The sequence below is a fragment of the Phyllobates terribilis genome, unplaced genomic scaffold, assembly GCF_046119375.1.
Source record: "Phyllobates terribilis strain yellow unplaced genomic scaffold, ASM4611937v1 Scaffold_117__1_contigs__length_5270597, whole genome shotgun sequence".
NCBI lineage: Eukaryota > Metazoa > Chordata > Amphibia > Anura > Dendrobatidae > Phyllobates > Phyllobates terribilis.
Genome location: NW_027362877.1, coordinates 2,176,755 through 2,248,843, shown reverse-complemented (window position 1 = coordinate 2,248,843; position 72,089 = coordinate 2,176,755). Strand labels below are relative to the sequence as shown.

General features: G+C 47.8%; 2 protein-coding genes across 2 annotated transcripts; both read right to left on the bottom strand.

Moving 5' to 3' along the window:
* Positions 1-11,968: 11,968 nt before the first annotated feature.
* Positions 11,969-64,532, bottom strand: LOC141201531 (uncharacterized). Its single transcript, XM_073663533.1, has 5 exons — positions 64,472-64,532; positions 62,751-62,848; positions 62,510-62,627; positions 38,836-40,344; positions 11,969-13,322 (listed from the first exon to the last, which is right to left on the bottom strand). The coding sequence occupies exons 2-5, from the start codon at positions 62,838-62,840 to the stop codon at positions 12,031-12,033; spliced, it is 3,009 nt and encodes a 1,002-aa protein (XP_073519634.1). The 5' UTR covers positions 62,841-62,848; positions 64,472-64,532; the 3' UTR covers positions 11,969-12,030.
* LOC141201493 (uncharacterized) lies at positions 19,795-34,131 on the bottom strand. The gene is made up of 8 exons (XM_073663501.1): positions 34,122-34,131; positions 28,689-28,829; positions 28,192-28,370; positions 25,305-25,428; positions 23,484-23,581; positions 23,327-23,405; positions 20,010-20,107; positions 19,795-19,887 (listed from the first exon to the last, which is right to left on the bottom strand). The coding sequence occupies exons 1-8, from the start codon at positions 34,129-34,131 to the stop codon at positions 19,795-19,797; spliced, it is 822 nt and encodes a 273-aa protein (XP_073519602.1).
* Positions 64,533-72,089: the final 7,557 nt, after the last annotated feature.

Sequence of the window (72,089 nt, the reverse complement as noted above, 5' to 3'; positions counted from 1 at the left end):
GTGTCTAGTGTCTCTGAGGGGGCAGCAGCTGCCTACAGGCCTGTGTCTAGTGTCTCTGAGGGGGCAGCAGCTGCCTACAGGCCTGTGTCTAGTGTCTCTGAGGGGGCAGCAGCAGCCTACAGGCCTGTGTCTAATGTCTCTGAGGGGGCAGCAGCAGCCTACAGGCCTGTGTCTAGTGTCTCTGAGGGGGCAGCAGCCGCCTACAGGCCTGTGTCTAGTGTCTCTGATGGGACAGCAGCCGCCTACAGGCCTGTGTCTAGTGTCTCTGAGGGGACAGCAGCTGCCTACAGGCCTGTGTCTAGTGTCTCTGAGGGGGCAGCAGCTGCCTACAGGCCTGTGTCTAGTGTCTCTGAGGGGGCAGCAGCTGCCTACAGGCCTGTGTCTAGTGTCTCTGAGGGGGCAGCAGCAGCAGCCTACAGGCCTGTGTCTAGTGTCTCTGAGGGGGCAGCAGCCGCCTACAGGCCTGTGTCTAGTGTCTCTGAGGGGGCAGCAGCCGCCTACAGGCCTGTGTCTAGTGTCTCTGAGGGGGCAGCAGCCGTCTACAGGCCTGTGTCTAGTGTCTCTGAGGGGGCAGCAGCCGCCTACAGGCCTGTGTCTAGTGTCTCTGAGGGGGCAGCAGCTGCCTACAGGCCTGTGTCTAGTGTCTCTGAGGGGGCAGCAGCCGCCTACAGGCCTGTGTCTAGTGTCTCTGAGGGGGCAGCAGCCGCCTACAGGCCTGTGTCTAGTGTCTCTGAGGGGGCAGCAGCCGCCTACAGGCCTGTGTCTAGTGTCTCTGAGGGGGCAGCAGCCGCCTACAGGCCTGTGTCTAGTGTCTCTGAGGGGGCAACAGCTGCCTACAGGCCTGTGTCTAGCGTCTCTGAGTGGGCAACAGCTGCCTACAGGCCTGTGTCTAGTGTCTCTGAGGGGGCAGCAGCTGCCTACAGGCCTGTGTCTAGTGTCTCTGAGGGGGCAGCAGCAGCCTACAGGCCTGTGTCTAGTGTCTCTGAGGGGGCAGCAGCCGCCTACAGGCCTGTGTCTAGTGTCTCTGAGGTGGCAGCAGCCGCCTACAGGCCTGTGTCTAGTGTCTCTGAGGGGGCAGCAGCCGCCTACAGGCCTGTGTCTAGTGTCTCTGAGGGGGCAGCAGCCGCCTACAGGCCTGTGTCTAGTGTCTCTGAGGGGGCAGCAGCCGCCTACAGGCCTGTGTCTAGTGTCTCTGAGGGGGCAGCAGCCGCCTACAGGCCTGTGTCTAGTTTCTCTGAGGGGGCAGCAGCCGCCTACAGGCCTGTGTCTAGTGTCTCTGAGGGGGCAGCAGCCGCCTACAGGCCTGTGTCTAGTGTCTATGGGGGGCAGCAGCCGCCTACAGGCCTGTGTCTAGTGTCTCTGAGGGGGAAGCAGCTGCCTACAGGCCTGTGTCTAGTGTCTCTGAGGGGGCAGCAGCCGCCTACAGGCCTGTGTCTAGTGTCTCTGAGAGGGCAGCAGCCGCCTACAGGCCTGTGTCTATTGTCTCTGAGGGGGCAGCAGCCACCTACAGGCCTGTGTCTAGTGTCTCTGAGGGGGCAGCAGCCGCCTACAGGCCTGTGTCTAGTGTCTATGCGGGGCAGCAGCCGCCTACAGGCCTGTGTCTAGTGTCTCTGAAGGGGCAGCAGCTGCCTACAGGCCTGTGTCTAGTGTCTCTGAGGGGGCAGCAGCCGCCTACAGGCCTGTGTCTAGTGTCTCTGAGGGGGCAGCAGCCGCCTACAGGCCTGTGTCTAGTGTCTCTGAGGGGGCAGCAGCCGCCTACAGGCCTGTGTCTAGTGTCTCTGAGGGGGCAGCAGCCGCCTACAGGCCTGTGTCTAGTGTCTCTGAGGGGGCAGCAGCCGCCTACAGGCCTGTGTCTAGTGTCCCTGAGGGGGCAGCAGCCGCCTACAGGCCTGTGTCTAGTGTCTCTGAGGGGGCAGCAGCAGCCTACAGGCCTGTGTCTAGTGTCTCTGAGGGGGCAGCAGCCGCCTACAGGCCTGTGTCTAGTGTCTCTGATGGGACAGCAGCCGCCTACAGGCCTGTGTCTAGTGTCTCTGAGGGGACAGCAGCTGCCTACAGGCCTGTGTCTAGTGTCTCTGAGGGGGCAGCAGCTGCCTACAGGCCTGTGTCTAGTGTCTCTGAGGCGGCAGCAGCCGCCTACAGGTCTGTGTCTAGTGTCTCTGAGGGGGCAGCAGCCGCCTACAGGCCTGTGTCTAGTGTCTCTGAGGGGGCAGCAGCCGCCTACAGGCCTGTGTCTAGTGTCTCTGAGGGGGCAGCAGCTGCCTACAGTCCTGTGTCTAGTGTCTCTGAGGGGGCAGCAGCCGCCTACAGGCCTGTGTCTAGTGTCTCTGAGGGGGCAGCAGCCGCCTACAGGCCTGTGTCTAGTGTCTCTGAGGGGGCAGCAGCCGCCTACAGGCCTGTGTCTAGTGTCTCTGAGGGGGCAGCAGCCGCCTACAGGCCTGTGTCTAGTGTCTCTGAGGGGGCAGCAGCCGCCTACAGGCCTGTGTCTAGTGTCTCTGAGGGGGCAGCAGCCGCCTACAGGCCTGTGTCTAGTGTCTCTGAGTGGGCAACAGCTGCCTACAGGCCTGTGTCTAGTGTCTCTGAGTGGGCAACAGCTGCCTACAGGCCTGTGTCTAGTGTCTCTGAGGGGGCAGCAGCTGCCTACAGGCCTGTGTCTAGTGTCTCTGAGGGGGCAGCAGCCGCCTACAGGCCTGTGTCTAGTGTCTCTGAAGGGGCAGCAGCCGCCTACAGGCCTGTGTCTAGTGTCTCTGAGGGGGCAGCAGCCGCCTACAGGCCTGTGTCTAGTGTCTCTGAGGGGGCAGCAGCCGCCTACAGGCCTGTGTCTAGTGTCTCTGAGGGGGCAGCAGCCGCCTACAGGCCTGTGTCTAGTGTCTCTGAGGGGGCAGCAGCCGCCTACAGGCCTGTGTCTAGTGTCTCTGAGGGGGCAGCAGCCGCCTACAGGCCTGTGTCTAGTGTCTCTAAGGGGGCAGCAGCCGCCTACAGGCCTGTGTCTAGTGTCTCTGAGTGGGCAACAGCTGCCTACAGGCCTGTGTCTAGTGTCTCTGAGTGGGCAACAGCTGCTTACAGGCCTGTGTCTAGTGTCTCTGAGGGGGCAGCAGCTGCCTACAGGCCTGTGTCTAGTGTCTCTGAGGGAGCAGCAACCGCATTCTGCCACCCCTTTCAGACAGCTCCAACAAGCGCCTGGGGCAAGATGCTCATCTCACCTCATGACAGAAGCAGCCCTGGTTGACATATAGAGAATGAGTAGAAGGAATGATGGCGCAGAGAACCGGTACAGTACAGACAAAAAGTTTGGACACACCTTCTCATTTAAAGATTTTCCTGTATTTTCATGACTTTGAAAATTGTACATTCACACTGAAGGCATCAAAACTATGAATTAACACATGTGGAATTATATACTTAACAAAAAAGTGTGAAACAACTGAAAATATGTCTTATATTCTAGGTTCTTCAACGTAGCCACCTTTTGCTTTGATGACTGCTTTGCACACTCTTGGCATTCTCTTGATCAGCTTCAAGAGGTCGTCACCGGAAATGCAATTCAGCAGCGGTACCCGACAATTTAGAATAGAAGGAATAGAGAATCATACATAGATTAGATAGATAGAAACATGTCAGTCACATATATAAGAAGTACAGTGACAGTGTTGATTACTCTACTTGTCATTTAGTGTTAAAATAAAGGATTTATTTTAAAAAAAATTGGCGAGGGGTTCGCCGTAATTTTAGGCTCTAGCGGAGGTTAAGCAGACTGCTGGGGCAGATGTTTGAAGCCTGGGAAGGAGGTAATACCCACAGAGCTTCCCAGGCTACTAATATCAGCCCCCAGCTGAATACCTAGCCTTTACTAGCTATTAAAATGGGGGACCCCCCCAAAAAAATGACGTGGGGTCCCCCCTAATTTAATAGCTAGCAAAGGCTAGGCAGACAGCTGGGTGCTGATATTAATAGCCCAGGAAGGGAGCCATGAATATTGGCCCCCTCCCAGGCTAGAAACACCAGCCGTCAGCCACCTCAGAAATGCATGAGGTGAGCCGAGTTCATTGGACATGAACTCGGCTCATCTGGATGCCGTCACTGCGCTTCTCAGTGTCTGCGGGATGACAGGCTGGATGGCAGCGTTCTGCTGCGGTCCAGCCTGTCATCTCGATGTAGCAGAGCTGAAGCTGTCGTGGGAACCATGGAAAGGTAAGGATGAGGTTGCTTTATTATTTTTCTTTTATTGCAGGAGATCGTTGGCTTCAGCTGGAATGGGCGTGATGGTAAGTATGGTTTAATTTAGAACAATAAAGAATTGTGTCTTTATTTCAATTAAAGGACTTTTTTCTCGGTGTTGTGTTTTTTTTAAATACTTTACTAGAAAATCATGGTGGTCATGTCTAATATTGGCGTGACCCCATGAATTTCAGGCTTAGGGCCAGCTGATAATATCAAGCTTGCCCTAACCCCTTTATTACCCAGTGAGCCACCGCACCAGGGCCCTGGATGAGTTGGGTACAGCGCCAGAAGATGGCGCTTCTATGAACGCGCCATTTTCTGGGGTGGCTGCGGACTGCAATTTGCAGAGGGGGTGGCCCAGAAATCTTGGGCCTCCCAGCGCTGCGGATTCCAGCCCCCAGCTGCCTAGTTGTACCTGGCTGGACACAAAAATAGGGCGAAGCCCCACGTCAATTTTTTTTTAATTATTTCATGAAATAATTTAGAAAAAAAGGGCTTCCCTATATTGTTGTGTCCTGCCAGGTACAAATAGGCAGCTGGCAGTTGGGGGCAGCCCGTTCCTGCCTGCTGTACCTGGCTGGCATACAAAAATATGGCAAAGCCCACGTCAAAATTTTTGGGAGAAAATAATTAAAAAATAAATAATAATTTAGGGACTGCATCTTTATTAATCCCTCAAGTGTCATTTACTGTTAAAATAAAGGATTTATTAAAAATAAAATTGGCGTGGGATCCCCCATAATTTTAGTCTCTAGCGGAGGTTAAGCAGACGGCTGGGGCAGATGTTTGAAGCCTGGGAAGGGGGTAATACCCACGGAGCTTCCCAGGCTACTAATATCAGCCCCCAGCTGAATACCTAGCCTTTACTAGCTATTAAAATGGGAGACCCCCCAAAAAAATGATGTGGGGTCCCCCCTATTTTAATAGCTAGCAAAGGCTAGGCAGACAGCTGGGGGCTGATATTAATAGCCCAGGAAGGGTGCCATGAATATTGGCCCCCTCCCAGGCTAGAAACACCAGCCGTCAGCCGCCCCAGAAATGGCGCATCCATAGGATGCGCCAATTCTGGCACTTAGCCTCGCTCTTCCACGCTGCCCTGGTGCGGTGGCAGGGGGTAATAGTGGTGGGGTTCATGTCAGCGCCAGCTGCCATGAAGCCCAGGTTAGTAATGATGGGCATCTATAAGACACCCCCATTACTAACCTACAAAGTGTTAAAAATAAAAAACTCACACTACACCCAGAAAAAAATAATTTATTTGAAATAAAACACACAATTTTATTTAATTCTTAGTTTACTAAAAAAAAAATAGTTACCTGTCCACGTTCCTGCGCTGATCTCCCATGCACAGCTGTCACATCTGGAGATGGTGACAGCTGTGCATGGCTGCTGTAAGCTCACACTGCCGGGAACACGTCCGCTCCCGGCAGCGGGAGCCACTGACTGAGGTCACCGGAGTGCATTCAGGCAGCGTAGCTCCGGAGACCTCCTTTACGGCACTGCTGTACCGTGGGAATTTCTCACGATACAGCAGGGCCGTAAAGGAGCTAACCGGAGCAGCGCTGCCTGAACTCCGGCGAACCCGCTTATGCAATGAAGGGGCTGCTCTACGGCCCCATCATTGTAGCGGCGGCAGCGGTTCAGAGCGGTTATATTCTATGTGGCTGCTCTAAACTGGAGATCATCGTGGGACACTCGTGGACTACTACGGAGGGGTAAGGATAAGGTTGTGGTTTATTATTTTATATTTTATTACAGGAGATCGATGGCTTCGGGGAATTAGGTGTCTAGGTGAGCATAGGTGTAGTTTTTTATTTTTTACTTTATTTTAGGTGGCGATCGGCAGGGACAGGTAATGTATGAACTAATTTATTGTAGGCAACCACTGGCCACCAATGACATGTATTTAAAATTTATTGGGGACACAGTAGGGTAATTTAAATAGCAGGATCAGGCTGATGGGAACTACTGCTCCCATCGAGCTGATCCTGCTGGCAGGAGTGGACGGGGGACAGACATAGGCCGATGGGAGTAGTAGTGTCACATCGGCCTATGTCTGCCTGCACGCGCACACCCGCAGACATCGCACAGACACCGCGCACACCCGCACACACTCGCAGACATCGCACAGACACCGCGCACACCCTCACAGACATCGCACAGACACCGCGCACACCCGCACACACTCGCAGACACCGCGTTCACCCGCAGACATCGCACAGACACCGCGCACACCCGCACACACTCGCACAGACACCGCGCACACCCGCACACACTCGCAGACATCGCACAGACAGCGTGCACACCCGCACACATCGCACAGACACCCACACACACCAATCATGACGGGCTGATGGTCTGGGAGGTGAGGCTGCCCTGTGCGGCCGTGGGAAAGTTCATGTGAGTTCATGCAATGCAGTCAAGCATGAACTCACATGAACCCTCTGAGGGCACCGCGGCTACTTCAATGAACAGCTGATCGGCATCACCTGATACCTCAGCTGTTCAGTTGAAATAACCGGCGGGAAAGCGCAGCACAGAACGGGAAAGCCGGCGGTGAAGTCTTTTCACTGCCGGCTTCCCCGCCCGGGTCCTTCGCTCCCCGCTCCTTGGTGCTGCACTCCCCGCCCGGTCCTAACTTACGATCGGGATGGGAGGTGGCGAGGGGAGTGGAGGATCGGGGTGGGAGGCTGCGGGGAAGCAGTATGGGGCTGTGTGATTGTTTAAAAGCCGGCGGATTTTTACCGCCCGCCAGCATTTTACCGCCCGCCAGCTTTTTACCGCCCACCAGCTTTTTACCGCCCACCAGCTTTTAACCCCTTAAGCCCCGCGGGTGGTTTGCACGTTAATGACCAGGCCAATTTTTACAATTCTGACCACTGTCACTTTATGAGGTAATTACTCTGGAACGCTTCAACGGATCCCCCTGATTCTGAGACTGTTTTTTCGTGACATATTGTACTTCATGATTGTGGAAAAATTTCTTCGATATCACTTGCGTTTATTTGTGAAAAAAACGGAAATTTGGCGAAAATTTTGAAAATTTTGCAATTTTCAAAATTTGAATTTTTAAGCCCTGAAATCAGAGCGATATGTCACACAAAAGAGTTAATAAATAACATTTCCCACATGTCTACTTTACATCAGCACAATTTTGGAACCAAATTTTTTTTTTGTTAGGGAGCTATAAGGGTTAAAAGTTGACCAGCGATTTCTCATTTTTCCAACAAAATTTACAAAACCATTTTTTAGGGACCGCATCACATTTGAAGTCACTTTGAGAGGTCTTTATGACAGAAAATACCCAAAAGTGACACCATTCTAAAAACTGCACCCCTCAAGGAGCTCAAAACCACATTCAAGAACTTTATTAACCCTTCAGGTGCTTCACAGGAATTTTTTGAATGTGGAAGAAAAAAATGAACATTTAACTTTTTTCACAAAAATGTTACTTTAGACCCAATTTTTTTTATTTTCACAGGGGTAACAAGAAAAAATGGACCCCAAAATTTGTTGTGCAATTTCCCCTGGGCACGCAGATACCCAATATTTGGGGAAAAAACACTGTTTGGGCGCACGGCAGGGCTCGGAAGGGAAGGAGCGCCATTTGACTTTTTGATTGTAAAATTTGCTTGAATAATTAGCGGACGCCATGTTGTGTTTGGAGAGTCCCTGTGTGCCCAAACTTTGGAGCTCCCCCACAAGTGACCCCATTTTGGAAACTAGACCCCCCAAGGCACCTTTCTAGATGCATAGTGAGCACTTGGAACCCCCAGGTGCTTCACAAATTGAGTCGTAAAAATGAAAAATTGAAAAAAAAAACACTTTTTCATTTTTATGAATCAATTTGTGAAGCACCTGGGGTTCCAAGTGCTCACTATGCATCTAGATAGGTGCCTTGGGGGGTCTAGTTTCCAAAATGGGGTCACTTGTGGGGGAGCTCCAATGTTTGGGCACACAGGGACTCTCCAAATGCAACATGATATCCGCTAACAAATTGAATGGAAAATCGGCTCAAATTGTTAGCGGACACCACATTGCGTTTGGAGAGCCCCTCTGTGCCCAAACTTTGGAGCTCCCCCACAAGTGACCCCATTTTGGAAACTAGACCCCCCAAGGCACCTTTCTAGATGCATAGTGAGCACTTGGAACCCCAAGGTGCTTCACAAATTGATTTGTAAAAATGAAAAAGTGAAAAAAAAAACACTTTTTCATTTTTATGAATCAATTTGTGAAGCACCTGGGGTTCCAAGTGCTCACTATGAATCTAGATAGGTGCCTTGGGGGGGTCTAGTTTCCAAAATGGGGTCACTTGTGGGGGAGCTCCAATGTTTGGGCACACAGGGACTCTCCAAATGCAACATGATATCCGCTAACAAATTGAATGGAAAATCAGCTCAAATTGTTAGCGGACACCACGTTGCGTTTGGAGAGCCCCTCTGTGCCCAAACTTTGGAGCTCCCCCACAAGTGACCCCATTTTGGAAACTAGACCCCCCAAGGCACCTTTCTAGATGCATAGTGAGCACTTGGAACCCCCAGGTGCTTCACAAATTGATTAGTAAAAATGAAAAAGTGAAAAAAAAAACACTTTTTCATTTTTATGAATCAATTTGTGAAGCACCTGGGGTTCCAAGTGCTCACTATGCAACTAGATAGGTGCCTTCGGGGGTCTAGTTTCCAAAATGGGGTCACTTGTGGGGGAGCTCCAAAGTTTGAGCACACAGGGGCTTGCCAAACGCAACATGGTGTCGCCGATCACCTCCCCTTGCCCCGCAATGCCGCGGTTAATGTGCTGGGAGCGGTGCAGGACCGCTCCCTGCACATAGTATCGGGTGTCAGCTGTGACAATCAGCTGACACCCGGCGGCGATCGCGCCCGCACAGTCTGTGTGCGCGCGCGATCGCCATGACGTACTAATACGGGTCTGGCTTTTAAGTCCCAGGGCACAGACGCGTATTAGTACGTCAGATGTTGTTAAGGGGTTAAACAATCAGGAGAATTCTCTCACGCTGGGATGGCATTCTGATGACAGGCTGGATCTCAGCTGAGCGCTGCCATCCAGCTTGTCATCCTTCAGAGACACTGCAGAGCGCAGGCATTATGGGAACTTCCGATTCCGGTATTCGATATTGTAAAAGTATCGGAATTAAGTATCGGAATTCCGATACCGCGAATATCGGCCGATACCCGATATTTCATTATCGGAATGCTCAACACTACTAATTATATATCTCACGGATATCTATCATCTATCTCAATATTTGCACATCTAACACCTAAATATCTGTCATTTCTATTCTGCGCTCTCTTCCGGCACGTGTCACACAGACGTGTGTGCGGATGTCACACTTTATGTCATCTGTGTGCAGGACGTACTGACGTCCGAGCTGCCGGCAAAAAACGGACATGTCCGGTCCGTGTGACCATGTGCGCAGCCTATAGATTATAATGGGTGTACGTGTGTGTCTCCGGTACGTGTGAAGGGGGCCTAAAGGGTATGAGCACTTCTAGTAAGAGTTACCAGTAGGGGGCGTGACCACTTAAAGTGCCTAGGGCAGCATGAATGCCAGATACGGCCCTGAGCACAGCCCTAATAAAGTCATTAGAGCTGCAGATAAAGGGGGCTCGATCACAGCTCTGGATAGTGGGTTGTATGAGCCGGAGGTTATGTACATGGATGACGATACTAATATATGCCGCACTCTAGATGGAGATCCTACTAATTCATACAATACCCCCTTACATTGTCTTTTGGAGGAGGGTTTGGTATCGGCTGTACTTAATGCCAAACAAATAGAACGATTAAAGGAAAATCACCCACAATGTCCAATATTTCATACATTACCGAAAACTCACAAAGAAGGAAACATCCATCAGTCTAGAGATACATTCAATACTGGCTGCAGAGAAGATTCCTATAATATAGTGAATATTACCAGAAAACATTTACCTATGTTATACACTGACAAGGATCCAGCAACAAGAAAGACAACTGACACGTGGAGGACAAACACCAAAGATTTCATTGAATGTGGGAGAAATAAATGTGGTTTGTGCAAGTCTGTGCACAAAGCAAAAATGTCTGCATCTACTAACCATAATAAACCCTATAATATCCGACATCTCATTAGTTGTAGCTCCACACGTCATTGACACCATACAATGTGAAGCTTGTCTGCTGCAATATGTGGGGGGCACGGTCAGACCCTTACGTCACCGCATTGGGGGACACGTTAGGGACGTTCTTGGCCCCACAACACGTAATACATCACAACATCTCATACAACACAATAGGGATTAATCCCTTTACAGTTGTGGGTATTGAATATGTCACCAGACCAGCTAAGGGGGAGATTGGTATAAAAAGTACACCCCCGAGAAGCCTTGTGGATTCTGGAATTGGACTCCAGATTCCCCAGTGATATGAAGCTTCGTTCAGACCTTGCATCCATTTACTGAATTGTGTTTTTCCTCTTTTATAGTAATTATACATAATATACACATTATAGATGCAGACACTTCATTCTTCTATTGCACGGATGCTTTTTGTTGTGGACATATGATCATCCATAGGGGTAATGTAGACATACTTGCACATGTCCATTTGGGGCTGGGGGTCTCCGCTGTGCATTAGACCCTATGATGTGTATAAGAAGCCGGTTACTGTTGATTTATTATGTCATGAAGAAGAACTGAACACAAATACCAGGTAGAAACGCAGAGATGTTTTGCTCCTATCTGTTTTTTAATGTTTCTATGATTTTAATTTGGATTTTTCAATAAAAGTTTTTGGTTTTATTCACACTGGAAAACAAGTGCTGGATTATCAGTAACTTTCTTTGTCCCGTCCATTCCTTCCCAACTGTGATTTTTCATCCAAGCATTGAGAGATGAGCTGAAAGCAGACAATGTTTTCTATAGAGGAATGGCAGACATGGGTGTTGTCCACATAGAAAGCCTCTCCTAAATCCCATACACAAAAAAGCCACCCTACAATCTGCCAGGACACATGCGGAAACATATGAAGCCTCCTGGGACTTTATACTCTGGAGTGATCAGACCAAGATAAAGGTTTTTTTTGGAACTGATGGCTTCAAAACTGTATAACATTGAAGAGGTGAGGAATACAATGAGAATGCATGGTGTCTACAGTGAGACCTGGTGGTGGCCGTGTCCTTATGTGCGGCTGCATGAGGGGCTACATTTCATTGATGGTATCTTGAATTCACAGATGTTCTGCTCTATAGTGACAGAAAAGATGCTGCCATCACTCTGTTCCCTTGGTAGGCCACTGTTACATTTCTGAAGAACAGGGTGACAGTGATTCAGTGGCCAAGTGTCTCCTGATCTGAACCCAACCAAACACCTATGGGGAATTCTGAAGAGACAAGTTGTCATCGCTCCATCCAGCATCCAGGCTCTAAGAGCTCGTTATCGAAAAAGAGATAAAAGATAGATATAGTATTGTCACTAACTTGTTCATTCCAGGCCTAGAAAACTTGGTGCCGTCCTTTAAAATTATGGAGGCCATACAAAATAATAGATGTAGTAGCTTTTAATGTGGGGTGTACTCATTTTTGCATCAACTATATTGAGTAAAACTGAAGGTTTTCTAATGAGAGTTATATTATTACCCTTACTTTCATGTTTTGATTACAAAAAAATGTTCTATGAAACTTAGTGTTGGCAAAATTGTAGGAATTGATCTTGTGTTCAGTGAGCTATTAAATAAAATCTTACTCATCAAAGGGGGTGTACTCATTTATGCTGAACAATATTTATTAAACTTTATAAAACACAGTGAACATAATTACACTTTCTTTCCCATATGACTTCTCTCATGTTTTACAAGGTGTGATTTTTGTATAAAAGATTTCCCACATTCTGAACATGAATACGGCTTCTCTCCTGTGTGACTTCTCTCATGCTGCACAAGATAAGTTTTTTTTGTAAAGCATTTCTCACAGAATGAACATGAATACGGCTTCTCTCCTGTATGAATTCTCTTATGAGCAGAAAGATTTGATTTATGTATAAAAGATTTCCCACATTCTGAACATGAATACGGCTTCTCTCCTGTGTGAATTCTGTGATGTATAACAAGCTCTGATTGATATATAAAAGATTTCCCACATTCTGAACATGAAAATGTGTTTTCTCCTGTATGAATTCTCTTATGTGCAGCAAGTTGATATTTATGTATAAAAGATTTCCTACATTCTGAACATGAATACGGCTTCTCTCCTGTGTGAGTTTTCTGATGTCTAACAAGATATGATTTCTCTGTAAAACATTTTCCACATTGTAAACATGAAAACGGTTTCTCCCCGGTGTGAATTCTTTGATGTAAAACCAGATCTGATTTACTTTTAAAACATTTCCCACATTCTGAACAAGAAAATGGCTTTACTCCTGTGTGAATTCTGTGATGTTTAACAAGATGTGATTTATAACTAAAACACTTCCCACATTCTGAGCATGAATATGGCGACTTTCCAGTATGAATGCTCTGATGTCTATTAAAATGCCCTTTAGCTGTGAAGGTCTTCCCACATAGTGAACACAAAAATGTTTTTTCTCCTGTGTGATTTCTCTGATGTGTAATAAGATTCCCTTTATTTGTAAAGCATTTCCCACATTCTGAACACGAATATGGCTTCTCTCCTGTGTGAATTCGCTGATGTGGAATAAGACTCCTTTTATCTGTAAAGGACTTCCCACATTCTGAACATGAATACGGCTTCTCTCCTGTGTGAATTCTCTGATGTATAATAAGACTCCCTTTAAATGTAAAGCATTTCCCACATTCCGAACATGAATATGGCTTTTCTCCTGTGTGAATTCTCTGATGTATAACAAGCTGTGATTTATCTGGAAAGCACCTTCTACATTGTAAACATGAAAAAGGTTTTTCTCCTGTGTGAATTCTTTGATGTTTAACAAGGACTGATTTACTTCTACAACATTTCCCACATTCCGAACATGAAAATGGCTTCTCTCCTGTATGAATTCTCTGATGTGTAATAAGATCTCCTTTATGTTTAAAGGCCTTCCCACATTCCGAACATGAAAATGGCTTCTCTCCTGTGTGAATTCTCTCATGTATAATAAATTGTGATTTATATGTAAAGCATTTCTCACATTCTGAACAGGAGTATGGCTTCTCTCCTTTATGTTTTCTGTGTGTTAAAAAATCTGAGCTTTTTGTAAATTGCTTGTCACACTGAAATCTTGAATCCACTTTGCCCCCTGGACTTTTGGTAACAATGTGAGATTGCTCAGGAGATGATTCCTCATGATCAGGTGGATTATAGGAAAGTGAAGTGCTGTGAAGTCCAGGAGGTGCAGGAAGGGTGATGAGGTTTTCTCCATTAGAGTGCTTCCTGATATCTTCTTTTTTATAATTTAGTGATGAACCGTTATTCTCACAAGGATTTCCTATTAGGATGAAAGATAAATTAGATGTGAGTTTTTTCTTCAACACAAAAGAGATTTCTGAATGTATTTTCTGGATCTCACAGTGAAGACCCTCGTCAGTGAAAGTACCGGGAATAAGGAGGACAACTACATGCCATAACATTAACACAATGACGGGTAAAGTGAATGACACTTATAAACTGGTGACATTGGCACAAGTCAGGGGTGGCAGAGATTAGACAGCAAATAGTTCTTTAAGTGGTAATTACTGATGACCGGTTCCCTTAATGTACCTCCAGTGCCATTTCACTCTCTCAAGCTTCGTATCTTGCCCTCAGTATAGAAAAGTGTCCACGTAATTAAAGAAGTTGTCCACTACTATTAAAAATGCCCCCAATGTAATTAACCCGTTGAGAGAAGATTTCTTTTAATTACCTAGCTTTGTCTTTATTGGCTGTGAGCGGCGCTATCGCTGGACACTCACAGGCATCACGCGACCCCCGGCTGCAGCCGGCTCTTGCTTCACCTGATGTCTGATGTCACGTCAAGTGAGGCGTGACTCGGTGGGCTGTGGGTGGGGTTTCCCCACGCGTCACACCCAGCATCCACCGCTCAGTTTCCCAATGAATACAAGGTAATTGTGATTCACAAAATGTTATACAATTGAACGGTGAAGGAAAAAAAAAAAATTACATTTTTACCACTATAATGTTATTTTAGCCCCAGATTTTACATTTTCACAAGGGAAACTGGGTAAAGATGACCACATAATTTTATACAATTTCTGCTGAACGGGGCAATACCCCATATGTGTCTGTACTGTACTGCTTAGCCACATGGCGAGACTCGGGAGGGACGGAGCGCTATTTGACTCTTGGAGAACAAACTTTAGTAGAACAGTTTGCAGACTCCATATACAGAGCCCCTAAGTGGCAGAAGAGCAGAATCCCCCCTCAAGTGACACCAGTTTGGAAATTACACCCCTATGGAAATGTATCTACAGGAATAGTGATGAATTTGACTCCATGGGTGCTTTCCAGAAACGAGCAGTAATGGATGTTGCGAAGTGAAAATGCAAATATTTCCTTATAGTGGTCAGTACATTGTAGCGTCCGGTACATTGCAGTGCCCTTACGTTGTAGCGCCCAGTACATGATTCCCAGCTAGTGCTTTCTGGAGAAATAAATTGGCTCTCCTCGCTACAGTAATGCCAAACATGTGGATGCTAACTGCACACGGTGGGGCTCAGGAGGAGGGGGCATTTGGATTTGGGAGCGCAGATGTCACTGGATTTCTTTAAGTGGGAGCCAAGTCACTTTTCCAGAGCCTTTGTGCTACCAGTGATATGGACACCCCCTATATTACTGTTTACAGATGATGAACCTGAGTGGGGACTTGTTTTTTGTGGGTTGAGTAGAAGCTCTTAATGGTGGCATTTTGGGGTACAGAACATTTTGGAGCATATTTATCCTGTGCTGTACACTGAACACTTACAGTGGGTACGGGAAGTATTCAGACCCCTTTACATTTTTCACTCTTTGTTTCATTGCAGCCATTTGGTAAATTCGAAACAGTTCATTTATTTTTCTCACTAAAGTACACTCTGCACCCCATCTTGACTGAAAAAAAGCAGAAATGCAGACAATTTTGCAGATTTATTAAAAAAGAAAAACTGAAATATCACATGGTCATAAGTATTCAGACCCTTTGCTCAGACACTCATATTTAAGTCACATGCTGTCCATTTCCTTGTGATCCTCCTTGAGATGGTTCTACTCATTTATTTGAGTCCAGCTGTGTCTAAAGAAACTCATAGGACTTGATTTGGAAAGACACACACCTGTCTATATAAGACCTCACCACTCACAGTGCATGTCAGACCAAATGAGAATCATGAGCTCAAAGGAACTGCCCAAGGAGCTCAGAGACAGAATTGTGGCAAGGCACAGATCTGGCCAAGGTTACAAAAGAATTTCTGCATTATTGAATTGAAGGTTCCTAAGAGCACAGTGGCCTCCATAATCCTTAAATGGAAAAAGTTTGGGACCACCAGAAGTCTTCCTAGACCTGGCCGTCCAGCCAAACTGAACAATCGTGGGAGAAGAGCCTTGGTGAGAGAGGTAAAAAAGAACCCCAAGATCACTGTGGCTGAGCTCCAGAGATGCAGTAGGGAGATGGGAGAAAGTTCCACAAAGTCAACTATCACTGCAGCCCTCCACCAGTCGGGCCTTTATGGCAGAGTGGCCAGATGGAAGCCTCTCCTCAGTGCAAGACATATGAAAGCCCGCATAGAGTTTGCTCACAACACATGAAGAACTCCCAGACTATGAGAAATAAGATTATATGGTCTGATGACACGAAGATAGAACTTTTTGGTGATCATTCTAAGCGGTATGTGTGGAGAAAACCAGGCACTGCTTATCACCTGCCCAATACAATCCCTACAGTGAAACATGGTGGTGGCAGCATCATGCTATGGGGGTATTTTTCAGCTGCAGGCACAGGATGACTGGTTGTAAATGAAGGAAACATGAATGCAGCCAAGCACAGAGATATCCTGGATGAAAACCTCTTACAAAGTGCTCTGGACCTCAGACTTGGCAAAAGGTTCACCTTCCAACAAGACAATGACCCTAAGCACACAGCTAAAATGACAAAGGAGTGGCTTCAGAACAACTCTGTGACTATTCTTGACTGGCCCAGCCAGAGCCCTGACCTAAACCCAATTGAGCATCTCTGGAGAGACCTGAAAATGTCTGTACACCAACGTTCACCATCCAACCTGACGGAACTGGAGAGGATCTGCAAGGAAGAATGGAAGAGGATCCCCAAATCCAGGGGTGAAAAACTTGTTGCATCATTCCCAAGAAGACTCATGGCTGTACTAGCTCAAAAGGTGCTTCTATTCAATACTGAGCAAAGGGTCTGAATACTTATGACCATGTGATATTTCAGTTTTTCTTTTTTAATAAATTTGCAAAAATTTCTACATTTCTTGTTTTTTTCAGTCAAGATGGGGTGCAGAGTGTACTATAATGAGAAAAAAATGACTTTTTACAATTTACAAAATGGCTGCAATGAAACAAAGAGTGAAAAATCTAAAGGGGTCTGAATACTTTCCGTACCCACTGTACATCGGGGTTTCCATCTAAATCTACAAAATACATGATTCAGATGACACCCCCGAGGGATCCATTCAGAATAATGAGGCAGCAGAGTTACACCGGACTTCGTCTAGCCTCTGGTCGACTGCGCTTTTATGCACGCTGAAAAAGATGGACATCACTGGATCATAGGCCAGACGGCGTCCACAGCGCCTCATTATACGGAATCTTCCCCCGGGGTTCTGTCCGAATCGCAAGCTCAGTCATTTATATGGCAGCAAGAGACTTGTGTAAGAATAATATGAAAGTAAAAGATGGAAGTAATATTAAAAAACACAATTAGGAAAATTAAAAATGTGCTTATTAAATCATTAAGAAGAGGTGTGAATGCGGCCCAGTTATTCATCGGTGCGCAACCGGACTCTGTACAAGAGCAGCCGCGCCATCACCGGACGCTTCTGCTGTGATGTGGACGGCGGATAAAGCTTCACTGCACCGGAGACTTCATACAATATCACACACCGGTCATCATCACACGCCGCTAATCATAGTCACATGCCAATCATCGTCATCATCATCACACGCCGCTAATCATAGTCACATGCCAATCATCATCGTCATACGCCAGTCATCATCATCACACGCCACTAATCATAGTCACATGCCAATCATCATCGTCATACGCCAGTCATCATCATCACACACCGCTAATCATAGTCACATGCCAATCATCATCATCATACGCCAGTCATCATCATCACACACCGCTAATCATAGTCACATGCCAATCATCATCGTCATACGCCAGTCATCATCATCACACGCCACTAATCATAGTCACATGCCAATCATCATCGTCATACGCCAGTCATCATCATCACACACCGCTAATCATAGTCACATGCCAATCATCATCATCATACGCCAGTCATCATCATCACACACCGCTAATCATAGTCACATGCCAATCATCATCGTCATACGCCAGTCATCATCATCACACACCGCTAATAATAGTCACATGCCAATCATCATCATCATACGCCAGTCATCATCATCACACGCCGCTAATCATAATCACATGCCAATCATCATCATCATATGCCAGTCATCATCATCACACGCCGCTAATCATAGTCACATGCCAATCATCATCGTCATACGCCAGTCATCATCATCACACGCCGCTAATCATAGTCACATGCCAATCATCATCATCATACGCCAATCATCATCATCATCACACGCCGCTAATCATAGTCACATGCCAATCATCATCATCATACTCCAGTCATCATCATCACACGCCGCTAATCATAGTCACATGCCAGTCATCATCGTCATACGCCAGTCATCATCATCACACGCCACTAATCATAGTCACATGCCAATCGCCATCGTCATACGCCAGTCATCATCATCACACGCCACTAATCATAGTCACATGCCAATCATCATCGTCATACGCCAGTCATCATCATCACACGCCTCTAATCATAGTCAGATGCCTATCATCATCATCATACGCCAGTCATCATCATCACACGCCGCTAATCATAGTCACATGCCAATCATCATCATCATACGCCAGTCATCATCATCACACGCCGCTAATCATAGTCACATGCCAATCATCATCATCATACGCCAGTCATCATCATCACACGACGCTAATCATAGTCACATGCCAATCATCATCGTCATACGCCAGTCATCATCATCACAAGCCGGTCATCATCATCACACGCCGCTAATCATAGTCACATGCCAATCATCATCATCATACGCCAGTCATCATCATCACACGCCGCTAATCATAGTCACATGCCAATCATCATCGTCATACGCCAGTCATCATCATCACACGCCGCTAATCATAGTCACATGCCAATCATCATCATCACACGCCGCTAATCATAGTCACATGCCTATCATCATCATCATACGCCAGTCATCATCATCACACGCCGCTAATCATAGTCACATGCCAATCATCATCGTCATACGCCAGTCATCATCATCACAAGCCGGTCATCATCATCACACGCCGCTAATCATAGTCACATGCCAATCGTCATCGTCATACGCCAGTCATAATCGTCAGGCGCCGCTAATCATAGTCACATGCCAATCATCATCGTCATACGCCAGTCATCATCATCACACACCGGTCATCATCATCACACGCAGCTAATCATAGTCACATGCCAATCGCCATCGTCATACGCCAGTCATCATCATCACACACCGGTCATCATCATCACACGCCGCTAATCATAGTCACATGCCAATCATCATCGTCATACGCCAGTCATCATCATCACACGCCGCTAATCATAGTCACATGCCAATCATCATCGTCATACGCTAGTCATCATCATCACACGCCGCTAATCATAGTCACATGCCTATCATCATCATCATACGCCAGTCATCATCATCACACGCCGCTAATCATAGTCACATGCCAATCATCATCGTCATACGCCAGTCATCATCATCACACGCCGCTAATCATAGTCACATGCCAATCATCATCATCATACGCCAGTCATCATCATCACACGCCGCTAATCATAGTCACAAGCCAATCATCATCGTCATACGCCAGTCATCATCATCACACGCCGCTAATCATAGTCACATGCCAATCATCATCGTCATACGCCAGTCATCATCATCACAAGCCGGTCATCATCATCACACGCCGCTAATCATAGTCACATGCCAATCGTCATCGTCATACGCCAGTCATAATCGTCAGGCGCCGCTAATCATAGTCACATGCCAATCATCATCGTCATACGCCAGTCATCATCATCACACACCGCTAATCATAGTCACATGCCAATCATCATCATCATACGCCAGTCATCATCATCACACGCAGCTAATCATAGTCACATGCCAATCGCCATCGTCATACGCCAGTCATCATCATCACACGCCGCTAATCATAGTCACATGCCAATCATCATCGTCATACGCCAGTCATCATCATCATCACACGCCGGTCATTATTACACACCTGTGGAAACATCTACAGGAATCTCCTACTTCCCGTCGCTCACACACGGCTGATCCCTCCTCGTCATCACTTCTTCTTCTGTCTCGTCCTTCACTTTATTCTTAGTCGGATCTTCCTCCTGATATATCAGATGTAACAATCAGCACAATACAAGAAACCACCAAAATCTGTGACATCTATGACCTCGATCAGAAATGTTCCCCCATATACAGATCCGGTACAGGGCTCAGCACCGTCTACCTGATGACTCTCCGGGATGTTGTGATTCTCTTCTGGACAGTCCTGGGGATACAGAGGACGGGGACATCTCTCTGGTGGATTTCTTTCCATGAGTCCATCTGTAGGAAACACATAGTGACAGAATACAGTGACATGTAAAAGTTTGGGCACCAATGGTCAAAATTACTGTTATTGTGAACAGTTGAGTTGAAGATGAAATAATCTCTAAACGGCCTAAAGTTAAAGATTACATTTCCTTTGTATTTCAGGCAAAATAATAAATAATAAACTATATATACAGTGGTGGCCAAAAGTATTGGCACCCCTGCAATTCTGTCAGATAATACTCAGTTTCTTCCTGAAAATGATTGCAATCACAAATTCTTTGGTATTATTCTCTTCATTTAATTAGTCTTCAATGAAAAAACACAAAAAGAATTGTCCTAAAGCCAAATTGGATATAATTTCACACCAAACCTAAAAAAGGGGGTGGACAAAAGTATTGGCACCCTTTTAAAAATCCTGTGATGCTTCTGTAATTGGTGTAATTAACAGCACCTGTAACTTACCTGTGGCACCTAACAGGTGTTGGCAATAACTAAATCACACTTGCAGCCAGTTAACATGGATTAAAGTTGACTCAACCTCTGTCCTGTGTCCTTGTGTGTACCACATTGAGCATGGAGAAAAGAAAGAAGACCAAAGAACTGTCTGAGGACTTGAGAAACCAAATTGTGAGGAAGCATGAGCAATCTCAAGGCTACAAGTCCATCTCCAAAGACCTGAATGTTCCTGTGTCTTCTGTGCGCAGTTTCATCAAGAAGTGTAAAGCCCATGGCACTGTGGCTAACCTCCCTAGATGTGGACGGAAAAGAAAAATTGACGAGAGATTTCAACGCAAGATTGTGTGGATGGTGGATAAAGAACCTCGACTAACATCCAAACAAGTTCAAGCTGCCCTGCAGTCCGAGGGTACAACAGTGTCAACCCGTACTATCCGTTGGCGTCTGAATGAAAAGGAACTGTATGGTAGGATACCCAGGAAGACCCCACTTCTTACCCCGAGACATAAAAAAGCCAGGCTGGAGTTTGCCAAAACTTACCTGAGAAAGCCTAAAACGTTTTGGAAGAATGTTCTCTGGTCAGATGAGACAAAAGTAGAGCTTTTTGGGAAAAATCATCAACATAGAGTGTACAGGAAAAAAAAGAGGCATTCAAAGAAAAGAAAACGGTCCCTACAGTCAAACATGGCGGAGGTTCCCTGATGTTTTGGGGTTGCTTTGCTGCCTCTGGCACTGGACTGCTTGACCGTGTGCATGGCATTATGAAGTCTGAAGACTACCAACAAATTTTGCAGCATAATGTAGGGTCCAGTGTGAGAAAGCTGGGTCTCCCTCAGAGGTCATGGGTCTTCCAGCAGGACAATGACCCAAAACACACTTCCAAAAGCACTATACAATAGTTTGAGAGAAAGCACTGGAGACTTCTAAGGTGGCCAGCAATGAGTCCAGACCTGAATCCCATAGAACACCTGTGCAGAGATCTCAAAATGGCAGTTTGGAGAAGGCACCCTTCAAATATCAGGGATCTGGAGCAGTTTGCCAATGAAGAATGGTCTACAATTCCAGCAGAGCATTGTAAGAAACTCATTGATGGTTACCGGAAGCAGTTGTTTGCAGTTATTTTGGCTAAAGGTTGTGCAACCAAGTATTAGGCTGAGGGTGCCAATACTTTTGTCGGGCCCATTTTTGGAGTTTTGTGTGAAATGATCAATGATTTCATTTTTGCTTCATTCTCTTTTGTGTTTTTTTCACTGAAGACAAATTAAATGAAGATAATAAGACCAAAGAATTTGTGATTGCAATCATTTTCAGGAAGAAACTGAGTATTATCTGACAGAATTGCAGGGGTGCCAATACTTTTGGCCACCACTGTATTTTCATCTTTTACATTTAAAAAAAATTTCAATGAGGAAAAATGGATAAATGCAAAAGTTTTGGCACCTGGCAAGGTTAGTACCCAGTATCGCCCCCTTTTGAAAGTATCACAGCTTGTAAATGCTTTTTGTAGCCAGACAATAGTCTTTCAATTCTTGTTTGAGGGATTTTCATCCTTTCTTCCTTGGAGGAATTCTTCCAGTTCTGTGAGATTCTTGGGTCGTCTTGCATCCTCAGCTATTTTGAGGTCTAGCCACAGATTTTCAATGATGTTCAGATCAGGGGACTATGAGGGCCATTGTAAAACCTTCAGCTTGTGCCTTTTGACGTGTGTTTAGTACCATTATCATTTGCCATCCTCTTTTTACCTTCAGCTTTTTTGCAGATGGTGTTATGTTTGTATCAAGAATTTGCTGAAATTTCATGGAATCCATTCTTCCCTCTACCCGTTCCCTGTGCCATTGGCTGCAACACAACCCAAAAGCATGACTGATCCACCACCATGCTTAATGGCTGGCGAGATGTTCTTTTACTAAAATTCTGTGCCCTTTTTTCTCCACACAACTTTGATCATTGCTCTATTTTAACCTCATCGGTCTACAAGACTTGTTTACAAAATGCATCAGACCTTCTTAGATGTACTTTTGCATACTTCTGACGCTGAATTTTATGGTGAGGTCGCAGGAGAGGTTTTCTTCTGATGACTGTTCCATGAAGGCCATATTTGTGCAGGTGTCTCTGAAGAGTACAACAATGTTCCACAACTACAGAGTCTGCTAAATCTTTCTGAAGGTCTTTTGCAGTCAGACGGGGGTTCTGATTTGCCTCTCTAGCAATCCTACTGAAAATTTGCTTGGTCTTCCAGACCTTATCTTGACCTCCATTCTTTCTGTTAACTGCCATTTCTTTATTACATTTTGAACCAAGGAAAAGGCAACTTGAAAACGCTTTGCTCATAGCCTTCTCCTGCTTTGTGGGCCTCCACCATTGTTAGAGTGCTAGACAGCTGCTTAGAAAAAGCCATGGCTGCGGTTATTTTGGCACAATGTTAGAGTAAGCTGTGTTTTTATAAAGCTGGAAATTTGCATCACCTGGCCTTTCCTAACGATGATAGTGAACGAGCCATAACCCTAACAGGCTAAGTAAGGTCTGAATCATTGGTCAAAGTTATCTGAGCACACAAATGTCCAAGGGTAACACAAAGGAAATGTGTCATCTTTAACTTTAGGTCTTTTAGAGATCATTTCATCTTCAACTTGCTTAACTGGTCACAATAACAGTAATTTTGACCAGGGGTGCCCAAACTTTTACATGCCACTGTAGATTGTATCATGTGATCATGAGATGATGGGAGTAGTAGTAGATGGCCACAGAACCGACATGACAGTCTGCCCTCCTCACCCTGCTGATCGGCCCATATTGCGGTCGCCTCTTGTGCTCCATGTATAACCTCAATCTTAATATCAATCAGATCTTCACCCTAAAAATAAAAATGGAAGATGAGCTCAGGTCCCATCACTTCATGGTCAGATGTTGTGGGGACTTCAGTGTCATCTACCTGATGATCCTCCGGGATGTGGTGATTCTCCTCTGGATAGTCCTGCGGATTCAGAGGACGGGGACATCTCTCTGGTGGATTTCTCCTCCTGGATCCATCTGTGGAGACACACAGACTGAATACATGACCTGCCGTGTATCTGTCTATATATGAGATCCGTCTCTCAGAACCGGTAATTCTATGTGTATGTATCTGGGAATAAATTACATTGTTGTGGTCCTCACCACCGATACAGAGGTCCCAGCACATTGTGGGCCTCAAGTATGAAGTGATAATCAGCGAGGCCTAAGCCTAATGCTCTGCACTCGGAGGATGAGGACCCTGAGGAGAGGGACAGAGAAGACCCTCATCAGTCAGATGAAGGAACCGTACTAAGAAACACAACTTCTCCAAGATTCAGCTCCACCAGGGATGGAACCACAGAGGAGCTGGGGAAAGCTCCACATTTCTATCCATTGGTTTCCTCTCCTGATTTACTGTATGGAGATTGGGGGAAGGACGGTGACCATTTACCAGTGATTGTTTTTTTGAGAGCTCATGACGTCACCATGTGGACACGGCCTCCCTCCTGGACAGGATCCTCTGGGATCACTAAGAGGAGAGAACCTGATCTATTAAAAGACGAGTTACCGTGTTTTTCTTCTCCTTTAAATAGAGATAAATCTCCACATCCGCCTCGGTATAAACACTAAAATAGGCAGCAAGTTCTGCGTTTGTCTCTAAAGGATGAAAAAAAAGGCACATGTACGACTAACGTACGAAGTCACAGAACCCGGAAGGACGGTGTTGTGGGGAGCACCCGGTACGCAGCGGTTAGTACCCATCAATGTGTAGAAAGGACAACTAGAGAGCCGGCACCGGGGTCATGGGCGCTTACTGATGCACACGGGGAGCCAAGGAGAGATTGTCTGGTCAGACTCCACAGAAAAGCTCCATAATACATATTCTTCTAAACAAACAACCCTGTAAGGGAGACTTACACTTATTACCACCACACCCGGATCTCAGATTGAAGTCCCCATTATTTTTGCTTTGTCTCCCAAAATGAGAACGAATGTTTTTTTTTTAATAAAAATAAATCTAACTATCTACACACATATATATATATTATATTATTTGGCATTTTCATGTCAGGATTTATCTTGCACGGTAAATGCCAAAAGAAAAAAAACACATCAGAAACACCTCCCCAAAACTGCAATGAAAAAACAACAATCAAAAAAAGTCACCAATAAAAAGGTCAACGGCCATTCAAGAAGAGAAGCCCTCACACAGCTCCGATAACGGAAGATAAAGCGATGGGTGTCAGGAACAATTCTGAAAATGGCAGCAACGTCGTTCTTACCACCCAATAAATGCTGAGAAACAAAACCCAAAAAGCCAGAAGCCCGACCACGACTGATGACGACATTGAGCTGGCACCGATTCTGAGGGACGGACAAGCGACAGCGGATTAGGGGGAAAATCAGCAGTAAATTAACCCCGACTCTGCTGAGTAACGATCCACGACAGACTCAGGAACCGAAAGATCTCACAGGAGAGAACGGACAGAAGCGCTGGGACATCTGCAGACAAAATGTGACCGATGCTCTAACGAAGGTGAAAGATTCTGAAAGAAGCCGCCGAGGACGAAGACTCAAGACTGATGAAGACGACAGCGGAGAAACCGCGACTCACAGATCAGAAGAGAAGAATCAGGGAATGAAAGCTGTGAGAAAATGTAGAGAAAACCAGAGCAAGTCTGGAGAAAAATCATCTATTATAGGACGAGGCCGAGAGACGTCATCACATCCACCGGAGCCAACAAGAGTCTCCTCTCACCTGGTGATGTCAGAGGCCGGAGCTCCTCCATCATCACCTCCTGGTACCGATCCTGGTGTCCTTCTAGATACTCCCACTCCTCCATGGAGAGATAGACAGCGACGTCCTGACACCTTATAGGAACCTGACAACGACACCGTCATCACCCAGAATCCTCCACTGCTGTCCTGTATAATGTCCCAGCAGTCACCTCTCCGCTCATCACCCCGAATCCTACAGTGCTGTCCTGTATAATATCCCAGCAGTCACCTCGCCGCTCATCACCCAGAATCCTCCAGTGCTGTCCTGTATAATGTCCCAGCAGTCACCTCTCCAGTCATCACCCAGAATCCTCCAGTGCTGTCCTGTATAATGTCCCAGCAGTCACCTCTCCGGTCATCACCCAAAATCCTCCAGTGCCGTCCTGTATAATGTCCCAGCAGTCACCTCTCCGCTCATCACCCAGAATGCTCCAGTGCTGTCCTGTATAATGTCCCAGCAGTCACCTCTCCGGTCATCACCCAGAATCCTCCAGTGCTGTCCTGTATAATGTCCCAGCAGTCACCTCTCCACTCATCACCCAAAATCCTCCAGTGCCGTCCTGTATAATGTCCCAGCAGTCACCTCTCCGGTCATCACCCAGAATCCTCCAGTGCCATCCTGTATAATGTCCCAGCAGTCACCTCTCCAGTCATCACCCAGAATCCTCCAGTGCTGTCCTGTATAATGTCCCAGCAGTCACCTGTCCGGTCATCACCCAGAATCCTCCAGTGCTGTCCTGTATAATGTCCCAGCAGTCACCTCTCCGGTCATCACCCAGAATCCTCCAGTGCTGTCCTGTATAATATCCCAGCAGTCACCTCTCCACTCATCACCCAGAATCCTCCAGTGCTGTCCTGTATAATGTCCCAGCAGTCACCTTTCCACTCATCACCCAGAATCATCCAGTGCTGTCCTGTATAATGTCCCCCGCAGTCACCTCTCCGGTCATCACCCAGAATCCTCCAGTGCGATCCTGTATAATGTCCCAGCAGTCACCTCTCCGGTCATCACTCAGAATCCTCCAGTGCCGTCCTGTATAATGTCCGAACCGTCACCTCTCCGCTGATCACCCAGAATCCTCCAGTGCCGTCCTGTATAATGTCCCAGCAGTCACCTCTCCGGTCATGACCCAGAATCCTCCAGTGCTGTCCAGTATAATGTCCCCGCAGTCACCTCTCCGGTCATCACCCAGAATCCTCCAGTGCCGTCCTGTATAATGTCCCAGCAGTCACCTCTCCGGTGATCACCCAGAATCCTCCAGTGCTGTCCTGTATAATGTCCCAGCAGTCACCTCTCCGCTGATCACCCAGAATCCTCCAGTGCCGTCCTGCATAATGTCCCAGCAGTCATCTCTCCGGTCATCACCCAGAATCCTCCAGTGCCGTCCTGTATAATGTCCCAGCAGTCACCTCTCCGCTGATCACCCAGAATTCCCCACTGCCGTCCTGTATAATGTCCCAGCAGTCACCTCTCCGCTGATCACCCAGAATCCTCCAGTGCCATCCTGCATAATGTCCCAGCAGTCATCTCTCCGGTCATTAGCCAGAATCCTCCAATGCTGTCCTGTATAATGTCCCAGCAGTCACCTCTCCGGTCATCACCCAGAATCCCCCAGTTCTGTTCTGTATAATGTCCCAACAGTCACCTCTCCGATCATGACCCAGAATCCTCCAGTGCTGTCCTGTATAATGTCCCAGCAGTCACCTCTCCGGTTATCACCAGAATCCTCCAGTGCTGTCCTGTATAATGTCCCAGCAGTCACCTCTCCGGTCATCACCAGAATCCTCCTGTGCTCTCCTGTATAATGTCCCAGCAGTCACCTCTCCGGTCATCACCCAGAATCCTCCAGTGCTGTCCTGTATAATGTCCCAGCAGTCACCTCTCCGGTCATCACCAGAATCCTCCAGTGCTGTCCTGTATAATGTCCCAGCAGTCACCTCTCCGGACATCACCCAGAATCCTCCAGTGCTGTTCTGTATAATGTCCCAGCAGTCACCTCTCCGGTCATCACCCAGAATCCTCCAGTGCTGTCTTGTATAATGTCCCAGCAGTCACCTCTCCGGTCATCACCCGGAATCCTCCAGTGCTGTCCTGTATAATGTCCCAGCAGTCACCTCTCCGGTCATCACCCAGAATCCTCCAGTGCTGTCCTGTATAATGTTCCAGCAGTCACCTCTCCGTTCATCACCCAGAATCCTCCAGTGCTGTCCTGTATAATGTCCCAGCAGTCACCCAGAATCCTCCAGTGCTGTTCTGTATAATGTCCCAGCAGTCACCTCTCCGGTCATCACCCAGAATCCTCCAGTGCTGTCCTGTATAATATCCCAGCAGTCACCTCTCCGGTCATCACCCAGAATCCTCCAGTGCTGTTCTGTATAATGTCCCAGCAATCACCTATCCGGTCATCACCCAGAATCCTCCAGTGCTGTCCTGTATAATGTCCCAGCAGTCACCTCTCCGGTCATCACCCAGAATCCTCCAGTGCCATCCTGTATAATGTCCCAGCAGTCACCTCTCCGCTCATCACCCAGAATCCTCCAGTGCTGTCCTGTATAATGTCCCAGCAGTCACCTCTCCGCTCATCACCCAGAATCCTCCAGTGCTGTCCTGTATAATGTCCCAGCAGTCACCTCTCCGCTCATCACCCAGAATCCTCCAGTGCTGTCCTGTATAATGTCCCAGCAGTCACCTCTCCGGTCATCACCCATAATCCTCCAGTGCTGTCCTGTATAATGTCCCAGCAGTCACCTCTCCGGTCATCACCCAGAATCCTCCAGTGCTGTCCTGTATAATGTCCCAGCAGTCACCTCTCCGCTCATCACCCAGAATCCTCCAGTGCCGTCCTGTATAATGTCCCAGCAGTCACCTCTCCGCTCAGCAGCTCATTCATCTTGTTGCTGAGCTCTAGGATCTTCTTCTTCCTCCTCTCATGTATCGGGGGGTGCGGGGGAGGCTCTGTGATGGGGCCCGGGCTCCGCCCTCCTGACTCCTGGAGATGGATGATGGGAGTCACTCCCCCGGTGTCTTCCTCACTATTGTGTAATCCTGTGTATGGAGAGAGACACTTAGGGGGAAGAATTCCTTCCCGACTCCAGATCTGACAATCAGTAGAAATCCCGGGATCAATAACCGTCTCCAGTAATCTGGGGCCATAACCTGGATATTATTACACTCAGGACAGACATCCAGGCCCCTCTACAGCTCTTATAGGGAATCCCCATGACAACTCCTCCTGGCAGAGAGCTGCACACAATCACTGCTCTTACAGTAAAGAATCCTTCTCTTCCTCTTCTGGATTTCCTCTTCCTGATGTCGGACTTGTTACATAACACAATAAAGCTGATAGAAATGTAGAGGAGTTACCTCTCCGCTCAGCAGGGAGATGATCTCCAGGGTGAAGTGTAATAATCTTCTGGTGGTCTCGTCCTCGTCCATCCTCGGGGTCATTCAGGAGAAGGAGGGATGAGCACTGGATCAGCTGGAGGGATCTCGTCCTGCCGGCGTCTTCATGATAAAGGAGAAGATGGAGATCACAGGGGACGATATAACGACAATCACTGAATTCTGCCCCAAATATCCGACATTTATCAGGAAGAATCTGGAGGAAAAGCCACAAACTCCACCGATCTGACCGCTCATTATCAGCCTCGTAGGAGGACGGTCACCGTGGTAACTACACCTCCAGTGGGGGCGGTCACCGTGGTAACTAAACCTCCAGCGGGGGGCGGTCACCGTGGTAACTCCACCTCCAGCGGGGGGCGGTCACCGTGGTAACTCCACCTCCAGCGGGGGGCGGTCACCGTGGTAACTCCACCTCCAGCGGGGGGCGGTCACCGTGGTAACTCCACCTCCAGCGGGGGGCGGTCACCGTGGTAACTCCACCTCCAGCGGGGGGGCGGTCACCGTGGTAACTCCATCTCCAGCGGGGGCGGTCACCGTGGTAACTCCACCTCCAGCGGGGGCGGTCACCGTGGTAACTCCACCTCCAGCGGGGGCGGTCACCGTGGTAACTCCACCTCCAGCGGGGGGCGGTCACCGTGGTAACTTCACCTCCAGCGGGGGGCGGTCACCGTGGTAACTCCACCTCCAGCGGGGGACGGTCACCGTGGTAACTCCACCTCCAGCGGGGGACGGTCACCGTGGTAACTCCACCTCCAGCGGGGGACGGTCACCGTGGTAACTCCACCTCCAGCGGGGACGGTCACCGTGGTAACTCCACCTCCAGCGGGGACTGTCACCGTGGTAACTCCACCTCTAGCGGGGGACGGTCACCGTGGTAACTCCACCTCCAGCGGGGGCGGTCACCGTGGTAACTCCACCTCCAGCGGGGGACGGTCACCGTGGTAACTCCACCTCCAGCGGGGGACGGTCACCGTGGTAACTCCACCTCCAGCAGAGGACGGTCACCGTGGTAACTGCACCTCCAGCGGGGGCGGTCACCGTGGTAACTCCACCTCCAGCGGGGGCGGTCACCGTGGTAACTCCACCTCCAGCGGGGGCGGTGAGGTGAGGAGGAGCCGCTGCACATCCCCCATACAACACTGAGGAGCCGCAGTCACATGGAGCAGGAGCCTCCACAGGAACAGCTCTGATCTCACCCCACACTCTCCTCTCACAGATTCACCACAAACCCTCCCTGTAATCTCACCGGAATGGCGGGAAGCGGAAACCTGCTGCTGGCTGATACCAGAGAGCAAGAGCTGCGCACAACCAGGACGGAGCTGCTGCACTTAGAGCGGGAGGACCTGTGGTGACGTCACCGCCATGTGATCAGGGGCGGAGCTCAGTAGAGAAGTGGTGAAGGTCTTGTGGTGACGTCACCGCCATGTGATCAGGGGGCGGAGCTCAGTAGAGAAGTGGTGAAGGTCTTGTGGTGACGTCACCGCCATGTGATCAGGGGGCGGAGCTCAGGAGAGAAGTGGTGAAGGACCTGTGGTGACGTCAACGCCATGTGATCAGGGGGCGGAGCTCAGGAGAGAAGTGTTGAAGGACCTGTGGTGACGTCAACGCCATGTGATCAGGGGGCGGAGCTCAGGAGAGACGTGAAGGACCTGTGGTGACGTCTGCTGCAATATGTGGGGGGCACGTTCAGACCCTTACGTCACCGCTAGTGATGGGTAAAGTGTGATTTTTGGGGAGCCGGCTCTTCATTTCCTGTTCCCTTTGGCTTTACGTTTGACGCCATATTCTGGGATGTTTTAGCCTTTTAGTAGAATCTCCACATCTGACAATTTCTGACATAAAACAGAATAGTTTCCAGAATAACCGGATTTTATATTATTTGCTGTAAAAACTTTAACAAACACAAAATGAAGATGCAAAATAGCAACAAGCTAGTAATGATCAGCGCCACATTGTAAAGCTGCGTTCACACTGGGCAGGTTGGCTGTGGGCCGTCTGCAGTGTGAACTGTGGCATCTGCATCCAGGCGGATTCACCCGTCCATTGACTGCAATGAATTCCGCAGCTCGGATACTCGGCACATATTCACACGCTGCTGCTGAAGACCATTTCACACCTCATGGCAGATTCTGAAGTTTTCCAGGAAGTGAGAATGTGTTTTGGGTAGAGACCATGGCCGCTGTCGGCTTCTGTAAATGCCGTGGAACGTCCAGGCTGATGATCTGCATGGAAACTGCGCTGCAAATCCACACAGTGTGAACGCCGCCTAGAATTGTCTGCAGGGCCCATTGGATAAACTCAGTGCCAGAGCTTGGATGGACTGATGCCGTTTATTTCCTCTGTTATTATCTGTTTTTTTGGGGTCCCATCAAGGAGCAATGTCTTTTGCCATCACTAATATAATGTCATTAAAGGGGTTGGATCACATGGGCATTAGTGCCATTAATTGAAGAGAACTTTTTACAATAGGTTTATTCTCCATAGACTTATTTTAAAAATTCTGCTTCAATCCTGCTGGTATTCCATAAAACCCTATGGAACTGTTTACACGGGTTTCCATGGAAGTCGTCCTGTGCCGGAGCCCTATTCAGGATGCGACCATGTTGTCGGGCAGCGCTCGCTGACTGAGCGCATGGAGCATGCAGCCCCCGAGCCTGCGATCCAGTGATGCTCCATCCAGCGATGGTGTCTGCAGAGGAGATCCTGATCTGCCCATATGCATCGCTGGATCATTTGTTCTCTTCCATTCAAGTGAATGAGAGAGAACAAGGGACGCACATTTACATCCGCTGTTTCTCCCTCGCTCAGCTGGCGGTAAATAACTATAATCAGGCTAAATCCAGATGTCAGTGTTCCTTTAATAAAGTGCCTGACTGCCTGACTGCTGCTTGTCACAGATTGGAGGGGGGCGGGGCTGTGAGTCAGTGCTATGTGCAGCAGCAGGAGGAGCAGGCATCCTCAGGATCAGAGTGACTACTGCCGGGAGGGAGGGGCCGGGAGGGGCGGGGCCAGAGGGGAGGGAGGGGCGGGGCTGTGAGTCAGTGCTATGTGCGGCAGCAGGAGGAGCAGCATCCTCAGGATCAGAGTGACTACTGCCGGGAGGGGCCAGAGGGGACTGACTGTGGAACGTGAACTGGCAAAGAGCCGTTTACATTTCAATTTGCTCCCTGCCAGGAGACGACTCATATCATTCACTATAAAGAGCCGGCTCGTTCAGGAGCTACACATCACTAGTCACCGCATTGGGGGACACGTTAGGGACGTTCTTGGCCCCACAACACGTAATACATCTGCTGCATCACAACATCTCATACAACACAATAGGGATTAATCACTTTACAGTTGTGGGTATTGAATATGTCACCAGACCAGCTAAGGGGGGAGATTGGTATAAAAAGTACACCCCCGAGAAGCCTTGTGGATTCTGGAATTGGCCTCCAGATTCCCCAGTGATATGAAGCTTCGTTCAGACCTTGTATCCATTTACTGAATTGTGTTTTTTCCTCTTTTATAGTAATTATACATAATATACACATTATAGATGCGGACACTTCATTCTTCTATTGCACGGATGCTTTTTGTTGTGGACATATGATCATACATAGGGTTAATGTAGACATACTTGCACATGTCCATTTGGGGCTGGGGGTCTCCGCTGTGCATTAGACACTATGATGTGTATAAGAAGCCGGTTACTGGTAATTTATTGTTCCATGACTATGAATCAAACACATATAACAGTTCTAAACACGTAGCTTTTGCGACTTTCCCCAGGAGATCCTGTTCTTGGCTATGTGCGCACGTTCAGGATTTGAATGCAGAAAATTCCTTCAGGTTTCTGCATCTCTTGGCAGGAAAAACACTGCAGAAAAAAACACGCGTTTTACAGCTATTTTGATGCGTTTTGTACAGCAATAAATCCTTTTTGGAGCCAAATAAAGATATTTGAAAAAAGAAATGTGGGACATCGCTTTAACCCTTGGATTACTGTCAGACCTGTATATTGGTTAATTTAAATGATTAAAGAATGTGTCAGTTGTAGTTCAAATAAAGTGTTTTACTCTGTGTGTGGGTTTATTTAGCTCTTTACTTAAGTTTAGTAATGAGATGGCCTGATTAACACTTTTTCATCACTAAACAAAAGGGCTAGGTGTCAGCTAATCCCATACGGGTTAATCCCATTAGTATTCCCATTCATGTCATTTCTGGGGCAGCTGAGAGCTGCTCTTTTTAGCCTAGGAAGGTGCCATTAGGCAACCATGTTCCCTGGCTATTAATAACAGCTCACAGTTGTTTGTTTAGCCGCTACGTCCCCCAAAACCCTGTGTTCTAAAGCCGCACTTTTGTTCTCAATACATGCGGATCCACCGCATATAATGACATTTCAATCAGTCAAAATCTGCAGCGGAGACCCAGAAATTGATTTTCTGCAGGTGAATTTGGGTATGCCCATGATCAGGAGCCGCTGTGGGTTTGGAGCTGTGTATTTATGCAGTGTCAAACCCGCAGTGTTCAGATGTTACAGCATAGTGGATGGGATTTCTAGAAATCCTATTTCCACTATGTGTGCATCTGAGGCTGCGGAAACTGACATGCGGTGTGTTTTTCAGGACCGCAGTATGTCAAATTCTCCTGTGGAGTCGCTTGTCTCCGCAACATAAATTTGACCACTAGAATGTATTGTATTGTATTCAGTGAACACATGCGGACTTACCTGCGTTCAATAGAAGCAGTGTTTTGGACGCAGCAAACATATGTTGCGTCCAAAGTGTTGCCACGTCCGGACCATGGGCACATAGCCTTATATTAAAAAAAAAAATGGCGTGGGATCCATTATTTTCATAATCAGCCAAAGGAAAGCCAACCGCTGTGAGGTGATATTAGTAGCTGGGGAAGGGGCCATTAGCCAAAAATGTTTCCTGGCTATTAACAGCACACAGCTATTTGCTTATCCTTTACTGGCTAGATTACAGGGGGACCCCAGAAAAAAATTGACGTAGGGTCCCCTATAAAATCTAACCAGCAAGGGCTATACAGACATCTGCGGGTTGATACTAAAAGCCAGGGAAGGGGCCATGGATCCTGGCCCCCTCCGCGGCTAATAATATCAGCTCTCAGCTGCCCCAGAACTGGCGCGGGGTTCATGTCAGCCTTGTATTGACAGCTGACATGAAGCCCAGGTTATAGACGCCCCCATTACTAACACCGTAGTAATGTTTTTGTCATTTTACAATAAAGACACAGCTAGAATAATGTGTTTTATTGAAATAAAATTACACGGTTTTAATCTTTTATTTGAAAATAAAAAAACAGTGGATACTCACCTAACGCCCAGTCCCTGAAGCCCTTGTCTCCTGTAAGAAACCAAAAATAAAAAACAACCATATCCCTTACCTGCCTTCATGATCTAATCCCAGTGTCCCACGGCAATCCGGTTAACTTCTACAGCATCCACATCAATCACTGATGTGACTGTTGTAGAAGACAGCTCTGTATACACTGACAGGAGTGTAATCACTCCTGTCAGTGTACATCGCTGCGCTGCTGGGACTGAGTTCACCTGAGTTCATCAGCTGAAGATCAGCTGATAAGCCCTGGTGCCCTCATACACTGCATCAGTGTTGCGTGGCAAAACTCCCAAGCAGCACTGATGCCGCATGTGAGGTCACCGGAGCTCGTCAGATGATCTCAGCTGATGAACTCTGGTGAACTCATTCCCAGAAGCACAGCGATGTACACTGCCGAGAGCGATTGTCGGGTGGTCGGGTTGCCGTGAGACATCGGGAGGATGGCGGACAGGTGAGAATACAGTGTTTTTATTTAATATTGATTTTTTACTTTTTTTTTTTTTTACCCTGCGCACAGACGCCAGCTGAGAAGACTACTTCTCCCCTCAGCTGCGCCTGCTCCCGCTGTTATCAGCGGGATCGGCCATCGGATGATGGGAGGAGTAGTCTTCCGTGGTCCATTCTTTGTGCGGTTTTGCGGCGTTTTTGACTCATTGACTTGAATTGAGTCAGTCAAATATGCAGCAAACATCCGCAGTAAATCCACAAATATATTTATACACTGTGTTCCAAATTATTATGCAAATAATATTTTCTCAAATTACCTATATGAATTGCAGTCATTGTAATTTTCCAGTCAAATAACTATTAGAGTACAATTGAAAGGTTTTTGTACAAACTGCCTATGATAACAGGATATTTTTAAAAAAATAAAAAGCTCAAACTGCACTCAAAATGCATGTTCCAAATAATTATGCACAGCAGAGTTTTCAACCTTTTCATTTTAATAAAGAACAAAAAAATGGTCATTTTTGAAATTATAAGCATTAGCAGGTTATTACAAACTGAAATCAAACAGTTTTGAACTCAAAACTTTATTCTAGGTGATGTTACATTTGCACATAGGACCCCTTGTTCGAAAGGAGCTTCTGAACTCTCTCGTCCATTGAATTTGTCAGGTTTTGGATGGTTTCTGCTTTAATTGTTTTGCATGAGGACAGAATACCCTCCCAGAGCTGTTGCTTAGATGTGAACTGCCTCCCGCCATCATAGACACTCCTTTTGATGATGCTCCAGAGGTTCTCCATGGGGTTGAGGTCAGGGGAGCATGGGTACCACACCATAAGTTTGTCCCCTTTTATGCCCATAGCAGCCAGAGATGCAGATGTGTTATGTGCAGCATGAGACGGGGCATTATCATGCATGAAAATGATCTCGATGGTCCAGATGGATGGAGTGGAGGATGGCTGGTTGATGGACACCCCATGCAAACACGGCTATGGCGCTAACAAGGAGGAGGTGGAGTAATGTTTTGAGCTGGAATCATGGGGAGAGAGATTGTCGGCCCTTTTAGGATTCCTGAAGGGGTAAAGATGAACTCCATAATGTATGTTGAGTTTCTCAAACAGCACTTCCTTCCATGGTTCAAGAAGAAGAACCGTGCATTCCGCAGCAAGATCATTTTCATGCATGATAATGCCCCGTCTCATGCTGCACATAACACATCTGCATCTCTGGCTGCTATGGGCATAAAAGGGGACAAACTTATGGTGTGGCCCCCATGCTCCCCTGACCTCACCCCATTGAGAACCTCTGGAGCATCATCAAAAGGAGTGTCTATGATGGCGGGAGGCAGTTCACATCTAAGCAACAGCTCTGGGAGGGTATTCTGTCCTCATGCAAAACAATTAAAGCAGAAACCATCCAAAACCTGACAAATTCAATGGACGAGAGAGTTCAGAAGCTCCTTTCGAACAAGGGGTCCTATGTGCAAATGTAACATCACCTAGAATAAAGTTTTGAGGTGAAAACTGTTTGATTTCAGTGTGTAATAACCTGCTAATGCTTATAATTTAAAAAATGACCATTTTTTTGTTCTTTATTAAAATGAAAAGGTTGAAAACTCTGCTGTGCATAATAATGTGGAACATGCATTTTGAGTGCAGTTTGAGTTTTTTATTTTTTTAAAAATATACTGTTATCATAGGCAGTTTGTACAAAAACCTTTCAATTGTACTCTAATAGTTATATGACTGGAAAATTACAATGACTGCAATTCATATAGGTAATTTGGGAAAATCTGAGAAAATATTATTTGCATAATAATTTGGAACACAGTGTAGATGAAGTTTTTGTTGCAGATTTGACTGACTCAATTCAAGTCTATGGGTGAAAAACGCTGCAGAAACGCACAAAGAATTGACATGCTGCAGATTTAAACGCAATGACAATCCGGTCAAGATAATTCCTGATCATGTGCACAGCACTTCAGGATTGTCATTGCATTAGCTGGCACACGGATTACCTAGCGTTTTTGGTGCATTTCCGAGCGGAAAAAACGCAGCGAAAACACATCAAAGACGCACAGTGTGCACATTGCTTTTTAATGTTTCTATGATTTTAATTTGTATGTTTCCATATAAGTTTTTGTTTTTATTCACACTGGAAAACAAGTGCTGGATTATCAGTAACTTAATAAATCCCGTCCATTCCTTCCCAACTGTGATTTTTCATCCAAGCATTGAGAGATGAGCTGAAAGCAGACAATGTTTTCTATAGAGGAATGGCAGACATGGGTGTTGTCCACATAGAAAGCCTCTCCTAAATCCCATACACAAAAAAGCCGCCCTACAATCTGCCAGGACACATGCGGAAACATATGAAGACTCCTGGGACTTTATACTCTGGAGTGATGAGACCAAGATAAAGGTTTTTTTTGGAACTGATGGCTTCAAAACTGTATGACATTGAAGAGGTGAGGAATACAATGAGAATGCATGGTGTCTACAGAGAGACCTGGTGGTGGCCGTGTCCTTATGTGGGGCTGCATGAGCGCTGCTGGTGTCGGGGAGCTACAGGTCATTGATGACATCATGAATTCATAGATGTTCTGCTTTGTTACGCCCACTGGTGGTGCAAGTGGACTTCTGGACCCACCGGGCCGACCCTGGAGGGGCGTAACTAAGCAGCTACTTTGGTGTTCACTGGAGCCTCTAGTGGTGAGGTCAGGCTTGTGCGGCAGGTAGCTGCCAAGTACAACTCCAGGGTGGTGTCCGGCAGTAGCTGCTGACCCCAGGGGTCAGGTTAGCTGACACTGATTACAGCTCCATTCAGACTCAGTAAATACAGTCCAGGATCACTGACACGGAGACTTAGGGGAATGTTCAGACACTGGATGCACTGTGACCAGGGGACTTCAGGAACAGGAATGGCCACACTAGGACCAGGGAACAATGTTCAGGGCTCTGGCCGAACCAGGACCATTTGACAAGGGTTCAGGCACTGACTACTCCGGGACCAAGGGACAAGAGTACAGGCACTGGCCGCTCTGGAACCAGGGGATGAGGGTTCAGGCACTGGCCGCTACAGGACCACGGGACGAGGGTACAGACACTGGCCTCTCCAGGTCCAGGGGATGAGGGTACCAGCACTGGTCTCTCCAGAACCAGGGGACAAGGGTACAGGCATTGATCTCTCAAGGACCAAGGGACGATGGTACAGGTACCGGCCACTCCAGAACCAGGGGATGAGGGTTCAGGCACTGGCCGCTCCAGGACCAGGGGGCAAGGGTTCAGGGACTGGCTGCTCCAGGACCAGGGGACGAGGTTTTCAGCACGGGCTACTCTAGGACCAGTGATTCAGGTACAGGACTCTGGCCACAGGGGGACCAAGGGTTTACGGACTCAGGACCCTGGCCACGCCAAGACCAGGAGACCTCACAAGTCACAAGCAGTACACCTTAGTAAGGGGAGAGTGAGTCTTTTATACAAGCTGCCTCCCAGCTATTGGTTGGGAGCCATCTTGCAGGTGTACTAGTTAAGCTAATGCCTCTCAGCAACCAGCTGAGGCATTTAGCATAAGGCGCACGCTGCCCCTTTAAGAACAGGGAAACAAGCGTGTACTAGACGCCGCCGGGATGCAGTCACAGGAACAGAGGACAAGGAGAGCGCCAGGAACCAAGTCCACGGCCGGAGCGGTGAGAAAGCGTCTTTGCATGGAGGGAGAAGAAGACACCATGTGAGGGCGCCGGCATCAGCGTTACTCTATAGTGGAAGAGAAGATGCTGCCATCACTCCGTGCCATTGGTAGACCTGCACTTCTCCAACACGACAATGATCCAAAACACACATCTAAGGCCACTGTTACATTTCTGAAGAACAGGGTGACAGTGATTCAGTGGCCAAGTGTCTCCTGATCTGAACCCAACCAAACACCTATGGGGAATTTTGAAGAGACAAGTTGTCATCACTCCATCCAGCATCCAGGCTGGTGCCGTCCTTAAAAAATCATGAAGGCCATACAAAATACTAGATGTAGTAGCTTTTGATGTGGGGTGTACTCATTTTTACACCAACTAATTTGAGTAAAACTGAAGATTTTGTAATGAGTTATATTATTAACCTTACTTTCATGTTTTGATTACAAAAAAAATGTTCAATGAAATTCAGTGGTGGCAAAATTTTAGAAATTTATTCAGTGAGATATTAAATACAATCTTACTTATCAAAGGGGGTGTACTTATTTATGCTGAGCAATGTTTATTAAATTTATGAAACACAGTGAACATAATTACAGTTTTTTTCCTGTATGACTTCTCTCATGTTTTACAAGATATGATTTATGTATAAAAGATTTCCCACATTCTGAACATGAATACGGCTTCTCTCCTGTGTGACTTCTCTCGTGCATCACAAGACTTGATTTATATGTAAAGCATTTCCCACATTCTGAACATGAATATGGCTTCTCTCCTGTGTGAATTCTCTGATGTCTAATAAGACTTCCTTTATCTGTGAAGGACTTCTCACATAGTGAACATGAATATGACTTCTGTCCTGTGTGGATTTTCTGATGTCTAACAAGATGTGATTTATCGGCAAAGCACCTTCCACATTCTAAACATGAAAATGGTTTTTCCCCTGTGTGAATTCTTTGATGTTTAACAAGCTCTGATTTACTTCCAAAACATTTCCCACATTCTGAACATGCAAATGGCTTCTTTCCTGTATGAATTTTCTCATGTGTTGCAAGATTTGATTTATATATAAAACATTTCCCACATTCTGAACAGGAAAATGATTTTTCTCCTGTATGAATTTCCTCATGTGCAACAAGGACTGATTTATATATAAAAGATTTCCCACATTCTGAACATGAATATGGTTTCTCCCCGGTGTGAATTCTCTGATGTTTAACAAGATCTGATTTATATCTAAAGCATTTCTCACATTCTGAACATGAATATGGCTTTTCTCCAGTATGAATGCTCTGATGTCTATTAAGATGCCCCTTACCTGTGAAGGATTTCCCACATAGTGAACATGAATATGGTTTCTCATTTGTGTGAGTTTTTTGATGTCTAATAAGATCTGATTTATCTCTAAAGCATTTCCCACATTCTGAACATGAATACGACTTCTCACCTGTATGAATTCTCTGATGTGTAGTAAGATTCCCTTTATCTGGGTAGGATTTATCACATTCTGAACATGAAAATGGCTTTTCTCCTGTGTGAATTCTCTGATGTCTAATAAGATCTGATTTATCTCTAAAGCATTTCCCACATTCTGAACAGGAGTATGGCTTCTCTCCAGTATGAATGCTCTGATGTCTATTAAGATGCCCCTTACCTGTGAAGGATTTCCTACATAGTGAACATGAATATGGTTTCTCATCTGTGTGAGTTTTTTGATGTCTAATAAGATCTGATTTATCTCTAAAGCATTTCCCACATTCTGAACATGAATACGACTTCTCACCTGTATGAATTCTGTGATGTGTAGTAAGATTCCCTTTATCTGGGTAGGATTTATCACATTCTGAACAGGAGTATGGCTTTTCTCCTTTGTGTTTTCTTTGTGTTAAAGAATCTGAGCTTTTAGTAAGTTGCTTGTCACACTGAAATCTTGTATCTGTGTCACCTGGAGTTGTGGTAACAATGTGAGATTGTTCAGGAGAGGATTCCTCATGATCAGGAGGATTATAAGAAGGTGAAGTGCTGTGAAGTCCAGGAGGTGCAGGAAGGGTGATGAGGTTTCCTCCATTAGAGTGCTTCCTAATATCTTCTTTTTTACAATTTAGTGATGAACCGTTATTCTCACAAGGATTTCCTATTAGGATGAAAGACAGATTAGATGTGATTTTTTTCTTCAACACAAAGGAGATTTCTGAATGTATTTTATGGAGCTCACAATGAAGACCCTCGTCAGTGAAAGTACCGGTAATAAGGGGGACAACTACATGCCATAACATTAACACAATGACAGGTAAAGTGAATAACACTTATAAACTGGTGACATTGGCACAAGTCAGGGGTGGCAGAGATTAGACAGCAAATAGACAGTTCTTAAAGGGAACCTGTCATCAGCATTTACCCCTTAATGTAGCACCAGTGACATTTCACTGTCTCAAGCTTCCTATCTCGCCCTCAGTGTAGAAAAGTGTCCACGCAATTAAAAATTACTTTTTAATATTTCAGTATCATATATAAATGAGATTGACTAATCACAAAGGCGGCCGCACATCCAGGAGCAGTGGAGCTCCGGCCTCAGTAATGATGTCACAGAAGATGTGGTATCCAGCTCCAAGGAAAAAGATGCTTTTAATTACTCCATGTTAAAAATTACACCCATGAGGAAAGGGTATGGGGGTTAGGTGGACAGTGCTACGCGTTTTTAACGATCTGGCGTTCTTTGTCACAGCTTCTGGAACAGTGTGTGATTTAATCAGATGGTTCGCCATGTCCACAGACCTCATCACTGAAAAGAAATCAGCATGGATTCCGGAACAGTGTGTCAGCGCATCCTGAAGGATCTAACAACAACTGCAGACCGGTGAAATAATTAGTTCACATTTTTTATTTATTTTGCTCACTTATATAGCACCACTAATTCCACAGCGCTTTCCAGACATTATGGGCACTGTCCCCATTGGGGCTCACAATCTAAATTCCCTATAAGTGTGTCTTTGGAGTGTGGGAGGAAACCGGAGAACCCGGAGGAAACTCACACAAACACGGGGAGAACATACAAATGCCTTGCAGATGTTGTCCTTGGTGGGATTTGAACCCAGGACCCCAGTGCTGTAGGGCTGCAGTGCTAACCACTAAGCCACTGTACAGTGCTAACCACTGAGCCACCGTGCAATGCTAACCACTGAGCCACCGTGCAGTGCTAACCACTGAGCCACCGTGCAGTGCCAACCACTGAGCCACCGTGCAGTGCTAACCACTGAGCCACCATACAGTGCTAACCACTGAGCCACCGTGCAGTGCTATCCACTGAGAATAAGTGCAAATACAAAAAGTGAAAAACAAATATACAATGAAAAATGGGAATGAGTATAAAAAAACATCCAAAAACCCCATCTAAGGAGAAACATACAGAGGAGAGATGCATACCTCTCTGGATTATTGAGTAGTGAAGCATTACCTCTCTGGATTATTGAGTAGTGAAGCATTACCTCTCTGGATTATTGAGCAGTGAAGCATTACCTCTCTGGATTATTGAGCAGTGAAGCATTACCTCTCTGGATTATTGAGCAGTGAAGCATTACCTCTCTGGATTATTGAGCAGTGAAGCATTACCTCTCTGGATTATTGAGCAGTGAAGCATTACCTCTCTGGATTATTGAGTAGTGAAGCATTACCTCTCTGGATTATTGAGTAGTGAAGCATTACCTCTCTGGATTATTGAGTAGTGAAGCATTACCTCTCTGGATTATTGAGTAGTGAAGCATTACCTCTCTGGATTATTGAGCAGTGAAGCATTACCTCTCTGGATTATTGAGCAGTGAAGCATTACCTCTCTGGATTATTGAGCAGTGAAGCATTACCTCTCTGGATTATTGAGCAGTGAAGCATTACCTCTCTGGATTATTGAGCAGTGAAGCATTACCTCTCTGGATTATTGAGTAGTGAAGCATTACCTCTCTGGATTATTGAGCAGTGAAGCATTACCTCTCTGGATTATTGAGCAGTGAAGCATTACCTCTCTGGATTATTGAGCAGTGAAGCATTACCTCTCTGGATTATTGAGTAGTGAAGCATTACCTCTCTGGATTATTGAGTAGTGAAGCATTACCTCTCTGGATTATTGAGCAGTGAAGCATTACCTCTCTGGATTATTTAGTGGTGAAGCATTACCTCTCTGGATTATTGAGTAGTGAAGCATTACCTCTCTGGATTATTGAGCAGTGAAGCATTACCTCTCTGGGTTATTGAGCAGTGAAGCATTACCTCTCTGGATTATTGAGTAGTGAAGCATTACCTCTCTGGATTATTGAGTAGTGAAGCATTACCTCTCTGGATTATTGAGTAGTGAAGCATTACCTCTCTGGATTATTGAGTAGTGAAGCATTACCTCTCTGGATTATTGAGCAGTGAAGCATTACCTCTCTGGATTATTGAGTAGTGAAGCATTACCTCTCTGGATTATTGAGCAGTGAAGCATTACCTCTCTGGGTTATTGAGCAGTGAAGCATTACCTCTCTGGATTATTGAGTAGTGAAGCATTACCTCTCTGGATTATTGAGTAGTGAAGCATTATGTAACGGGTCCGGGAGGCGGAACCTCTGAGCTACTATACAAGGGGGCGGCCCTTGTAAGGGAGCGGGTGGCAGTCTCTGGATGAACGGACCGGGAGTTACGGCAAGTGATCAGGGCAGTCTCTGGGTAAGGGGTAGGTACGACCTGTGATGGCAGAGCCTCCGGGTAGGCTAGCAGGCAGATGGTAGATGTGTGCTCCCAGGTGAGCAAGCGAGAGTCTCTGGAATAGCAGGTGGTCACGGCACGTGACGGCGGAACCTCCGGGCTGGCAGGCAGGTAGGTAACGGAGAAGCGCTCCCAGGTGAGCGGGCAAGAGTCTCTGGAATAGCTGGTGGTCACCGCACGTGACAACGGGACCTCCGGGCTGGCAAGCAGGCAGGTAACGGAGATGCGCTCCCAGGTGAGCGGGCAAGAGTCTCTGAGATAGCTGGTGGTCACAGCACGTGACAACGGAGCCTCCGGGCTGGCAAGCAGGCAGGTAGCGGAGAAGCGCTCCCAGGTGAGCGGGCAAGCTGGTCCATAGACAGACTGACCGGAGTTGTAAGGCAGACCGTCGGACCTCAGGCAAGCAGGCAGGTAACAAGTATTCAGGCAGGAATCAGGCAGGTATCAGGCAGGTAACTAGCAGGAAACTGGCAGGAAACTGGCAGGTAACTGGCAGGTAACTGGCAACGGGACCTGAGGGCTGAAGCACAGGTGAGACACAGGTGCAAACAACATTGCTCGGGCACCTCCATTTTGGAGGAGGTGCCTTATATATGATGAAGTCCTCCGGCCATTGGCCGGGGACTCTTTAGGGCGGCGCGCGCGGCCCCTTTAAGAGGAGGGGAGCGCGCGCGCGCGCGCCCTAAGCACAGGGGCCGGGAAGGAGCGCGCGCTGAGAGCAGAGCAGGAGGAGGACGCCGGGACGGAGCGCGCGCTGACAGCAGAGCGGGGGAAGGAAGCCGGGCACGGAGCAAAGCGGTGAGGGGAGCAGCGTCCCTGCCTAGCAGAGGGCAGGGACGCCGGCACTACAGTACCCCCCCTTTAGGCCCCCCCTTTTTTAGGCCAGACAGAAATTTAGCTAGGATGAGAGGGGCATGGATGTTCTCCCGGGGCTCCCACGTTCTCTCCTCAGGACCAAACCCCTTCCAATCTACCAGAAAAAAGGTCTTTCCTCTTACCCTTTTGGTGGCAAGAATGTTCTCTACCTCAAATTCGTCCTCAGCAGAAACCGGAGCAGGAGGCGTACCTGTAGACTTGGAAAAAGAGTTAAGTACCACAGGTTTGAGGAGAGATACATGGAAGGAGTTAGGGATCCGTAAGTTGGCCGGGAGTTTCAATTTATAGGCCACCGGGTTGATCTGACTGATGACCTCCAGTGGGCCGATGAACCGAGGCCCTAATTTATAGGAAGGGATCTTGAGCCGGACATATTTGGACGAGAGCCAGACTTTATCCCCAGGGCGGAATTGAGGAGGGTCCAGACGTTTTTTGTCAGCGTGTCTTTTCATACGCTCGGATGACAGAAGGAGTGCGGACCGGGTACTCTCCCATATGGAGGAAAATTTGTTAACAAGAGATTCCGCAGCCGGATTGTCCGCCGAGGTGGAGACGGGAAACGGGATCCGAGGATGCTGACCGTAGACTACAAAAAACGGGGATTTGGAGGAAGACTCGCTCTCGTGATTGTTGTACGAGAATTCGGCCCATGGCAGGAGATCCACCCAGTCAGAATGGTGGGCATTAACGAAGTGCCGAAGGTAACTGGTCAGGTTCTGATTGATCCGCTCCACTTGACCATTAGACTGTGGGTGGTAAGCGGAGGAGAAGTCCAGGGTGACGTCCAGCAATTTACAAGTGGCTCTCCAGAAACGGGAAGTGAACTGTACCCCACGATCCGACACGATGTGACGGGGCAGGCCATGAAGACGGAAGATGTGGCGGATAAAGTCTTTAGCCAGCTCGGGTGCAGACGGAAGACCTGGCAGTGGAATGAAGTGAGCCATCTTGGAGAAGCGGTCAGCGACCACCCAAATGACCGTACAACCGGCAGAGACGGGCAGATCAGTAATGAAGTCCATCGCTATATGCTGCCAGGGGGCAGCAGGTACTGGCAGAGGTAGGAGGCGGCCGGCCGGCAGGTGTCTCGGAACTTTGTTGCGGGCGCAGGACACACAGGCAGAAACAAAGTCTATTACATCCTTGTGCAGGTTAGGCCACCAGTAGTGCCGGGTAATAAGCTGGAGGGTCTTTTTCTGACCGGCGTGGCCAGCTAGTTTAGACGAATGACCCCAGTGTAGGATCTTCTCCCGATCAGGTACTGGTACGAACGTCTTACCAGGAGGAAGACGATTTAGACTCACGGGAGCCACCTGTATTACTCTGGCGGGATCGATGATATGTTTCGGATCCTCCTCGAGATCAGACACCAGAAAGGATCGAGACAAGGCGTCCGCCTTGACGTTTTTGTCAGCCGGGCGAAAATGAAGGACAAAATCAAAACGAGCAAAAAACAAGGACCACCGGGCTTGGCGCGGGTTAAGTCTCTGGGCATGCTGGAGGTAAGCCAAGTTCTTGTGGTCAGTGTAAATTATTACCGGGTGAAGAGCCCCCTCGAGCAGGTAACGCCACTCCTCCAATGCCAGTTTGATGGCCAATAACTCTCGGTCTCCTATGGAATAGTTGCGCTCAGAGGAGGAGAAGAGTTTAGAGAAGAAGCCACAAGTTACCATCCTCCCGGAAGATGATTTTTGAGTAAGTACCGCTCCGGCTCCAGAGGAGGAGGCGTCAACTTCCAGGAAGAACTGCTTGTTGCCATCTGGGCGATGCAGCACCGGGGCGGAAGAGAAGGCCTGTTTAAGGGAAAGAAAGGCCTCCTCTGCTTCGGGTGGCCACTCTTTGGGATTAGTACCTTTACGGGTGAGCGCAGAAATTGGGGCCGTCCGGGAAGAGAAGTGTGGTATGAAGAGGCGGTAGTAGTTGGCGAAGCCCAGGAATCGCTGAATGGCCTTCAACCCCTCCGGTCGGGGCCATTTCTCGATGGCAGACAGTTTCTCAGGATCCATTTGTAGGCCGGTCTGAGAGATAATGTAGCCCAGAAACGGAAGCGAGGTCTGCTCAAAGAGGCACTTCTCAAATTTAGCGTAGAGATGGTTCTGCCTTAGCCTGAGCAGGACCTGACGAACGTCCCTCCGGTGAGTCTGGAGATCCGGAGAGAAGACCAAGATGTCGTCCAGGTACACCACTACGCAGGAGTAGAGAAGGTCCCGGAAGATGTCATTGACCAACTCTTGAAAGACGGCAGGAGCGTTACAGAGACCAAAGGGCATTACCAGGTATTCATAGTGGCCGTCCCGGGTGTTGAATGCCGTCTTCCATTCATCCCCCTGACGAATACGAACCAGGTTGTACGCCCCACGAAGGTCCAGTTTGGTGAAGATCCTAGCCCCCCTCAGACGATCAAATAATTCTGGAATGAGCGGAAGGGGGTACTTATTCTTCACCGTGATCAGGTTTAGGCCTCTATAGTCTATACAGGGACGGAGAGAGCCGTCCTTCTTTTTGACGAAAAAGAAGCCTGCTCCCGCCGGGGAGGTAGATTTCCGGATGAATCCTCTGGCCAGATTCTCCTCAATATATTCGGACATTGACCGGGTCTCAGCAGCGGATAAAGGATAGATACGCCCACGGGGAGGAGTAGTACCGGGTAGCAGATCGATGGGACAGTCGTATGGTCTATGTGGTGGTAATGTCTCTGCCTCCTTTTTATTAAAGACATCTGCATAAGACCAATAAGGAATCGGAAGTCCAGGTAGATTAGCTGGGGTAGGAGAGGGACGGACGGGATGGACGGGTACCAGGCAGGTTTTATGACAGTCTTGTCCCCAGCGAAGGACCTCTCCGGTTTGCCAGTCTAGCACGGGTGCATGTCTCTGAAGCCAGGGCAGACCTAGCAAGAGGGCGTGAGAGAGTCCAGGCAGAACATGAAAGGAGATACTTTCAGAATGCAGCATTCCCACCTGCAGGGTAATGGATTCGGTGATGAGTTGAATGGGGCGAGGTAAGAGGCCCCCATCCACGGCAGCGACAGACAAGGGTACAGCCAGAGGTTTGGTGGGGATGCGGTATTTCTCAACCAGGGACTGTGAAATAAGGTTCCCGGCTGCTCCAGAGTCAAGTTGGGCTAGTTCGAAATAACGGTTCTCCCCGTAGATGATCGAAACTGACAACAGCAGGGATGGAGAGGATTTATTCTTGTCTAGGTGGACCTCTCTGAGCGAACCTAGACACAGGCGTTTCCCGACCTCTCCGGGCAGGCACGGATCCGGTGCTCCTTACTGCCACAGTAGAAGCAGCTCCCCTCGGCACGGCGTGAGTCCTGACGGGTTTTGACCATCTTGGTCTGGTCGACCTGCATAGGCTCAGGAGAGTGTACCTGGGGAGAGATGGAGGGAATGACGGGTTTCTGGAAAGTAGGAGCTAAACGTGGAATCCTTCTCTCACGGGTGACCTCTTTGGCACGCTCCTGGAACCGTAGGTCAATCCGGGTGGCAAGAGTTATTAAGTCATCGAGAGTGGTAGGAATGTCCCGACCGGCAAGTTCATCTTTAATACGGCCGGACAGACCCTCCCAGAAGACGGAAACCAGAGCGTCGTTATCCCAGGCCAGCTCCGAGGCAAGGGTACGGAACCGTATGGCATATTGGCCCACGGTGAGACTCCCCTGACGGAGGCGTAGCAACGATGATGCAGATGAGGTCCTCCGTCCGGGTTCGTCGAAGACTTTCCGGAAAGCCGAGAGAAAAGCAGGCAAGTTGGACACCAGGGGGTCTCCTCTCTCCCATAGAGGATTTAGCCAGGCCAGGGCCTCCCCGGTGAGATGGGACATGATAAAGGCAATTTTGGCCCGGTCGGAATTAAACTGATGGGACAAAAGTTCAAAGTGCAGGGTGCACTGATTTATGAAGCCCCGAGCCAGGACGGGGTCGCCTCCGAAGCGAGGAGGTGCAGAGAGCCGGGGTCCGGGGTAGGATACCATAGTATTAGTGGGCAGCGGAGCTGCCGGATTGCAAGATATGGCACTGGCGGAGGTTGTTGGTGGATCAGACAGAGTGTTCAGGCGAGTATTAACATTCCGCAGGTGACCCAGGATGGCCTCCTGTTGGGACCTCTGACGGGTCAGTTCAAGACAGAGGTCCGAGAGCGAGGGAGCTTGGGTGCCACCGGGTTCCATGGCCCGAGCAAACTGTAACGGGTCCGGGAGGCGGAACCTCTGAGCTACTATACAAGGGGGCGGCCCTTGTAAGGGAGCGGGTGGCAGTCTCTGGATGAACGGACCGGGAGTTACGGCAAGTGATCAGGGCAGTCTCTGGGTAAGGGGTAGGTACGACCTGTGATGGCAGAGCCTCCGGGTAGGCTAGCAGGCAGATGGTAGATGTGTGCTCCCAGGTGAGCAAGCGAGAGTCTCTGGAATAGCAGGTGGTCACGGCACGTGACGGCGGAACCTCCGGGCTGGCAGGCAGGTAGGTAACGGAGAAGCGCTCCCAGGTGAGCGGGCAAGAGTCTCTGGAATAGCTGGTGGTCACCGCACGTGACAACGGGACCTCCGGGCTGGCAAGCAGGCAGGTAACGGAGATGCGCTCCCAGGTGAGCGGGCAAGAGTCTCTGAGATAGCTGGTGGTCACAGCACGTGACAACGGAGCCTCCGGGCTGGCAAGCAGGCAGGTAGCGGAGAAGCGCTCCCAGGTGAGCGGGCAAGCTGGTCCATAGACAGACTGACCGGAGTTGTAAGGCAGACCGTCGGACCTCAGGCAAGCAGGCAGGTAACAAGTATTCAGGCAGGAATCAGGCAGGTATCAGGCAGGTAACTAGCAGGAAACTGGCAGGAAACTGGCAGGTAACTGGCAGGTAACTGGCAACGGGACCTGAGGGCTGAAGCACAGGTGAGACACAGGTGCAAACAACATTGCTCGGGCACCTCCATTTTGGAGGAGGTGCCTTATATATGATGAAGTCCTCCGGCCATTGGCCGGGGACTCTTTAGGGCGGCGCGCGCGGCCCCTTTAAGAGGAGGGGAGCGCGCGCGCGCGCGCCCTAAGCACAGGGGCCGGGAAGGAGCGCGCGCTGAGAGCAGAGCAGGAGGAGGACGCCGGGACGGAGCGCGCGCTGACAGCAGAGCGGGGGAAGGAAGCCGGGCACGGAGCAAAGCGGTGAGGGGAGCAGCGTCCCTGCCTAGCAGAGGGCAGGGACGCCGGCACTACACATTACCTCTCTGCGCAGGTTCAGACCGGGGAACACACGAGCCCAAACTGTAACTCCAGAAGGCTTCTGTGGTGCACAGTCGTCTCATACGATCGCCGCCCCGGGTAGATGTAATAACTCCTTCTATACCCATAACACGTAAAGATGAGATCTGTCTATTATGTGGAGACATTAAATGTTTAGATGCCAGTCTGCAGCTTGTTGAGAGCATTCAGGCTGCGCTGACACACTGTTCCGGAATCCATGCGGGTTTCTTCTCAGTGATGACGTCTGTGGACGCGCCTAACCGTCTGATACATCAGCACCGGTTTGTCATTATCAATGGAATGTAAGATGCACCGACATCGGCTCCGCAAAACCAGCAGAATTAGATGAAGAGACATCTGAAGATAGTAACAATACTCCGTCCAATTACATATAACCGGTGGAAGTGATAATAACATTTATATTAATTTTCAAAGAAGTTTCATTTGAGGCATCGTATAAACGTAACTCAAAGCAAGCGAAAGCCCCTCAGGTCTCTAGATGTCAGACCAGAGCCGTCACTCCATAGACCCCAGATCTTGTCACATTTACAGACAGCATCTCCTTTTAGGTATATGCCTTTAGTATAAGTTTACCAGCCAGTTACCTTTATCATTCTGATATCATGGGCTCCTCATCTGCTATCTATTTTCTTGCCATATATAACATACATGTCACGGCAATTTTGCCGTACTCCTCAATAGTCAGATCTTCAACATATCCCAGTATACATAGTAATGGGGAAAGCTCTACGTCAACTGAATAAACCCTGTTAACCATTGCTACAACACTCTTCCAGAAGGACACCAGGTTAGGACCGTTCCACATCATATGAAGCAGGTCTGCTATGGTAGTTTTGCATCTAGGACAGTGGGGACTTGAACGAAATCCGATGTTTAATAAGAATTGAGGTGTCCTGTATACCCGGTGTATCACATATATATGGGACAGTCTATGGGATTCTCTTACAGACAATTGTGGAACTCTTTCCAGTAGATCTGACCAGTGATTTTCCTCTATGGTCCCATTACACTCTCCCATTTCTCTTTTCATCGCGTCGGCTGGTTTGTCAATATAATGTTATAAAGTAATGAGATCAGTCCACGAGAACTGTGTAGATTAGCTATTCTCTGTATTATTGAGTTTCGGGGTACCCCTCCTTCCAGAACAATGCCTTCCCCCCGATACGCGTGCCTAAATTGTAAGTATCTATAGAATTCAGAGGAGGTAACTCATATTCATTGTGCAGCTGTGAGAATTCCTTAATCACATCACCTATCAGCACTTGATTGATTAAGTCTGTTTAAACCCTTGGAGCTCCAGGAGTTAAATCCCACCACTTGCTGTAGATTTGGAAGGCATGGAGTGTTCCATAATGAAGAAAATTGCGAAACACCTTCTATTCCTTGTAATTCTTTCACCGTCCCCCAAAGTTTGTGACATAACAGCATAGTCGGTATTTTGCCTCCAAGTGTCCCAAACTTATGCGCCTCCAATACCTCATAGAGTTTATCTGATTGGAAATAATGCTGTAGCAACATACGCTGAGCCCCCCTCCCCCAGGGTCGTCCCATCTCCACATACGCTGAGCCCCCCCTCCCCCAGGGTCGTCCCATCCCCACATATGCTGAGCCCCCCCTCCCCCAGGGTCGTCCCATCCCCACATCCGCTGAGCTCCTCTCCCCCAGGGTCGTCCCATCCCCACATACGCTGAGCCCCCCCTCCCCCAGGGTCGTCCCATCCCCAGATACGCTGAGCCCCCCCCCCTCCCCCAGGGTCGTCCCATCCCCACATACGCTAAGCCCCCCCCTCCCCCAGGGTCGTCCCATCCCCACATACACTGAGCCCCCCCTCCCCCAGGGTCATCCCATCCCCACATACGCTGAGCTCCCCTCCCCCAGGGTCGTCCCATCCCCACATACGCTGAGCTCCCCTCCCCCAGGGTCATCCCATCCCCACATACGCTGAGCTCCCCCTCCCCCAGGGTCGTCCCATCCCCACATACGCTGAGACCCCCCCTCCCCCCGGGTCGTCCCATCTCCACATACGCTGAGCCCCCCCTCCCCCAGGGTCATTCCATCTCCACATACGCTGAGCTCCCCCTCCCCCAGGGTCGTCCCATCCCCACATAAGCTGAGCCCCCCCCTCCCCCAGGGTCGTCCCATCCCCACATACGCTGAGCCCCCCCCTCCCCCAGGGTCGTCCCATCTCCACATACGCTGAGCCCCCCCTCCCCCAGGGTCGTCCCATCTCCACATACGCTGAGCTCCCCCTCCCCCAGGGTCGTCCCATCCCCACATACGCTGAGCCCCCCCTCCCCCAGGGTCGTCCCATCCCCACATATGCTGAGCCCCCCCTCCCCCAGGGTCGTCCCATCTCCACATACGCTGAGCTCCCCTCCCCCAGGGTCGTCCCATCTCCACATACGCTGAGCCCCCCCCTCCCCCAGGGTCGTCCCATCTCCACATACGCTGAGCCCCCCCTCCCCCAGGGTCGTCCCATCCCCGGATAGGTTGAAGCTGAGATGCCGGATAATACACCCATGGGTTAGGAACTGCAAGCCCTCCCATTGTTTAGTTTCTTTGCAATGTTTTCAGTTTAATTCTCGGAGTCTGTTTGCCCCATATTAATTTTCTAAACTCCTGACCGACTTTAAAGAAAAGCCTCTGATTTATCCATATTGGGGGGTTGTGTAGAACATACAGCAGTTGTGGCATCCGGATCAGTGTGACCAGGTTAGCACGGCCCACCACCGACAACGGTAACTTAGACCAGGCACCTCGTTTACCTCTAAATTCAATCAAGACGGGGTCAAGGTTCAACTTCTCATAATCATTTATTTTTGCCGATATATTGATGCCTAAATATTTAAACTCCGACACCAATTGTGAACCCGAGTTAATGTAGTGGGAAGCATTCTCATCTGTATTGTCCAATGGAAGTATGACTGATTTGCTCCAGTTTATCTTCAGACCGGAGTATTTTCCAAATATTTCTATCGTTTCCATTGCTATAGGAAGGGACTCAGAAGTTTTAGCCAGAAATAATAAAGTGTCATCAGCGTATAATAAAGCGACCTTCTCTTCACTGATCCCTCTACGAAACCCAACTATTCCTGGATGTTCCCTGATAACCGATGCCAGGGGTTCAATGGCCAGTGCAAAGAGCAGGGGGGACAATGGGCACCCCTGCCTCGTACCTCTACTCAGTCCAAAAGCCGGGGAGAGGTGTCCAATTACCCGTATTCTAGCCACCGGCTTACCATACAGCAATTTAACCCATGAAATAAAACTATGTGCTATACCAAACTTCTCCAACATCGCCCATAAATATTCCCACTCAACAGAATCGAACGCCTTAGCGGCGTCCAGAGAACATACAGCTCTGTCCCCATCACCATCCACCGGCAACTGAAGATTAAGAAACAATCTCCGGATATTAACAGCTGTGGATCTAGCTGGCATGAAGCCTGACTGGTCGGTATGAATTACTGTAGAAATTATTGTATTCAATCTAGACGCCAGAACCTTCGCAATGATTTTAACGTCAGTTGACAATAAAGATATGGGTCTGTATGAGTCAGGGATTAAAGGGTCTTTACCTGGCTTAGGTATGACTACTATCACCGCCTCTAGCATTGAATGGGGTAGGGTTTTACCCCCTCACCGTCTCCGCAGGTAGCCAGTAAGTGGGGAAGTAGAATATCTCCAAATTTCTTATATATTTCTGTGGGAAGCCCGTCTAGTCCTGGCAATTTGTTATTAGCCATAGAGGCTACTGCCATTTGTACCTCCTCCAGCTGTAGTGGTCTGTTTAATAATTCTTGATCTTTACCGCTGAATGTCGGTCGTTTGATTTCCCTCAAGTAAGATAAGATTTGTTCTCTATTAAATTGCTGTTTGGGTGTATATAAATCTTTATAAAATTCTAGCAGAGTGTTTGAGATCTGGTCAGTCTGGTTTACTACCGCTCCTTCCCAGTCCTTCAGCACCAATAAAAGCCCTCCCCGTCTGGGCTCTTGCCATCATGGCCAATAAGTCTCCTGCCTTCTCCCCCTCCTCGATGAAGTGTGTCTGGGTGAAACATGCGTTTGTTTTTAGCTTTTTTCCTAATATGTGTGGTGTATGCTTCTTGTGCCTCTCCCCACTCCATCAGGTCCTCTTTTACATGGTTAGTACAAATTTCTCTTCTGTAGATCTAACTCTATCCTGTAAAAACTCCCCAAACTGTTTTGTCTTAGTTTTGGATCTGTTATTGGCCTGTATTAAGACTCCTCGTAAGCCGCTTTCATGGCATCCCATAATGTGTTTGCGACACTCGTTTGTCGTTTTCCTTATAATAATGTTCTAAGGTCGATGTGATCCGTGTAATATCTATAATTTGAAGCCAGAAGGGATTCATGGCCGATATAGTCAGAGAATCCAGCGGCCTGGGTAACAAACAGAGAGTAGTCAGCGAGGGTGAATGATCTGATAGCGTCTGGGCAGATAGTCCACTGTTCTCACCAAGGGGGAAATATGTTCTGTGCTCAATACCAGATCAATACGCCATAATGTTTTATGTGTCTTAGAATAGCAAGAAAACTGTCTAGTGTTAGGATATGTGAGACGCCATTTGTCCACTAATGATAGTTCTGATATTATTTCTCCTAACTTAGTTATGGGGCAGTTTTTGTAGCAGTGTCTGATTTATCTCTATCCCAATATGGATGAACACCATTATTGAAATCTCCCATACAAAGGACTGGAACTCCCGGTCTCTTATTCATTAGTGAAGCCATATTTTTCACACTAATGTTGTTATATGGAGGAGGAACATAGACGGCCACAAGTAGAATTTCTTTTGTAAATATTTTTACAGTGGATCCCCACAAATCTCCATCCATCTATCTTGGAATCAATGAATTCAAAAGGGATAGTCCTATGTACTAGGATGCTGACCCCCTAGAGTATGTGGACAAGGTAGAGTGGAAGCTGTGGCCGATCCATGAGTATTTCATGCCCACAACACTGTTTTTCCCAAAGTGCGTTTGCTGCAAACACCACTGCAGGCAGGTGATCCCGGATATGCTCCATGACCACCGCTCTCTTTAAGGAGTCCCCCAGACCTCTGACCCGGGCAGCCTTAAGGATGGCACCACTGCAGGCAGATGATCCCAGATATGCTCCATGACCACAGCTCTCTTTAAGGAGTCCCCCAGATCTCTGACACGAGCAGCCTTAAGGATGGCACCACTGCAGGCAGGTGATCCCGGATATGCTCCATGACCACCGCTCTCTTTAAGGAGTCCCCCAGATCTCTGACCCGAGCAGCCTTAAGGATGGCACCACTGCAGGCAGGTGATCCCAGATATGCTCCATGACTGCCGCTCTCTTTAAGGAGTCCCCCAGACCTCTGACCCGTGCAGCCTTAAGGATGGCACCACTGCAGGCAGGTGATCCCGGATATGCTCCATGACCGCCGCTCTCTTTAAAGGAGTCCCCCAGACCTCCAACCCAAGCAGCCTTAAGGATGACACCACTGCAGGCAGATGATCCCGGATATGCTCCATGACCGCCGCTGTCTTTAAGGAGTCCCCCAGACCTCTGACCCGGGCAGCCTTAAGGATGACACCACTGCAGGCAGATGATCCCGGATATGCGCCATGACCACCGCTCTCTTTAAGGAGTCCCCCAGACCTCTGACCCGGGCAGCCATAAGGATGGCACCACTGCAGGCGGGTGATCCCGGATATGCTCCATGACCGCCGCTCTCTTTAAGGAGTCCCCCAGACCTCTGACCCGGGCAGCCTTAAGGATGGCATCACTGCAGACAGGTGATCCCGGATATGCTCCATGACCGCCGCTCTCTTTAAGGATTCCCCCAGACCTCTGACCCGGGCAGCCTTAAGGATGGCACCACTGCAGGCAGGTGATCCCGGATATGCTCCATGACCGCCGCTCTCTTTAAGGATTCCCCCAGACCTCTGACCCAGGCAGCCTTAAGGATGGCACCACTGCAGGCAGGTGATCCCGGATATGCTCCATGACCGCCGCTCTCTTTAAGGATTCCCCCAGACCTCTGACCCGGGCAGCCTTAAGGATGGCACCGCAGGCAGGTGATCCCGGATATACTCCATGACCGCTGCTCTCTTTAAGGATTCCCCCAGACCTCTGACCCGAGCAGCCTTAAGGATGGCACCACTGCAGGCAGGTGATCCCGGATATACTCCATGACCGCCGCTCTCTTTAAGGAGTCCCCCAGACCTCTGACATTCCATGTAAGGAATTTTACTTTATCAGCCATTATATATAGCTATAAGGGATTGAAAAATACAGGTGACTTGTAAGGTATCTCGCCTTTCTCTTCCCTTTTATAACCCTCTTTACAGTATTTCCACTTAGTCGGCTTGACCACTAGTATTTGCAGAAGCAAACAACAAGTTATAGAAACAAAAACCCCACAAACACATTTAAACAAGTAAATATTAATCCATCCGTTCAATCTGGATGAAGAAAGCCACCAGTCCGTCCTGTAGCCGTATACAAGGCAAGCGAATGAAGAAAGGCACCAGTCCATCCTGTAGCCGTATACAAGGCAAGCGAATGAAGAAAGCCACCAGTCTATCCTGTAGCCGTATACAAGGCAAGAGAATGAAGAAAGGCACCAGTCCATCCTGTAGCCGTATACAAGGCAAGCGAATGAAGAAAGGCACCAGTCCATCCTGTAGCCGTATACAAGGCAAGCGAATGAAGAAAGCCACCAGTCTATCCTGTAGCCGTATACAAGGCAAGCGAATGAAGAAAGCCACCAGTCCGTCCTGTAGCCGTATACAAGGCAAGCGAATGAAGAAAGGCACCAGTCCATTCTGTAGCCGTATACAAGGCAAGCGAATGAAGAAAGCCACCAGTCCATCCTGTAGCCGTATACAAGACAAGCGAATGAAGAAAGGCACCAGTCCATCCTGTAGCCGTATACAAGGCAAGCGAATGAAGAAAGGCACCAGTCCATCCTGTAGCCGTATACAAGGCAAGCGAATGAAGAAAGCCACCAGTCCATCCTGTAGCCGTATACAAGGCAAGCGAATGAAGAAAGGCACCAGTCCATCCTGCAGCCATATACAAGGCAAGCGAATGAAGAAAGGCACCAGTCCATCCTGTAGCCTTATACAAGGCAAGCGAATGAAGAAAGCCACCAGTCCATCCTGTAGCCGTATACAAGGCAAGCGAATGAAGAAAGGCACCAGTCCATCCTGTAGCCGTATACAAGGCAAGCGAATGAAGAAAGCCACCAGTCCATCCTGTAGCCGTATACAAGGCAAGAGAATGAAGAAAGTCACCAGTCCATCCTGTAGCCGTATACAAGGCAAGCGAATGAAGAAAGTCACCAGTCCATCCTGTAGCCGTATACAAGGCAAGCGAATGAAGAAAGGCACCAGTCCATCCTGTAGCCGTATACAAGGCAAGCGAATGAAGAAAGGCACCAGTCCATCCTGTAGCCGTATACAAGGCAAGCGAATGAAGAAAGGCACCAGTCCATCCTGTAGCCGTATACAAGGCAAGCGAATGAAGAAAGGCACCAGTCCATCCTGTAGCCGTATACAAGGCAAGCGAATGAAGAAAGGCACCAGTCCATCCTGTAGACGTATACAAGGCAAGCGAATGAAGAAAGCCACCAGTCCATCCTGTAGCCGTATACAAGGCAAGCGAATGAAGAAAGGCACCAGTCCATCCTGTAGACGTATACAAGGCAAGCGAATGAAGAAAGGCACCAGTCCATCCTGTAGCCGTATACAAGGCAAGCGAATGAAGAAAGCCACCAGTCCATCCTGTAGCCGTATACAAGGCAAGCGAATGAAGAAAGTCACCAGTCCATCCTGTAGCCGTATACAAGGCAAGCGAATGAAGAAAGGCACCAGTCCATCCTGTAGCCGTATACAAGGCAAGCGAATGAAGAAAGGCACCAGTCCATCCTGTAGCCGTATACAAGGCAAGCGAATGAAGAAAGGCACCAGTCCATCCTGTAGCCGTATACAAGGCAAGCGAATGAAGAAAGCCACCAGTCCATCCTGTAGCCGTATACAAGGCAAGCGAATGAAGAAAGCCACCAGTCCATCCTGTAGCCGTATACAAGGCAAGCGAATGAAGAAAGCCACCAGTCCATCCTGTAGCCGTATACAAGGCAAGCGAATGAAGAAAGTCATCAGTCCATCCTGTAGCCGTATACAAGGCAAGCGAATGAAGAAAGGCACCAGTCCATCCTGTAGCCGTATAAAAGGCAAGCGAATGAAGAAAGCCACCAGTCCATCCTGTAGCCGTATACAAGGCAAGCGAATGAAGAAAGGCACCAGTCCATCCTGTAGCCGTATACAAGGCAAGCGAATGAAGAAAGGCACCAGTCTATCCTGTAGTCGTATACAAGGCAAGCAAATGAAGAAAGGCACCAGTCCATCCTGTAGCCGTATACAAGGCAAGCGAATGAAGAAAGCCACCAGTCCATCCTGTAGCCGTATACAAGGCAAGCGAATGAAGAAAGCCACCAGTCCATCCTGTAGCCGTATACAAGGCAAGAGAATGAAGAAAGGCACCAGTCCATCCTGTAGCCGTATACAAGGCAAGCGAATGAAGAAAGCCACCAGTCCATCCTGTAGCCGTATACAAGGCAAGCGAATGAAGAAAGTCACCAGTCCATCCTGTAGCCGTATACAAGGCAAGCGAATTAAGAAAGTCACCAGTCCATCCTGTAGCCGTATTCAAGGCAAGCGAATGAAGGAAGTCACCAGTCCATCCTGTAGCCGTATACAAGGCAAGCGAATGAAGAAAGTCACCAGTCCATCCTGTAGCCGTATACAAGGCAAGCGAATGAAGAAAGGCACCAGTCCATCCTGTAGCCGTATACAAGGCAAGCGAATGAAGAAAGCCACCAGTCCATCCTGTAGCCGTATACAAGACAAGCGAATGAAGAAAGTCACCAGTCCATCCTGTAGCCGTATACAAGGCAAGCGAATGAAGAAAGCCACCAGTCCATCCTGTAGCCGTATAAAAGGCAAGCGAATGAAGAAAGTCACCAGTCCATCCTGTAGCCGTATACAAGGCAAGCAAATGAAGAAAGTCACCAGTCCATCCTGTAGCCGTATACAAGGCAAGCGAATGAAGAAAGGCACCAGTCCATCCTGTAGCCGTATACAAGGCAAGCGAATGAAGAAAGCCACCAGTCCATCCTGTAGCCGTATACAAGGCAAGCGAATGAAGAGAGGCACCAGTCCATCCTGCAGCCGTATACAAGGCAAGCGAATGAAGAAAGCCACCAGTCCATCCTGTAGCCGTATACAAGGCAAGCGAATGAAGAAAGGCACCAGTCCATCCTGTAGCCGTATACAAGGCAAGCGAATGAAGAAAGGCACCAGTCCATCCTGTAGCCGTATACAAGGCAAGCGAATGAAGAAAGGCACCAGTCCATCCTGTAGCCGTATTCAAGGCAAGCGAACAATCAACCTAAAACGAAAAGGGTTAAACACTTCCTGGGGGCCTGCAATATTCAGATATAGCTCAGGATAGTTGTGTCCACTGGGTGATGGGCTAGGCAGTAAAGGATATGACCCCAACAGTCAATCGGGAAACTCTGATCGTATATATCTTTAATTATCCAGGTTCAAAGTTACTGATTTTGATGGTTCCTCGGCTCATTCAGATCAATCCAGCGGAGTGCGTCTTTCAGATGTTCAAAAAAGAAAGTCTCTCCCAGAGCCGCCGCTCTAAGTTTCGCAGGGTAAATCATGGAGTATGAGGTTTGCAGACTACGCAGAGTTCAGTTTACATCAAGAAACTGCGCCCTACGTTTTGAAACTTCAATGGAGTAATCCGGAAAAAAGAAATTCTTTGGCCGTTAATAGAGATGTCCCCTTTATCACGGGCGGCCTTAAGGGTGGCATCTCTGTCTTTGTAGTGCAGCAGCTTTATTAATACTGGACGTGGAGGGGACCCTGGTGACAGTGGCCGGGTTGGCACCCTGTGCGCCCTTTCCACAGCAAAGAAGGCAGACAGGCAATCAGCCCCAAACAACGTAACCATGTCTCAAAGTACTCATTCAGATTATTGCTCACAATTTTTTCAGGGACACCCATCACTCTTATATTATTTTGCAGGAGTCTGTTCTCCAAATCATCTGTTTTAGGTAATAGGGTCATGATCGGCTGTCCATGTCTGTGGCTGTCCTGTGATATCTGAGACTGTTTATCCTCCAGATCACTGGTTCTGCCCTCTGCTGCTGTAGTGCGGTCGTTAACCTTTTGTAGCCCTTGCCTCATAAAACAAAGTTCCTCTTTAATCTCTCCCATCTGACTGTTAAGTGAGGCTAAAGCAGCTTCATACTGTGTTACAGCCACAAACACATCCTTTATCGTGGGCTCATTAATGTTCTGATCTGTATTATGGTGGGAAGCAGTGATTTCTGGCTGAGGCTGCGGGCACGGGAACTTGCAGAGACCTTATCAGCAGTGTTATTGAATTCCTCTGAGAGCACAGAGAAAGGATTAGACACCTCAATGATTTGTGTCTGTGCCTCATTGTCAGTGCAGGTTCCTGTGTCTGAAGCTCTAACACATCCAGCCAGCCTCAGTGCTGTGCCTGCAGCCACTGACGTCCCTGTTCTGTTACCTGCTGCAGAGGAGCCTGCGCCATCTTGGGTGCCTCCATTCCCTCCTGCTCCCCGTCGTCTCGCTGCTGCTCCTCTGGCCATGATCGCTCCTCCTATGCACACCGGTAAGTGCTATGACATGTATAAAAGGGGTAATACCGCTTTTTATTACGTTAGGGGACCAATGGATCCTCCGGCAGGCTAGTTATCCCAGGGGCTCTCCTAGCACACTTCCACTCACATGTCCGGCCACGCCCCATGGATGTAATTTTTACACATGGACTAATTAAACGCATGTTTTTACTTGGAGCTGGATACCGCATCTTCTTTGGCTATTCATCACGCTTTGATCAGAACCTTCTCCCGAGCTCCAATCATGAACCACACAGGTGAGCTGGATTTACTTTATCTCTTATCAGTAATCATGTCCACAGTATGTCTACCAGCATGATAGGAAACCTTAGAAGACGGCAATAGCACTGAAGACACATTAACCACTTAAGGACCGAGCCACTTTGTATGTTAATGACCCGGCCTCATTTTACAATTCTGACCGGCGTCACTTTATGTGGTAATAACTCTGGAGCTTCCGCACATCCCAATGATTCTGAGAATGTTTTTCGTGACACATTGCACTTCATGTTAGTGGTAAATTTTGGTCGTTATTATTTGCATTTATTTATGAAAATATCAAAAATTTGCCCAAAAAAAAAATTGAGAATTTTGCAATTTTCCAACATTTAATTTTTATGCCCTTAAACCAGATATTTATTATCTATTTTTGGTGGTAAAACTAACATTTACTACATGTCTACTTTACATCAGAGTCATTTTTAAAACAAATATAGTTTTTGTTACGAAATTAGAGGGTTAGAAATTTATCAGAAGTTTCTCATTTTTACAAGAATATTTACAAAACCTATTTTTTAGGGACCACATCATGTTTGACTTTGAGGGACCTATGTGACAGAAAATACCCAAAAGTGACACGATTTGAGAAACTGCACCAATCAAAATTGCTCAAAACCACATTCAATAACTTTATTAACCCTTTAGGTGCTTTACAGGGATGAAAGCAATGTGGAAGAGAAAAATGAAAATTAATTTTTTTCCCACAAAAATTGTTTCTTTAGCCCCAAATTTTGCATTTTTACAAGAATGAAAGGAGAAAATGCATCATACAATTTGATGTGCACTTTCTCCTGAGTACGCCGATACCCCATATGTGGGGGAAAACCTACGGTTTGGGTGCATGGCAGGGCTCAGAAGGGAAGGCGCGCCATTTGACTTTTGGAGTGCAAAATCGTCTAAATAGATAGCGGACGCCATGTCACATTTGCAGAGCCCCTGATGTGCCTAAACAGTGGAAACCCCCCACAACTGACCCCATTTTGGAAACTACAACGCTCAAGGAATTTATCTAAAGGTATGGTGAACATTTTAAAACCACAGGTGTTTCACAAAATTTTAAGAAATTGGACTGTGAAAATTAAAAATTATGTTTTTTCTCCAAAAATGTTGTTTTAGCCACAAATTTTTCATTTTCACAAAGAAATCATCCAGGGGTGCAGTGATCATATTGACTCTATATGTGTTTCACAAAATGTTATACCATTGAACGGTGAAGAACAAAAATGACATATTTACCACTAAAATGTTTTAGCCCCAGATTTTACATTTTCACAAGGGAAAATGGGCAAACATGACCACATAATTTGTTACACAATTTCTGCTGAACGGGGCAATACCCCATATGTGGCTGTACTGTACTGCTTAGCCACATGGCGAGACTCGGGAGGGAAGGAGCAATATTTGACTCTTTGAGAACAAATTTTCATAGAATAATTTGCAGACTCCATATACAGAGCCCCTAAGTGGCAGAAGAGCAGTATCCCCCCTCAAGTGACCCTATTTTGGAAATTATACCCCTTTAAGAATTTATCTACAATTGTAGTGATGAATTTGACTCCATGACTGTTTTCCAGAAACGAGCAGCAATGGATGTTGCTGAGTGAAAATGCAAATATGCCATTGTAGTGACTGGTACATTGTAGTGACTGGTACATTGTAGTGCCCAGTACTTTGTAGCGCCCAGTACTTTGTAGTTCCCATTACATTATGCCCGGCTCGTGTTTCTGGAGTCACGCACCCTGTAAATTATGTTGGCTCTTCTATCTACATTCATGACAAACATGTGGACGCTAACTGCGGTCTAGACACACTGTGGGGCCCAGGAGTAGGGGAGTATTTGGATTTGGGAGCGAAGATTTTGCTGGATTTCTTTTAGTGGGAGCCACATCACTTTTCCAGAGCCTTTGTTCTACCAGTAATGTGGACGCCCCCTACATTACTGTTTACAGATGATGAACCTGAGTAGGGACTTGTTTTTTGTGGGTTGAGTAGAAGCTTTTATTGGTGGCATTTTGGATCACATTTATCCTGTGCTCTACGCTGAGCACTTACATCAGGGTTTCAATCTATATCTACAAAATACGTGTTTCAGATGACACCCCCGAGGGATACATTCATATAATGAGGCAGCAGAGTTGCTCTGGACTCTGTGTTGGCTCTGATCAGCGTTGTCCTATTTTTCAAAAGTGCACAAAGCTGTGGCGGATCGTGCTTTTATGCACGCTTAAAAAGACGGACACCGACGGATCACAGGTCAGACGGCGTTCACAATGTCTCCATCTGCCTCATTATAGGGAATCTGTCTCGGAAGTTCTGTCTGAATAACAAGCTGAATCATTTACATGGCAGCATGAGACTTGTGTAAGAACAATATGGAAGTAAAGGATGGAAGTAATATTAAAGCCAGTAATTATTATACACTGGACATTATTACACACCTGTGGAAACATCTACAGGAATCTCCTCCTTCCCGTCACTCACACACGGCTGATCCCTCCTCGTCATCGCTTCTTCTTCTGTCTCGTCCTTCACTTTATTCTTAGTCGGATCTTCCTCCTGATATATCAGATGTAACAATCAGCGCAATACAAGAAACCACCAAAATCTGTGACATCTATGACCTCGATCAGAAATGTCCCCCCCATATACAGATCCGGTACAGGGCTCAGCACCGTCTACCTGATGACTCTCCGGGATGTTGTGATTCTCCTCTGGACAGTCCTGGGGATACAGAGGACGGGGACATCTCTCTGGTGGATTTCTTTCCATGAGTCCATCTGTAGGAAACACAAAGTGACGTAATACAGTGACATGTAAAAGTTTGTGCACCCCTGGTCAAAATTCCTGTTATTGTGCACAGTGAAGCAAGCTGAAGATGAAATGATCTCTAAAAGGCCTAAAGTTAAAGATGAGATTTCCTTTGTATTTTAGGCAAATAAATAATGCAAAAGTTTAGACACCCTGCATGGTTAGTACCTAGTAGCACCCCCTTTTGCAAGTATCACAGCTTGTAAACCCTTTTTTGGCCAAATTCTTATTTGAGGGATTTTCATCCTTTCTTCCTTTGAGAATTTTTCCAGTTCTGTGAGATTCCTGGGTCGTCTTGCATCTCCTCTGCTATTTTGCAGTCTATCCACAGATTTTCAAGATGTTCAGATCAGGGGACTGTGAGGGCCATTGTAAAACCTTCAGCTTGCGCCTTTTCAGGTCTTCTATTGTGGATTTTGACGTGTATTTAGCATCATTATCCATTTGCCATCCTCTTTTCACCTTCAGCTTTTTTACAGATGGTGTTATGTTTGCATCAAGAATTTGTTGAAATTTCATTGAATCCATTCTTCCCTCTACCTGTGAAATGTTCCCAGTGCCACTGACTGCAACAGAACCCCAAAGCAGGATTGATCCACCCCCATGCTTAATAATTGGCGAGATGTTCTTTTCCTAAAATTCTGTGCCCTTTTTTCTCCACACATACCTTTGAACATTTTCTATTTTACCCTCATCAGTCCACAGAACTTGCTTCCATAATGCATCAGGCTTGTTTAGATGTTCTTTTGTACTTCTGACACTGAATTTTATGATGAGAATGCAGGAGAGGTTTTCTTCTGATGACTCTTCCATGAAGGCCATATTTGTGCAGGTGTCTCTGCACAGTAGAACAATGTACCTCAACTCCGGAGTCTGCTAAATCTTTCTGAAGGTCTTTTGCAGTCAGCTGGGTGTTCTGATTTGCCTCTCTAGCAATCGTACGAGCAGCTCTCACTGAAATTTTGCTTGGTCTTCCAGACCTTATATTGACCTCCACTGTGCCTGGTAACTGCCATTTCTAAATTACATTTCTGAGGAAAGGGCAACTTGAAAACGCTTTGCTATCTTCTTATAGCCTTCTCCTGCTTTGTGGCCTCCACCATTTTCTGAGTACTTGGCAGCTGCTTAGAAGAACCCATGGCTGCTGTTTTTGGCACAATGTTAGAGGAGGCTGAGTTTTTATAAAGCTAAGAAATTTGCATCACCTGGTCTTTACTATCGACGATAGTGAACGAGCCATAACCCTAACAGGCTAATTAAGGTCTGAGACCTTGGTTGAAGTCATCTGAGCACACAAATCTCCAAGGGCACCCAAACTTTTACATCAGCCCATTTTCCTTTTAGTAGTTTTTAAACTGTAAAAAATGACAATATTTCTTATTTTTTCCTAAAATACAAAGGAAATGTGTCATCTTTAACTTTAGGCCATTTAGATCATTTCATCTTCAACTTGCTTAACTGTTCACAATAAGTCATTTTGACCAGGGGTGACCGAACTTTTACATGACACTGCAGATTGTGTCATGTGATGATGAGATGATGGGAGTAGTAGTAGATGACCACAGAACAGACATGATAGTCTCCCTCCTCACCCTGCTGATCGGCCCATATTGCGGTCACCTTTTGTGCTCCATGTATAACCTCAACCTTAATATCAATCAGATCTTCACCCTAAAAAGAAAAATGTAAGATGAGCTCAGGTCCCATCACTTCATGGTCAGATGTTGTGGGGACTTCAGTGTCATCTACCTGATGATCCTCCGGGATGCTGTGATTCTCCTCTGGACAGTCCTGGGGATACAGAGGACGGGGACATCTCTCTGGTGGATTTCTCCTCCTGGATCCATCTGTGGAGACACAGAGACTGAATACATGACCTGCCGTGTATCAGTCTATATATGAGACTCGTCTCTCAGAACCGGTAATTCTATGTTTATGTATCAGGGAATAAATTACATTGTTGTGGTCCTCACCACCGGTACCAAGGACCCAGCACATTGTGGGCCTCAAGTATAAAGTGAGGCCAAAGCCTAATGCTCTGCACTCGGAGAATGAGGACCCTGAGGAGAGGGACAGAGAAGATCAGGGCTGTGGAGTTGGAGCCCATTTTGCTGGAGTCGATATAAAATGGACAGAGTGACTCCTAAAATATATAATAAATTGGATTTAGTAATTCAATGCAGTTTGTGGGAAATATTTTTTCATAAGAATTTGGGAAAGTTATGAAATGTCCTACAAATGTCTGTCCTATTCCTGATCTAAGGGTCTAGACTTTTAGCTGAGATTAATCTGTGCTACAGTAAATTTATCACTTAAACATGAGCCATGTATGAGGGAGTCGGAGTCGGTGTCATGGAAAGTGAGGAGTCGGAGGTTTGGCTTACCGACTCCACAGCCCTGGAGAAGACCCTCGTCAGTCAGATGAAGGAGCCGTACTAAGAAACACAACTTCTCCAAGATTCATCTCCACCAGGGATGGAACCACAGAGGAGCTGGAGAAAGCTCCACATTTCCATCCATCGGGTCCTTTCCTAATTCGCCATTATGGAGATTGGGGGACGGATGGTGACCATTTACCAGTGATTGTATTTTGAGAGATCATGATGTCACTATGTGGATGTGGTCTCCCTCCTGGACAAGATCCTCTGGGATCACTCAGAGGAGAGAACCTGACATCCTCCTATTAAAAGATGAGTTACTGCGTTTTTATTCTTTTTTAAATAGAGATAAATCTCAACATCCGCCTCGGTATAAACACTAAAATAGGCAGCAAGTGCAGCGTTTGTCTCTAAAGGAGGAAAAAAAGGCACATGTACGACTAACGTACGAAGTCACAGAACCCGGAAGGACGGTGTTGTGGGGAGCACCCAGTACGCAGCGGTTAGTGCCTATCAATGTGTAGAAAGGACAACTAGAGAGCAGGCACCGGGGTCATGGGCGCTTACTGATGCACACGGGGAGCCAAGGAGAGATTGTCTGGTCCGATTCCACAGAAAAGCTCCATAATACATATTCTTCTGAACAAACATCCCTTTAAGGGAGACTTACACTTATTATTACCACCCTTGTGCTGCCTGATGTTCCTGCAGGGCCAACACCTGCGTCATCATCCCACTTATATCGTTCTGATCAGACCCCATGAAGAGGAAGAGCAGACCACCTGACATTTTGCTATCGTTGAGTCCTTGAGGCGAGAACACCCCATCCCGCGCATTCTGATGTCATGTGATAACGCTCTTTAACCCCTTGCTGATATCTGGTGTTCATGCATGGAGCATGCCAGGTGCACGTATGTGGAGCGAGCTCCAATTGCTGCCATTTAACCACTTCACTGCTGCTGACAGCCTGACAGTGCCATTTAAAGGGAACCTGTTATGTAAAACAATGCTATTAACCTGCAGACATCAGGCTAATCTACAGGTTAACAAAGGTTTGCCATGACTACCAGCAGCCTACAGAAGACCCCCGTCTCTGCCTCCTTGGTTTTCCTATGAAGCCCGGTATGAATAGGATCTTAGGTTGAAATCGACATTATTTTTGCTTTGTCTCCCAAAATGAGAAGAAAAATATTGTTTTTTATAAACAAACATATTTGGCATTTTCACTTCAGGATTTATCCCACACGGTAAACGCCATAAGGCAAAAAACATCAAAACCTCAAAAACACCTCCCCAAAACTGCAATGAAAGAACAACGATCAAAAAGTCACAGATACCCCTAAAATGGTACCAATAAAAAGGTCAGCGGCCATTCAAGAAGAGAAGCCCTCACACAACTCCGATAACGGAAGATAAAGTGATGGGTGTCAGGAACAGTTCTGAATATTTAACCCATAAAATATATTCTAAAAAAAAAAATGGAAGTTTGGAATCTCCGTAACTGTAATGACCTGGAAATTCACAGCGAGGTCACAAAACCCAAAACATAAATGTGAAATAGCGTTTTGTTGTTTTTAATTAACCTCATCTGGAATTGTTCCTGTTTTTCGGCACATTATATGGTAAAATGCACAATTTGTCATGTAAAAAACAGAAGAGCTCAAACATCTGTGGATGGAAAAATATAAATATTATGGCCTATAGAAGAAGGGGAGGGGAAAAAATGGAAATTTGCCCCATCGGGACGGGGTTGAAACGTTGATATTGACTCCTAGGATTGCTGCCTCCTGTAGGTGGCGCTAGAGACCCCGTTCTCTGCATATCTTATTTCCCATGGGGCATTGCATGGCCTATAACTCTCTGTACTCAGAATCGCCGCTCTCCTCCAGGAGACACATTACCCCCTATAGAGAGGAGTGCGCGGTGGTCCGACCTTCTCCTCCAGTGCGGAAAGTTCTGAGCTTCTCCGCCTGCAGAGCGAGTGGTGAATAGACGCGGGGGCCGGAGAACTGCTGGAGCCCCCATGTCCGGCTCTGGGGGGTGATCGGCTCCACCACGCTCCATCTTTATCTCAGGACTCGTGTTTCGGGGTCTGAGGGACGGTCCGGTGCTGATATTTATCCAGGACTTTGTGCTCAGTACGGAGAAAGTGATTTGTCACAAAGAAGAAGAATGAACGGAGGAGACCAAGGAAGGTCACACAAGTGTCAGCCAAGAGGGAGGAGCCGGACGCCCGACCACGACTGATGACGACATTGAGCCTGCACCGATTCTGAGGGACGGACGAGCGACAGCGGATTAGGGGGAAAATCATCAGTAAATTAACCCCGACTCTGCTGAGTAACAATCCACGACAGACTCAGGAACCGAAAGATCTCACAGGAGAGAAAGGACAGAAGCGCTGGGACATCTGCAGACAAAATGTGACCGATGCTCTAAGGAAGGTGAAAGATTCTGAAAGAAGCCGCCGAGGACGAAGACTCAAGACTGATGAAGACGACAGCAGAGAAACCGCGACTCACAGATCAGAAGAGAAGAATCAGGGAATGAAAGCTGTGAGAAAATGTAGAGAAAACCAGAGCAAGTCTGGAGAAAAATCATCTATTATAGGACGAGGCCGAGAGACGTCATCACATCCACCGGAGCCAACAAGAGTCTCCTCTCACCTGGTGATGTCAGAGGCCGGAGCTCCTCCATCATCACCTCCTGGTACCGATCCTGGTGTCCTTCTAGATACTCCCACTCCTCCATGGAGAGATAGACAGCGACGTCCTGACACCTTATAGGAACCTGACAACAACGACACCGCCATCACCCAGAATCCTCCAGTGCTGCCCTGTATAATGTCCCAGCAGTCAGCTCTCCGGTCACCACCCAGAATCCTCCAGTGCTGTCCTGTATAATGTCCCAGCAGCCACCTCTCCGCTCATCACCCAGAATCCTCCAGTGCTGTCCTGTATAATGTCCCAGCAGTCACCTCTCCGCTCATCACCCAGAATCCTCCAGTGCTGTCCTGTATAATGTCCCAGCAGTCACCTCTCTGGTCATCACCCAGAATCCTCCAGTGCCGTCCTGTATAATGTCCCAGCAGTCACCTCTCCGGTCATCACCCAGAATCCTCCAGTGCTGTCCTGTATAATGTCCCAGCATTCACCTCTCCGCTCATCACCCAGAATCCTCCAGTGCTGTCCTGTATAATGTCCCAGCAGTCACCTCTCCGCTCATCACCCAGAATCCTCCAGTGCTGTCCTTTATAATGTCCCAGCAGTCACCTCTCCGCTCATCACCCAGAATCCTCCAGTGCCGTCCTGTATAATGTCCCAGCAGTCACCTCTCCGCTCATCACCCAGAATCCTCCAGTGCTGTCCTGTATAATGTCAAAGCAGTCACCTCTCCGGTCATCACCCAGAATCCTCCAGTGCTGTCCTGTATAATGTCAAAGCAGTCACCTCTCCGGTCATCACCCAGAATCCTCCAGTGCTGTCCTGTATAATGTCAAAGCAGTCACCTCTCCGCTCATCACCCAGAATCCTCCAGTGCTGTCCTGTATAATGTCAAAGCAGTCACCTCTCCGCTCATCACCCAGAATCCTCCAGTGCTGTCCTGTATAATGTCAAAGCAGTCACCTCTCCGCTCATCACCCAGAATCCTCCAGTGCTGTCCTGTATAATGTCAAAGCAGTCACCTCTCCGGTCATCACCCAGAATCCTCCAGTGCTGTCCTGTATAATGTCAAAGCAGTCACCTCTCCGCTCATCACCCAGAATCCTCCAGTGCCGTCCTGTATAATGTCCCAGCATTCACCTCTCCGCTCATCACCCAGAAACCTCCAGTGCTGTCCTGTATAATGTCTCAGCAGACACCTCTCCGGTCATCACCCAGAATCCTCCAGTGCTGTCCTGTATAATGTCCCAGCAGTCACCTCTCCGCTCATCACCCAGAATCCTCCAGTGCCGTCCTGTATAATGTCCCAGCAGTCACCTCTCCGCTCATCACCCAGAATCCTCCAGTGCTGTCCTGTATAATGTCCCAGCAGTCACCTCTCCGCTCATCACCCAGAATCCTCCAGTGCTGCCCTGTATAATGTCCCAGCATTCACCTCTCCGCTCATCACCCAGAAACCTCCAGTGCTGTCCTGTATAATGTCTCAGCAGACACCTCTCCAGTCATTACCCAGAATCCTCCAGTGCTGTCCTGTATAATGTCCCAGCAGTGACCTCTCCGGTCATCACCCAGAATCCTCCAGTGCTGTCCTGTATAATGTCCCAACAGTCACCTCTCCAGTCATCACCCAGAATCCTCCAGTGCTGCCCTGTATAATGTCCCAGCAGTCACCTCTCCGCTCATCACCCAGAATCCTCCAGTGCTGTACTGTATAATGTCCCAGCAGTCACCTCTCCGCTCATCACCCAGAATCCTCCAGTGCTGTCCTGTATAATGTCCCAGCAGTCACCTCTCCGCTCATCACCCAGAATCCTCCAGTGCTGTCCTGTATAATGTCAAAGCAGTCACCTCTCCGGTCATCACCCAGAATCCTCCAGTGCTGTCCTGTATAATGTCAAAGCAGTCACCTCTCCGGTCATCACCCAGAATCCTCCAGTGCTGTCCTGTATAATGTCCCAGCAGTCACCTCTCCGCTCATCACCCAGAATCCTCCAGTGCTGTCCTGTATAATGTCCCAGCAGTCACCACTCCGCTCATCACCCAGAATCCTCCAGTGCGGTCCTGTATAATGTCCCAGCAGTCACCTCTCCGGTCATCACCCAGAATCCTCCAGTGCTGTCCTGTATAATGTCCCAGCAGTCACCTCTCCAGTCATCACCCAGAATCCTCCAGTGCCATCCTGTATAATGTCCCAGCAGTCACCTCTCCACTCATCACCCAGAATCCCCCAGTGCCGTCCTGTATAATGTCCCAGCAGTCACCTCTCTGCTCATCACCCAGAATCCTCCAGTGCTGTCCTGTATAATGTCCCAGCAGTCACCTCTCTGCTCATCACCCAGCATCCTCCAGTGCTGTCCAGTATAATGTCCCAGCAGTCACCTCTCTGCTCATCACCCAGAATCCTCCAGTGCTGTCCTGTATAATGTCCCAGCAGTCACCTCTCCGATCATCACCCAGAATCCTCCAGTGCTGCCCTGTATAATGTCCCAGCATTCACCTCTCCGCTCATCACCCAGAAACCTCCAGTGCTGTCCTGTATAATGTCTCAGCAGACACCTCTCCGGTCATCACCCAGAATCCTCCAGTGCTGTCCTGTATAATGTCCCAGCAGTCACCTCTCCGCTCATCACCCAGAATCCTCCAGTGCCATCCTGTATAATGTCCCAGCAGTCACCTCTCCGCTCATCACCCAGAATCCTCCAGTGCTGCCCTGTATAATGTCCCAGCATTCACCTCTCCGCTCATCACCCAGAAACCTCCAGTGCTGTCCTGTATAATGTCCCAGCAGTCACCTCTCCAGTCATTACCCAGAATCCTCCAGTGCTGTCCTGTATAATGTCCCAGCAGTGACCTCTCCGGTCATCACCCAGAATCCTCCAGTGCTGTCCTGTATAATGTCCCAGCAGCCACCTCTCCGCTCATCACCCAGAATCCTCCAGTGCTGTCCTGTATAATGTCCCAGCAGTCACCTCTCGGCTCATCACCCAGAATCCTCCAGTGCTGTCCTGTATAATGTCCCAGCAGTCACCTCTCCGCTCATCACCCAGAATCCTCCAGTGCTGTCCTGTATAATGTCCCAGCAGTCACCTCTCCGCTCATCACCCAGAATCCTCCAGTGCGATCCTGTATAATGTCCCAGCAGTCACCTCTCCGGTCATCACCCAGAATCCTCCAGTGCTGTCCTGTATAATGTCCCAGCAGTCACCTCTCCAGTCATCACCCAGAATCCTCCAGTGCCATCCTGTATAATGTCCCAGCAGTCACCTCTCCACTCATCACCCAGAATCCCCCAGTGCCGTCCTGTATAATGTCCCAGCAGTCACCTCTCTGCTCATCACCCAGAATCCTCCAGTGCTGTCCTGTATAATGTCCCAGCAGTCACCTCTCTGCTCATCACCCAGCATCCTCCAGTGCTGTCCAGTATAATGTCCCAGCAGTCACCTCTCTGCTCATCACCCAGAATCCTCCAGTGCTGTCCTGTATAATGTCCCAGCAGTCACCTCTCCGATCATCACCCAGAATCCTCCAGTGCTGTCCTGTATAATCTCCCAGCAGTCACCTCTCCGCTCATAACCCAGAATCCTCCAGTGCTGTCCTGTATAATGTCCCAGCAGTCACCTCTCCAGTCATCACCCAGAATCCTCCAGTGCTGTCCTGTATAATGTCCCAGCAGTCACCTCTCCAGTCATCACCCAGAATCCTCCAGTGCTGCCCTGTATAATGTCTCAGCAGTCACCTCTCCAGTCATCACCCAGAATCCTCCAGTGCTGTCCTGTATAATGTCCCAGCAGTCACCTCTCCGCTCATCACCCAGAATCCTCCAGTGCCGTCCTGTATAATCTCCCAGCAGTCACCTCTCCGGTCATCACCCAGAATCCTCCAGTGCTGTCCTGAATAATGTCTCAGCAGTCACCTCTCCGGTCATCAATCAGAATCCTCCAGTGCTGTCCTGTATAATGTCCCAGCAGTCACCTCTCCGCTCATCATCCAGAATCCTCCAGTGCTGCCCTGTATAATGTCCCAGCAGTCACCTCTCCGCTCAGCAGCTCAATCATCTTGTTGCTGAGCTCTAGGATCTTCTTCTTCCTCTCATGTATCGGGGGGTGCGGGGGAGGCTCTGTGATGGGGCCCGGGCTCCGCCCTCCTGACTCCTGGAGATGGATGATGGG

Coding starts and splice junctions, on each gene's coding strand:
- LOC141201493 (XM_073663501.1), bottom strand. Junction 25,429..28,191: donor ATGAGCTGCTGAGCGGAGAG/GTGACTGCTGGG, acceptor TGTCGTTGTCAG/GTTCCTATAAGGTGTCAGGA. Junction 23,406..23,483: donor ACATCCCGGAGGATCATCAG/GTAGATGACACT, acceptor TTTTATTTTTAG/GGTGAAGATCTGATTGATAT.
- LOC141201531 (XM_073663533.1), bottom strand. CDS start 62,840: ATGGAAAGAAATCCACCAGAGAGATGTCCCCGTCCTCTGTATCCCCAG. Junction 40,345..62,509: donor TCCTGTAGATGTTTCCACAG/GTGTGTAATAAT, acceptor TCATCCTAATAG/GAAATCCTTGTGAGAATAAC. Junction 13,323..38,835: donor TAAATCATATCTTGTAAAAC/ATGAGAGAAGTC, acceptor AATTTATTATAC/ATGAGAGAATTCACACAGGA.